Consider the following 60,948-nt stretch of genomic DNA (forward strand, 5'->3'; position numbering starts at 1 on the left):
AGAAAAGTTCTAGACAAATACCACTGTAAGCTGCAGTCAAAACAAACTAGCCAGCTTGGTCTGTCCGGTGCATCTCTATCATAATGCCAATTTCTGTATATCCCCCTGATAAATACAGAGCAATGTTTTGACTCATCTGTTGAGTGTTGATCAGGTTTGGCGGGTTGTAGCTCGCTGATGCCATTTCACGTAGTCGCCTCTGTATTCCGTTAACGTGCAAGAACGTTCACTAAAAAGGCAAAGACTGACTGACCAAAACCCAAAGATCTTTCTCATTTCACAAAAGTGTGTTTCCTCAATCCTTTATCATCCGATGTGTAACCAGGGAAACGTTTCATCTTGATGGATTTCCCAATTCCTAAAATGCATCTCATGGAGCGAGGAAAAAGCGCAGAGGCTTGCCGGAGGAGCTATAAATGAAGTGCAGAAGTGTTTTTTCGGCTCCATTGACCCATAAAAAAGGTGTGACACAGCTGGAATAATCTCAAATTGTGGCATTAGTCTACAAATGTAACTGTTCCTTTTGTATGAAAACATTTTAGTTGTTTAAGATGATCAAAGTGTCCCAGGATTTCATCCGATTGATAGCATTCACTCTGAGGCCACAATCAATGAACAATTGTGAAGTAGACTTGTGTGATCTACCAAATACTAGGGAAAGCAAGAAGCAGGTCCACGGATGACCTTGAAGAAAGAGTCTTGGCCACTCATCTGCGTATCAAAACACTTTCAGTAGTATCATTTGTATTATATGCATGCTGAGCATTAATTACATTATAAGTTCCCACATATTTTTCCAAAATTAAGTCAGTTACTGCTCTCTCCAGGATGTTGCTTTGGCAGGAGAGTAAGATAATTGGTCAACTGTTGGCTGCACTCAGCTATTTTAGCATCCTCTGGAATGGGAATTGTTTTAGCATGTTTCTATTCCATGGGAAACTTTCCGTGTTGATAAGAAAAGTCAGCAAGATACAAACAGGTCTCGCTAATGGTAAATACCATTGACTCTATACGTATGTCGACAAAGACCTATTCACACGCAGATTACCACACAAGGTGCCACCATAGGAGCCAAAATAATGCACAGCCACGCCAGTTTACTCAATTCTTTCTCAAGGACACTTCAACCAGGAAGAGCTGGCCGGCCGGGGATCGAATTGGAAGACAACCCGCTCTACCTCAAAGCAGCTGGCCGACGATACTTTTTCAGCTTCATAATTCATCTATTCTATATTACAGACGAGGTCATTCGTTGCATTTGTATTCCTATTGGACCTGATTTCCTTTTATTGGACATGTGTTCCCACATCTCTGTGTCCTTTGTTTTCGTCCTGTGCTTCCACTCCCAACTTCTACAATATGTATTTTATTTATCATGCTGATGATATATATGGCCTCTCCCTGATTGTGTATTATGTATAGTGTATTGTGTATTAGTGTCATGTGATTGTCGTTTTTTGTCTCTCTGGTGCAATTAGCTTTAGTTGTGTGCTGTCCCTGCAAAAAAAGATAAAAAATCTTTATGCCAAGGACTTCCATCGGTTTAAGTCCACATCTCATAATTTCCTAATTAAATGCAAATGTACTCAGTGAGGCTTTCTTTATTGAAAGGTAAGACCTCTCGAAAATGTAAATATATTGTACTGACAATTTGTGAATGTAGAAAGTTGAACGTCGCACATTGATAATGAAAGTATATTTCTCACAGAGGGGAAAACCAATGTTTACGTCTGAGACTGTGTCATTGTTTGAGTTCCCATCTTAGAGTCCATTGACTGCACATAGAGTAACATACACAACACAGACCTGCGTCATGTAACTCAGAGAGCGGAGACAGTCAACAGATTAAACCTTCTCTTGAAGTGCTCCTCGGTGCATTAACCCCTCCTTAATGTGAACAAATAATGTGACATGACAATGTGACGTAATGTGGCAAACATAATGAGCTCTTGTTTCCACCATGTGACTGCAGCTCCTTCTGTTCATGGCTGCACACAGAGAAACAACAGTTGATGCTTTCGCTGTTTTTTGATAGCCTGGCTGTTTCTCTCTCATGTTCGGTTTGGCTTTTTGCCATATCGACAATTTTAAGGCCATTTGGTCTGCTATGTGTCCAGATCTCTGAAAACAAAACCCACTTGGACTACAGGCCTGTAATAAACCTGTGAGGAACATTGTGAATCTAAGGTTGGTGTTCATCTGATAGAGATGTTGATAACTTTTAGCTGTCTCATACACAGATACGCAAGAGTTGTGAGGTTGGACAAGTCTTGTGTATCAGCCAGCTCATGCATTGTCATGTGTTACATGAGGCTGGTTAACTTTCCTGCCTTTGAAACTGTAAGCAAAAGCTGCAATAACATCCAAACTGTAGATGTATGAAAGCCCACCCAGTATTGCAAAAAGAGTACGGAGTTTAGCGGGACATTGTTAATCATATTTTCCATTGGTTTGGCTGAAATTGTGTTACATAAAATTGTTAGCATTCACTGCTGACCTCTCCAATGGAAAATCCATTTTCTTTCTCAGCAAAGTATGCAATTTATTTCTCTAAGGCGGGAATGATAACGGATGCATCATTATTTATCCTCAGGTTCAACCCCTCAATGTTCAGGCCGCAGTTGTGTCACAGACAAATCCGTTCTAATTCAAGAGAAAACAGTCTTCTCTCCTCTTACCCCTTGTAAGAGCCACGTTCACAAGAAAAGCCTTTGCAAATAAACAACTTAAGGAAAACAATTAATGATGTTTTGGGAAGAGCGATTTAATTTCCTCTGTAGACAGGGCAATAGGAAACTAGACACCTCCATAATCACCCTTCCTAATGCCTGAGGGTTAGCACAGCTTAGCGAGAAAGCCAAAATGAGGGTTTGTAGCGGATCTGACATTTCCTCCCAATTTTGATTAAATCTGGCACCAATAAAGTGATAGGTCTGAGGCTGATAATGTTAAACATCCACTTAAAATCTCCTAAATGTGTCATTGCCTGAGTCCAAGCAGGCGATCCATGGTGATCTTTCTCTCCCTCTGCGTCATTTTACTTGTTTACCGTATCAGCAATTACCATCGACAAGAACCATAGTTATCACAATGCATGGGATAGTTATGTCCTATGCTGTGCATTGGGAAGCTAACTAAAGCACTCAATGCTCCCTGACATTTGTTTTCTCTTTCATTATACGAAAAGAAATTAAGATGTTGGCGCTGATTTCTTATCTTAGTCTATTAGTCCAACATAAATTCTCAAACTGAAAGGTATCACAGGACAACCAGTTCTTCCTCCAAACTCGTTAAATACCATTGATTGGTCAGTGACCTCCGGCGTCTGATTCCGATGCACCGGACCAGCTTTACGGTATAGCTTTATGGTTGTATGGAAAGCACCGGGCTTTCAACTCCAATGTAAACCCATCCACGTCATCATTAGACAACTAATGTAGTTTAAATAGCCAGAAAGTCCATATACACAGAACTTGCAGGAGACCTCCATTCAAGGCCTGACATGAAGTCGCCGCTGACTGATGATGGTTTTGTTTCAAAACTTGCAGAATTTTCTGAACCTAGTTATGTAAAAAATGTAGTTATTCTATGTAACAAACTTTTAAAATAAATCACAAAAACATTACTAACTAACTCCTTGTGTTACTAACTAACTCCTTGTGTTACTAACTAACTCCTTGTGTTGCCTGAAGGTATTTGATGAGTGTTGCATAGGAAGGACAAAATCAGAACAAATAATTTCTCATATCCCTCAGACCCAGCATCACTAAGGAGCTTACCAGTGCCTCTCTAAAAACTACTAGAGCTGGGCAAGTATACGTGTTAATATCGCGTTAACTTTTCAATCAATTAACGGCGTTAATGACTTGACCATACATTAACTGCATTTTTTTTTACTTCATTATTGAACTTGGTGCATAACGCAATTAATCTCAGAAAAATCATGCAATTAATCAGTTAATTCTTTTCAACTTTGCCCAGCCCTAAAAACTACACATATACGTTTCATTACAACAATATTCCACCATGTATCTAAACATTGCTTCTACATGATTGTCCCGATCATGGCCTTGGAAAATATCCAAGGATGCATTAGATGTGATTCAGGGTGGTTGCAAAGTCAGAAACTCAAAGTTCCCATTAGCTATAAACCATGATGAATGAGAAAATTGTTTTAGAATGCCGACTAAAAAAATCACAATCATCGGTGGAGGTGGTGGAGGTTTTGTTGGAACGCAACCGTTATCAACCGTTCATCAACCATGATGAATGAGAAGATTGTTTTAGAATGCCGACTAAAAAAATCACAATCATGAAATGAGAATTAAAAAATGAATGTTGGGCCCTTGTACAATGACTGAATGGGGTAGACGCAACACATGAACTGACAACCGTTTTTTCTTAACTAAAATTATTCTAACACCATACATTTTTCATGTTACAATCACTTGAAAGTTCTCCAAATAAAGGCTGTTTGGACCGCTGAGAAGCAAGACGTGCAATTGCATAATAATGAGTGAAACTCATTATCAGCAAGATTGTGCACGCTGGATGTGTTCTGGGACTGGAGCCTGTTAATAACAACATCTGATCCCTAATTTGTTGGCCAAATCTGCAAGTCTGGGGTATGAGGCCTTGATCTGGGTTCAGAAAAGAAAATGGCAAATTGGGTAAAACCCAATTATTTACCACAGAACTCCTGCTGCTTTCCTCCGATTCACACACATACACATTCTCCTTCAGAACACACTTGCTTCGCAGTGCTTATCTCACAGCTCCCATTGTTGACCTTTAACCAGTGGGAATCGAATAAAATGTCACGAGAGCCGTCTGCATCCCTATAATCTGAGGCAAGGAGTCATAACAAAGATCAGAGATTAAACCATGATTGGCGTTCGCTGGTGTTTCAGAAATAACGTCGGGCTTCCTGTTTGGCAAAAAAAGCACCTGGCAACCCCGCAGCAGTCGCCTCACTTCCTTCCTTGGAAGCGCGCAGCTAAGACACATACCACGCTCACATAAAAACAATGAAGATAACGTATAATTGACACGTAATGGTTATGATGCAAATAAAGTGTAGCTATTTTGAAAGTGGAGTAATGCGCGCCCACTTATCTCCACAGTGCTAATTGCAGTAATTAATAGGTGATACTAGTGAAGTTAAACGAGGGGTTGATGTCTACAAATGTCAGCTTTAACCGCCGTGCATCTTGAATAGCAAAGCTATTTTTCATAAGCATGTTACATAATACACTTTCATCAAGTCCCTTCATTTAAATGCTCAGGTTCAGTGACCAGTAGCTCAAAAAAGGAGCTCAGTAGAGCATCTAAAAATACAGCATAATGAGTACTTACTACATATCCCGTGTTTGGCAGGTTGCTAATTGCAATCAACTGCCCATTCCACGCAATGCATATCTTTATTGTGCCATTTGGTGACCATTAACTTTGAGAAACTATGTTTTATGGCCTTTCCTGAGCTTCCTCATGGCCATTACATCTGTAAATTGAGTGTAAAGCTTCTCTCAGCGTGGTACACAAAGCACCTGGATGCCAACTGGTGCCAGTTCATTTGATCAGCTAAACAGCTACTGCCGTTGGCCTAAGTACACAACCACTCAAAATGATCGTCCCTTCCTGAACTTTGGCTTACAGGAAATTCCCTCATGAAATCAAACCCCTCCCTCTTTGCGTGCTTTTCTTGTCTGTGCTGGCGACATTGGAGCCGTATTGTCACAAATAAACACAGCAAACAGTGCAGAGGGACCTCAACCTCTTGTATTCAAATCTAAAAAAGTAACGTAATGAGATGTTAAGGGAAAACGATTAATTGCTAATGCTAACGTGTTACTTACTGCTCCAAATGCTGATTTTAAAATTGGTAATCCAGTTGTTTTTTAGATATTTTAAGACTACACTTTAAGCGTGTGAACTCACTCGTCAGAAACAACAGTTCATTTATTCGATCAATATTTTTGGAGTCAGTGATTTATTGCCGACCATAACAATAGTTGAGGGGGAGAATACAGCTGTTTTTTAAGAAATCTACTTTAATTTTTATGTTTTCATTAGTTTGTTATCCAAATGGCTAGCTATGTAGAATGTTGTGTTATTAGTCCTGAAATAAAACACTGATAACGAGACAGCATCAATCAATCAATTGTGATAAGTGCTGCACTTATGTAGCTGGCAGCCCTCTATTTATGATGTGGCAGGAACAAGGGTGTTATTAACATGGAACTAAAACCGGTGTTTTCTGAATACATTGCACCAACAAACAGAGCCCTTATAATTGCTACTGAGTGTAACTCAAGGTCCAAAGTTTGCTTTGTGTTTCCCTTGTTTAAGTCGTCTGGATGTTCTTTGGAACAAGGAATGTTTATCTATTTGTTAGGAAAGTGAAACTGTGTGGATTTCAAATTTTCCATTTTCCTGTTCTGGTTTATGTATCAGGACATTAATCTCATGAGGCTCCTCACTCGCAGATTTTGAGGATTGTTTACTTTCAATGTTCTCAACTCGTTTTGCACACTAATCTATTGGCAAAGCAAAAAAATAAGCTCCTCTGAAAGTGATGTATAGCGAAATGCAAATAGAACGATGTGAAATGCCATGTGGACAAAGCTCGACCCAAAACAAGATGGAATCTGGTGCTGGCTTGGTTTTGTTGAAAACCACAAAAAAACAATACAATAATACACTAACATATGTTTAAAATTTATCACAACTATGCTTTTCATTTGTTTTTGGTGTACTTTTGGTTACACAAATAGTATTATAAAGTATATGCAGCGGGCTGCCATGTGTACTATATAGCTTGATAGATAAATCATCTGTAAGGTACAAGTTTGTGTGCTTTTTAATAGGTTTTTGTGCTTTTTAATAGGTTTTAGTGCTTTGTAATAGGTTTTTGTGCTTTTTAATACGTTTTAGTGCTTTGTAATAGGTTTTTGTGCTTTTTAATAAGTTTTTGTGCTTTTTTTTAATATAGTAAATATACAGGGTTCAACCATTTTTTTGTGAGTCTGATTGCTGGTTTGTTAATATCATTATTTTTAAGGGATTCTGTTATAGTTTGTGTCCTGTTTTAGTTTGAAAGTCCTCTCATCTTGTGACTCCTTCTACTTCCTGCCTTTATGTGTTTCCCCCCCCCTGAATGATTGTGAGTTCCACCTGTTGCTCCTCAGCCTGCTGTCACCTGTCCCTCATTAGCTCCGCCCTTTCCTTGTGTCGCCTCTGTGCTCGCCTTTCATCAGTCAGTTTGTGATGTGCGAGCCGTAGCAGCCGGCCGTTTGGGACCCCGTAAGCATTTTGTTTGATTAGAAGTATCTTCATCCAGTGTGTCCGTCTCTGACTCTGCATTTGGGTCCTCACTGCTTGTGCTGCTTTCATCAAGACCAAAATAAAAGCTCTTTGTCTGGTCCCATGCTTCAGGTCCTTGTTGACTTTTTTAATAATCAACCAAGACCGCAATCTTTCCAGCGTGATCACATATCTATTCATAATACTTTGCTGATTTGACAGATGACGGTTTACTGATGTAATGAAACTGCTTGTAACATAAGGGAACACCGTCATGTGACTTAGTGCCGTAGCATCCTGTGGCCTACTGATGACAGTCACGCAGCCTTCTTAACGTTCTGCATCTGCATTTTCGGACTCGGTCAATATGTTTTTAGGCAGAATTAAGATTCTCTCAGAACATGGCTGCAGTCAAAAGTCTTTCTGCAATGACCCGAACTAATCTATGTGGCAGCCGTGATAAAAGCCGGTCGAATTCTTTAAAGGTGTTTCAATGCTTTCTTTCTTATCTCCTGCAGCAGAGGATAGATGGGACCATCCTTTACACAAGAAAAGGAGATAATGCCATCCCAGAAGTCCTTGCGGCAGGAGTATTTAAAGCAACGCACCATTCGGACGCTGATGAAATTCAACAACACGCCTATTGGGCATAGAATTAAAACTACATTTTTATACAGTCATGTACTAATGGGATTTGAACATCAGTATTTCAGTATGTGTGAGCTACTTGGAGCAGTGAGACTTTAAGTGTGACATCAGACGAAAAGGAGGACTCGTGGTATTTTTGAATTTGTCTGTTTTAGCCAAAATAAAGTTCTACCTGCAAGAAAATAAAAAGTACTAGTTTCTTGAGCATGGGCAATGTGATGAATGCATGACTTTTAATTTGGGTACAACTTCTAGTCCATATTAAAGTTCCAATCATCAAAGAAACTGAGAGGAAACGTCATTAAACAACAAGTAATAGCAATGTGAGTAACAGTCAGTTGCTCTGCCAAGGAACGAGCTCAACATTAAACCGAGCAGTCCTGATGGAAAGGGATGGGGGCCCTCTGCTTTTCTTGTTTTACTTCGTGAACTGTCACAGAACATGACTCAACAAAACAATAAGCCTGTGTGCTTGGACATTAGTCAGACTAAACCTGTCTCCACATGAAATAAAGCAGGTTTTAGATGATGAAATGCAATATACATTATACAAGTGCTTTAGTGTCGATGAAGGATAAAATGTTTCACTGAAAGATGGCGAGCTTAGCTGTAAATTCTCGTGTGAGAAGGAGGTATTAAATAAATAGGAAAGCATCCAGCGCAGAAAAACTAATAAATCAGTTCTTGTTGTTCCATCTAACACTTGTTTTTACTGATCCACAGTGGTTCTTCTTTCTCTGTGACCGGTTTGAATGAATAAAACCAACAGTTTTCTGTGTTTGGAGACCAACTCCACATGAATTAAATATTTAACTAAAAAAGAATAGTAATGTTCTGAGTTAAAGTACAGAGTTGATAAACTCTGTACTTTGTCAATGGAAAGTTTGACGGCTGATGATTTGTTATCATTCATTGGGTTTTAATAATAATAATAATAATAACTGTTTCTATGAGAGGCCTCCAGGATAAATAGATTCATAACAAGTACATGTTAGGCTGCAATCATCCAATTTTTACAAACAGACAATAGAAGCTGTCAAGGCTAAAAACACTCACGCTGAGTCCCTTTGAGAGCAGCTCTTGTAAATGCTATTTTACTTCAGTCTGCAAACATACAGTTATTTCATAATAGGGGAAGACAAACTTTCAAATAAATCCACTCACATAAGTTGGAGCTGTTTTAACCAACTTCAAAATACGGAAACTGCTCCAACTAAAAATAAGGACTAAAGTTACAAAGTTCATTTTCAACATTGTATACCGGATCCAATATTACTTCTGTAGATGTGTGTATAAAAAAAATAGGCATAAATGATGTCGAAATCTAAATCCACAAAGAAGTAAATTACAAAACCTCGCTGCCAATCTTTCATTATATAACTTTAGATAATAATTTCAACGAAACTTCAGTCATCTGTGCATCCTGCTCACTGATCCTGGGTCTGTCGCTTAATTGAAAGCTCAAAGCAAACAGACCTTTCTGAAAACCCGCCCTTCCTCAGCTGTCGACACATTCCAGTCTGATTGGCCCAAAGCCCAAAGGGTGTCTCTACAAAACTGCCGAGGAGCCGAAACACAGTCAGAAAGCAAAAAGGACTCTGAGACTCACATCGGGCTTACACACATACAACTCTGAAATACCGCAACTGAAGGCTCCGGAGAATGTGTAAAGGATTAGCTGCGTTGCCCCAGAGCTGCCTGGTGAGGTGAGAACTGCATCATCACTTGACCTTTAACCCGTCATTTGAGAGTTAATTCACTCTGTTAATGAATTAAACGCTTCCAACTTTAAGTTCATTTTTTTGGTGAATGTTCTACTTTCTGAACTGAATTGCTGTTTTGAACTGAAGAAAAGCTTCCGAACAGTTTATTTTATGCTCGCTTCTATGTTTTTAAGTGTATGGTGCAATAGCTTGTGCAGATTATTCAAGAGCATCAAAGAAATGCTTTGTTTTGCCTGCGCTCTCAAACCTGAAGGGAGGTTTTTAAACCTAATGAGTTAAAGAAAGACTTCTAAACCAGGTTTATATTGGTGAAAGTACGACACAGGTTCACCATTGGTTTCAAAATATGTTGCAGTTCAAGTTTTGTTTGTCATTTAATCACATTGAATTTAACATGTTTGCATTAGAGAAAATGTGCAGAGTAACTTTATAACTTAATAACTTGTTGTACTGAACATGAAACGACTAAATCAACAAAAAAAGTGCAAAAACTCAACTCAATCCTTTTAGTTTTCAAGCTGTAGCTGCTACTTTTTCCTTCAGAAACAACACGAAACCTTTTTGTTGCAAATGAATGTCTGAATTTCATTAATCAACCTGACATACACATATAAATACAATATATTCTTATGAAAGCCTCAATAAACATGGTGGCTGAATTGTTATTACTTCTGTGTCTAAGAAGTTGAAACAAAGTCTTTGTCGTCTGCTTTCTGTCATCCAGGGCGAAGGAGATCAAGTCGAAATTGGGCATTTTGCTGCAGAAGCCAGAAAATGCCATCGACCTCATCATCCCCTACCCGGAGAAGGCTGAGAAGAAGCCGGAGAAGCAGCAGAAGTGAGTCTCTCTCTCTCTCCGTCTCTCTCTGTGATTAATGTGTGTGGAGGTGAGGAATGTTTACTGCAGTGTAAACCAGATCATTGAGGGTAAAGTGGCCAACAGAGCCCAGAGTGGGTTCAACATACGGAGATCAAAGCACCTTCTCGACACTAACTGGGCTCAGATACCACAAAGTCTAATTTTATCAGACGTCCCCTTGAAAAGATTGTGTTAGAGATGATTTATATGATGTAGGAGACATGGAACTACTTAACTTGTTGCTTCTTTTTCCACCACACACCTATATAGCAATCTTCTAAGGGGAAATGTGCTATTTCTTCTCTTCAAATCTAACGTGAATTTTGTAGCAAAAGTTGGTTTAGTTGGTTGGAAAGAACTCCAGGCTAAGGGTAATCCCCATAAGGGACGAGGCTTTGTTTTAGTTCTCTTTAGAGTCATTGTGGTGGAGACCGGACACCTCTTTATTACTCTCTTGTCACTGCAACGCATGTGGAGCATTTACATCTCAGCGGCTTTGGAAGCAGCCGAATGTTTAAATGCTCCCCGTGTCTGGCTCGGTACACACACCAGACACAATGTATTCCCGGTGGACGTTTCCCAGACTTAAATCTCTCAGCAGAAATCAAAGGAGGCAGCCTGGTTTTGGGAAACTGGAGGAAAAAAACCATCACATTTGTATTTATGGCTTAGTTGTTTTCACTCTGTAGTGTTTATTCTGAGTGCATTATGTTTACTAACACTACAATATGAAGCTTGTGTGTACGGGCCTATAGAGAGGAGCCCTCGTATGCATCATTGTGGTTACAGAGCGTTCATCACACTTACCTCCACATTGAAGAAACATCTCTTTTTTCAACCTTTTATTTAAAATGTCTCTTAATGCTGATGTCCACGGTGAGCAAATGACAAAGACTTATCCACCGTCATACTAGAATTGCATTTCAGATTGTACTTGTAGACTGTTTGCAATACTTTGAACCGGTATTTCCCTGAAGATCACAGACTGAACTTGAGGTATTTTGTGTGCAGGCCGACTCCTGAGGAGGCTGCTCAGTGGCGTGAGGGTCTGGACCGAGTCCTGAACAACAGCTGTAGGTTTACCCTCTCTTACCTTCTCTTACCCTCTCTTTCTCTCGCCCCTTTGTGTCCCGGTGTGGGATCTGAACCCCCGTAATGTGACTGCATGAACAGATTTTTGTGATCAATTAATGCGAGCGCAGTGCAAATTCAATTAGCATTGCCCAATTTCAAAAACCACAAAGGAAATAGCTTTCAGCACGTTCCTCAAAGCAATGTCACATGTAGCTTGTTAGCACATATCTTGAGAATATCTTTTCTTCTCCGCCATGATGGTGCAATTAGTCCAAACCAGCTTTTTCCACAAAGCTGATGAATGCTCATTTATTACCACACAAAAACGAATCCTCCTTGTTTAAATCCCCATATAGACGCCTTGAGCTCGTCCTAATACTCAGTTAACGTCCGTCCAGCCAAACAATGAGAGCGCCGGGGTGTCAGAGCAGTCCAAGCTGCTGCAGTCTTCATTATGTAACAGGTTTGTAACTTAAGGAGAAAACATGCCTTCGAGGTCTGGCATCCGTCTCGCGGGCTGTTGAGGATTTGGTTTCCATAACAACAATACAGCATGTGTGCTTGTTAATAATCAGTATTCACATTGCGTGTTAGACAGCACCTGACCACTCGTTTGTTCAACTGAAATTGTTGAAGTATTGTCGCGTGCATAATCAGGTTTTCAAACCCTTAACATTGGCAACAAAATCTCCAGAAGGGTACAAATAAATGATATGCAAGTAATTAACAGGTTTTTTTTTAAATCAATGCTAGATTCCAGACCAACATCTCTTTGCCCAACCTTATTAGGCCTGCATACTCTTGTGCAAATTTACGAGGGTGCCGGGGCTCCTGACACTGCTTAGCAACCATAAACAGCTCATCACTGAGGCCCTATATGCATATCTTCTTACCAGAAATCCTTGATTTCCGAGCTGAACTTGTCCAGCCGTCATTTTACATGTATGTTTTAACATATTGTCTGTGGGCCAGATGGGCCAAACCTCCCCCCCAACCCCTTCCCCAATTGTTTGTAACAGTCATAATCTGTCACAAAAAAAGTATTTTTGCTCATGTAAAACTGCAACATAATCCTAATTTGTGGGATATTACAGTTTAAACTGTAGCTGTTTGGACACATTTCCACCATACATTGTATTTTTTTATTTCGCACAATTCAAACAATAAAATAAAAATCACATCCATCCATTATCTGGACCGCTTCTCCTCATTAGGGTCGCGGGGCGCTGGAGCCGATCCCAGCTGTCAAGGGGCGAAGGCAGCCCAATTAAAATCACAACAGAGATAAATAAATATCACAGTGCACGAAGAGACAAAAAGCCAACTGGGCTGATTTGAAGCCTCCGCCTGTATAATATTCAAAATTGTACAAAATTACAAACATAAAAAGAACAATGCCAAACAAAAGAAAGAAAGAAAGAAAAAATGATGTAATTATATCGAGTCTGTGTAGGCATGTGTGTGTGTGAGCGTGTGTGTGCATGTGAAAGTAAGCATGGCTTGCTTTTGTTCAGGGATATTGGATTATACCCCTGTGGCATTTCCTAAGCGATGGTAATGCTGCAAGTCCCCATGAGTGAAACAGCTAAACATTTTTGATACAACAGCTGAAACAAGGAAGACGTAAACACTACTCAATAATAATTTTTTTAAAATAAAAACAAACATACAAGGCTCTATACTATTAACGCCACAAAGTGCACAGAACGCCTGAGAGCCAGCTGATGATTAACTCTAATGGTTAATCGTATTTAGCGGAACGTGTTAACTCTCCTGCTAATAAGTCACTTAAGATGCCCCGGCACGTCCACCTACAGATGTTACTGCGCAGCTGTTGGGCGGTAAAAGACCTTTTCTAAGTGCCTCCTTCAGCACGGTCCCGGGCAAAGAGATGTATGTTCACGTGCCGACGTGGATGCGCACTGTGCGTCCTTGCGTGTGTGTCCGTCCTTGCCGGTTACGCGTGTTGTGGTGAAATCTCCGGGAAAGAGGTCTTAATGATTTCACCAGAGTTAATTTATTGCACGGGCCTCGCAAACTGCCTCACCAAGATTATTCATCCACATGAGCTTTTGCATTAACATTATTCTTTATGGGCTTCTCTCTTTGTTAATTCCCACGGGATTATCTGTGAGTCATTTCCTCTCCAATGCAGAACCACCCTCCCTCCGTTGGCTTAAGGGGAACAATTGCATCACGCGATGTCTATTATGCAACAGGAAATAAATAATGTATGACTACTCTCTGATAAAGAACATACTCGGAGTGAAATTAATCTAATTATCAAAATCACTTAACTTAAACTGAAATGAATTCAACAGATATGTGGAACTGAATTATTGTAAAGCCATGAAGAAATGATGAACAAACACTGAAGCTGCTATTGTTGCAGCTCTGATTCACATACAGCCCTACATTTACAGTGTGTGTGTGTGTGTGTGTGCTTCTCTTTTTGTGTGTCCTCGAACTAAAGGTCTATCCCAAAAAAAAAAACTGCAGCTTGATTGTGCTTATTTTAAACCAAACTAGCCATTTAGATTGCAGATAAAAGCCTGAGGCCACAGCAAAAAGCTTATCATCTGCAGCACATGTTGGTTCAGACAATGGGACCCACGCAGGCATTATATTGAACTACAATGGTCTTTTCAGAAATGAGTGGTTGCTTCGTGTCTTATTATGGATCCTTATCTTGTTTTTTTTACCTTCTGAAAGGTCTGTTTTTGTATTTAGTATGTATTTTTATGTCCAGTATGTTTGTCTGTGTTCGTGGTAATGTATGTCAAGATGGATGCCTCGTTTTTTTACTGTTTTCTTCTACTGTAAACCAAGTCTACCTACGGGTACTAATAAAGTAACCAAACCAAAACTTCTTTTATGAATGCTTAAAAAATATCCCATTTTTCCAGACCTTCATCCATCTAAAAAGTTTTTGGAAAACTAATACTATAATGGGAAATTGACAATCACCTCTTCCTCTGTAAAAATACACAAACCTCTGTCACCACTTGATAATGTTGATTGGCACAATAATTTCATTTCCATTACTTCACCTCTCACTTCTGCAAATAAGGTAATAAAAGCTTCTAAACATGGCGTCTGGAACATATAGCTGGCTTCATCGGGGAGGGACATATTTTGTTCTTGAAGTCTTAATAAGTGACAGTAGATGGAACGCGTTCTGACAAGCATAAGCGTCTAATCAAGCAACGATAGCATGATGAAGCCTCAGCTTGTGATTTGCATGTAATTCCTCTTGTGCTGTATGGAAACACATTCTTGTGGATTGATCTAAAAAAAAAATAATTACAATATTTTGTGCTTTTTTAATAAATGACACATTTTCCATATGTCTTTTTGTAGATAACCTTGTGCTGGTGCTTACATAAATGTGTCATTGTCCATTGAAACAGTCTCAGAGGCTTGTTCAGAATGTGTTCATGAGAAGGACCTTAAATAATCACTTGTTCAATATTCCTTTATATAGCCTCATAAGTCTCTCTATTTTTCTTTGACACCTCTCCTCTCCTTCCTCCATTAGACGGTCTGGCCGCTTTCCGTAGCTTCCTGCAGTCCGAGTTCAGTGATGAGAACGTTGAGTTCTGGATTACCTGCGAGGACTTTAAGAAGACCAAGAGTCCTGAGAAAATGGCCACCAAGGCCAAGAAGATCTACGAAGACTTCATCCAGTCTGAGGGACCCAAAGAGGTCAGGGACTCCTGAGACTTTGATCATTTTTATGCACTCAACACCACGTTTTCAATAAGGTTTAAACTTTTCACTTTAAAACTACATCAAACTGGAAAGCCCAATCTAATGCCAACTCTTTTCTGTGAAAAATTAGCCAGCAGCATCAGCTCCAAAAGTATCTAAATCTAGAGAGAACGTCGCCACAACTGCATCACTAACAGCCCTGTTCCTTCAGGCCTCCTTCCAAAACCTCTCCACCCAAATCATCCGTATGAATAAATGTATCTACGGATACCAGATGAGTTTGTTTTTTTTTTTTAACCTTTTTTCCTTCTTCTCAATCTTTAATTTATTGACTGCTGTTGGGTTATAAAGAGAAGTTCAATAAACATACCAACCATATTTTAAGAAGATTACCAATCATTGCTTTATTACCTTGTCTCATTATGTTGCCCAAGAGAACTTTTATCATGATAAGTAACATAGGCTTTATTTAGACAACGATTTACTCCTGAGCAGCTATTTAAAAGCAAACAGTGTAATCAAAGTGAAGAGAAAATGAAACGTTTGAAATGAAAAGCTGCTGTATGTCAACGAGCATACATTAGAAGGACGAGGAGTCTTTATCTAATCAGATGAACGATTGAGTAGAGGAGGAACACAGGCGCGCTTGAGTGTAAACAGATGAGGTTACAGACAAAGAATGTCCTGACACTCTTCACCCCAGTGAACAGCACGAGGATGAAAACACACGCACACACACCTTTGGCACAGTTTCTTCGACTGCATTAAACTAGTTGTGTTAGACATCAATAATTTCCAGGCAAACAGGACTTGATTTTGTTTTTCTTCCACCACAGGTGAACATTGACCACTTCACCAAGGACGTGACCCTGAGAAACCTGGTGGACCTCTCTTCTGCCACCTTTGACCTGGCCCAGAAGAGGATCTTCGCCCTGATGGAGAAGGACTCCTTTGGTCGTTTCCTTCGTTCCGAGCAGTACCAGGAGCTCCTGGCCAACTAAGCCAGAGCAGAGTCTGAAGAGATGGGGTGAAGGGTGTGTGGGTTGGGGGCAGGGAGGTTTCAAACATCAGTTGGTTCAAATGAAAATAATTCGTGAATAATTGTTAAAGTTCAGCTTGAGATATAAAGACTTTCATTTGACTAAATATCCAAAACAGGGCGAGAAAATTACAAATCCAAAATTAGACTTTGAAGGCAGAGACTGCCTTTTTGAAATAGCCCTCCCTTTCCAACCAACACACACACACATCCCCAAACACACACACGATCTTGAACTACTATACCAGTGAGGCCCTTCCACTGACAACATTTATTCCCTCTCCTCTTAAATAAGTGAGGGTCTCCCGGAATGACCTCACTTGTCAAAAACCTGATTGGTTCTCACTCAAAGGAAGAAGTACAGACACAACACATGTACACACAAGGTCAAGAGCCACATCAAAACAAACACCAATGTGTTTCTATACGAAACGTACAACTCAATATATTACGTTATGTCAGTTCTACATCTTATTAAAATACATTTCTTCGTCTTAAACATGATCTGACTTCCACGGAATGTTGTTCCACGGACAGTTGTGTGTAAAGCACGACCTCATCATCTGTCATGCACCCCGTGAAGCCTCAATGATATTATTTCAGTGCCTGGAAAGGATATGACCTTAATCCATGAGAGAAACGCATTGGGGAATTCTGAATAGAATTACGTTTACACACTTGGTTGTTTTTAATTAATTACTTAATTAAATGCTTTCCAGCAATAACCAAATGTGTTGTAATCTAAATTTGAAAAAAAGAACCTATAACAAAGTGGCCTCACTTCTAGTATCAATGCACAAGTAATAGTTACCACATGATTCTTCTTTTGTCTCTTCAACTCTCCAACACTCATATAGTCACTCATTTTGGTTTTTCACCAAAGTCCAAAGTTGAGATGAATCCTGGGAGAATCCTTGAGAATAGTTCTGGCTAGTTCAGTGGTCGAGCTCTTTGGCTACCAATATACTGCATGTTGTTAAGATGGGAAAATCAAGTAGGGGGGAGTCTGAAAAAAGAGAAGTGAACCGAGCAGTGGTTTTAACAGAGAAAGGTCTTTTTCCCATGTAATGTTACCGAAGTGGTATGTGAGCATTAAGAGACTAAAAAAGGTCCAAATCTGGTTTAAAGTACGCATACACCAGTAAAAACCCTGGGGGTAAGATCACGCAGGTTTGCAGCAGTAAGCAATGCAAATGCTGGTTATTGAAAATAATTTGAAAGTGGTCTTTGAGTTACAAGCCATTGGGCCCAAATTTCAGTTTAAAGTCATAATCGAAATGTAAGGAAAGAGCATTGCAATCAGACAGTACATACGAAACAGCAGTTGATAAATCTGACATATGCACTTTTCACTTTTCTTTGATTGTTCGGTTAAACACTTAAAACCACAAGTTATTATTCACTACATGCTGTAAGAACATTGGTTCACCTGATTTACACTAAACTGAGTATAGCATAGATGGATGCGATGGTGGATTTGTTGTTGGTGTGCAATGTTTGAGTGTCCTAAATGTACACTTTAGTTGAATGTAGTGATCGTTTAGTGTGATCATATTTACTCTTTAATGCTTTTTTTATTAAACAAAAGCATATGTATTAACCAACACAATAATATTGTTGTCCAGATATTCAGCATTTTATATAAGTCCTTATTGTTGTTTCATTGCGCAACTAACTCAAGCTGAAAAATTAAAACCCATCTTGATCGGAGTTGCATGTCTTAACTTCCGACTAACAAAAGGGCATTGGGACAACAAACAGATCTACAATAATTTGAGAGATATTTTTACATTTTAAACTCCATTGGCAAGGGTCCATTATGGCACGGATTAGCCAGTCCGGTGTTATAACCCCAAGTCAATAATCACCGAATGAAAAAATCAATGAGGACTTAAGCAGTGCTGAGTATGCATAATTTGATGTTGTCTTGCATGTAACCTCTGGAGTCTATCATATAAAAATACATATATATGCATACAATTCCTGAAGATGTATTTATTTTGATTTTAATTATGAATTAACTATTTACAAACCAACTGTGTCTTAAGTTATTCTTAAATACAACAATGAAACCCCTGATTTTCGGAATGGAGAACAGGCAAGGACTACTCACAGAATCTCTTTTCTTTGAAATAAAAGTTTGGTTTACGTTCAGAGTATCTCAGAAAACACATTGAACTCAAAAGGTCAAGTGCATTTACTTCATCTTAAAACATTTGGAAAGTAAATTAAAATGTTTAAAATTATGTGTTGTCCATGTTTACTTGCAGGAAGCACCTGTTGATCAGTGGAATATTGCGACACCATTGGTCGGCATGTGGATCACACTGCACGCGCACTTGGGAACATGTGCTGGCTACACGAACAAATGAGGATCAATCCTTTAGAAACACTGTTCAAATGCAACACTAGAGGTTCAAAACTCAACAGGTCACTATTCTAATTGTTCAATGTTCTGTTTCTCTGATAATTAGCACAGAGCTGCCAACTTTTCGAAAAACCTTGGTGTGAGATTTTGTTGACGTGTGGCTCTGTTAGCAGGTGTTAGCGAGTGTTAGCATGCAAAACGTAATGGTGAACATGGTCAACGTGATTACGGTTAGCATTATTATATGAGCATGTTAGCATGCTAGGCTCACATATAGCGTAGCATGTCTTTCGTCTTGATTAAGACACACATGTTTTTATACCAAATTGTTGCAGTGCTTTAAACGGTCCAGTGTGTAGGATTGTGGAAAACAATTATAACTTCAGAGCTGCCAATTTTTCAAAAAACCTTATACACGCTAGCCGGACAGCTGTGTGGCGGGAAGGCGTGACTTAAGACCGAAATGACGGAGTTAAGATGAAGTGACAGTCACGCTCAATGCGTGACACTTGAAAGCCCTGATACTTTAGTCTCTCTGCTGCTCCTGAGTTTCCTCCACTCCTTTGTGCCATCTATCGTCGGGGAGTTTGAAAAGGAACGAATGCGCCTCGGCCCAAAAATCTGAATTTTTTTTGCCAGGAGAAATTGGCTGTGTGGCGTGAGTGCGTGTGAAAACATGCAAAAGCGTGTGTCACATGGCGAAACCTAGAGTTGGTAGCTCTGTAACTCTAATCATTCATGTATAATTACCTCAAAAGCTAAGAATCATGTTTTGGCAAACTAAAACATGATTCTGCTTAGAATCACTTTAAACGAGTTAACCATGTTTCTACATTAGCCTAAAGCGGACCAATCAAACACTGCCATGACACGTGTTGTCTGCAGCTGTCCTTTGTCACCAGGAGGTTGTATTAGATGAAAGCTTCACAATATTCCCAAAGGGCCCCACCAGAGCTGCTATAGTGGAGTGATATGAACATGAGCCTCACTCTAGTTCACCAATTTTAAAGGCACATCCATATGTCAAATGTTGTAAAAAAAAATGTAATAACATTTGTAAAAGTAGTTGGGGAAATGTGTTTGCAAAAAAAACAAAAAGAAAGCAAAAGGCCACTGAGCAGCCTCCATATGAACATATGTCAACATGTCACACAAAGACCTCTCTCACACACACAAAGTGTTTAATGCTGCTTTCCATCTTTTTATTCCACGTCTTTTTTTTTAATGCCTGATTTTACTTTTTGAAAGTTCTCATGATGAGAATTTAGATTTTATGGGCAACTTATTACAAAATTTCCAAGAAAGTCTTTTGAGTAGTTATGGAAATATCTTTGTAACCATCAAACAATCAGGACTGTTTACCAATGTGGAAAATCCTTTGCAGTCTCAAAGGAAAATAGCTATTTCAGAAAGTATTGAAAAAATCTAGTCCTTGATTTTCTAATTCCTCCTCAGAGTATGGTCATTGTTTTGAAGATCAAAGCAGCATGGGAAGTGTACGCCTCTTAAAAAACAATGTCAGATGAGTGAAAAACAGAGCGGAAGCAGATGCGGCTGAGGAATCGGTTGCCAACACAAACACTGTCAGAGGCTTGCATTGGAAGCATCCGTTAATACCACACTTCCCGAAAATTTAATGGAAAAAGTCAGATGTCTTTGGTCCCAAAAGGAGGTTGTGACATTTCTGAAAAACATTTTGTTGTGTTGAACTAACTGCTTTTAAATTTCTGGTCACATTACAAGCCAGAGATGAAATTGTGTCATGCCAAAAGGTATAACTATTTCCTCAAGAAATGTAGTATTTTTCTTTTAAACAAGTACTGTATGTATTACTGCTTTTGAAACCTAGAACTAACATAAGAAATTGAGATTAAAGCAGATAAAATACACAATAAATACAATTTATTACTCTGTTTACAACCTTAGAATCTCTTTTAGGAAGTTTCACCTGATACATGAGCTGATTTTCCTCCAAACGTGCCAAAAGATGATGAAGTACACTGTGACAGCATTGCCTGGTACATTTTTTTTATTTGGCTTTTCCTGTAGTAATTAATAGCCCTCTTAGCACAAACAGACATATTCAAATCTTTCTCAAAAACAAAGATCAGACTTGTGATGAGAAACCATGTCTGATGGTTTCGTTCATCTGTTCTTGGGAATCAGCTTCAACCTATTGGATAGACCTTCACATAGAAGGGGAGTCAGACATTTTGCCAGTTATACATGGTCTAAAATAGTCTGTTGACAGTTCAAACTATAATAAACCATAAAACTATACAGCGCTGTTTATGTTTACTCAGGCGTCATTAACAGGCAGCTTCCCATGTGCTCACCGATCCTGCTACACCCACACATCTGATTGCGCACTTAGTTCCTCATGAAAAGCAGCAACTCTCCACAAGTTGCTGACGGCATTGAGGCAAAGAGTTCTCATGGCTTCGGGCTTGAGAACACTGTTTTTGAGGGACTGCCAACTAACATGGGAAAAGAACAATCTGGTCTTACACACAATTCAAAAAATGTTGATCAGTTTCTCACAGCGTCAGATACCGATGTACCTAACTGCAAGGTTAACCCACCCCGCGTCATTATTAATTTAATGATCACAGCCACTACCTGGTCTCGCAAGCAACGTAGTTTTATTCAATTTATTTTCTATAGCCCAAAATCACAAATTTGCCTTAGATCGCTTTACAATCTGCACACGTACGACATCCTCTGTCCTGGGACCTCATGTAGGTTTAGAAAAAAACTTCCCCCAAAAACTGTGTAACGGGAAGAAAAAAGGGAAGTAGTAGTGTGTTTTATTCAGTCATCATCACATATAGTACAATACAATGAGTAAAGCCTGTCTACAATCTAATATACAATAAACAACGACTAAAAAGGCGTAGGCAGAAGCATAATGCTCAAATATTCCTATCCTACATTCATATCAATTAAGATAGATAGAGAAGTAAGAAAAGAAAAAAATATATATACATATTATATTTCATTCACAAAATAGTTTTATAATCATTTTGAAAACCAATGACGAGTTGACCATTCTTATTCTTACGGTTATGGTTGTTCTACAATTGAACTCCTTTAATAGAGATGCATCTTCTTCAAATCCCCTTTTTAGTTTTTTGTACAATAAACAGCTCTCATATTTTCAATCCTATTCAAACTCATGTGTTGAAAACAACCTGTGTACACAGTCTGGCAGTGACTTTGCTTTAGTTCTGTACATTGTTTGCATTATTTTTATAATATACAAGTCCACACAGGGTGAGTGGGAGGCGAGGTTGATGGTTTAAACCAACACAGGACGGGGAAACTAAAAGCAAACATTGACATTACAGTCAGTCATTGGTCACGGGGGTCGTTAGTAAGTCAAGTTAACATCAGCCACGTCTCTTCCTAAACCTGAGTGCTTTTGTTTAACCTCCACTTCTTGTGAAGATGGGTGTGGGGACTGAGAGGGTTGTCCCTTCAGCATTTAGTCAGTGACCCCACCAGACGACCTGCCGGCTGCTACAACAACATCTGGATGTGTGGATGTGTCTTGGTGGTATCCAGGTCGGCAAGCTTCATAAGTGTCATGGGATTTTTTTTATTTTTTAATCCCCGTGCTCAGATAAACTGATACAATCCTAATTAAATTGTACCTCAGTCAGTGAGGACTGATAAATGAAAATACATTAAAAAAAAAATACAGCTGTGCTTAAAGAGGAGACAGCAGTTGTCACAGCTATATTACCACATGTGCGGTCAGCGGGCCGTCTCTCTGGGGAGCGAGAGGTCGCAGGTGAGGAGACTGAACGTCGTGCTACAAAAAGCCAAGTGGTACGGCAGCAGAAGAGATGTGCCAGGGGACGAAAGACCATCTGGTCTCCACTTCCAACAAATACGACACGCTGACTCCATGGCACATGCACAGTACATCTCAATAAAAGATCACTGAAGGGACGCGCAGGACAGGAAATGCATCGGAGCAGCTCTGTACTCGAGTGTCCTCAGACTGGGAAGTGGTTTGCACTCACAAGAGCTCCCTTCACTCGCCGTATGACACCACAAGTTATGTAATCTAATTAAATCTTTGCTACTTTTATTTCCTAAACCAGCTAAATAAGGTAGTCTGAGCTCATACTTTACGCCATGGCCAATGCCATGAGAGAAACAAAGGATGCGTTTCAATTCATAATAAAAAAAACTAAATGATGGGGAAATCTGTGAGGTAAATGGTGATATATTTACACTTGAAATATATATATTTACAAACGTTTAAATAAAGCCGAACGAGGTCCGCAAACTACAAGCAGCCTACAGATTGGCTCTAGCAGGAAGTAACTGTTCTTTAACTTCTTTTAACTCCAACGTGCCTCGTGACCGTGAGCCACATGCACAATAGTCGAAGCAGCTAAATGGAAGTCAGCCATCATTAACTTTATTATTTACCAATTTGCTTTTCCTACTGTAACACATCAAATGTTGTCTTTGATCTAAAGCCCTCCTCTGTTTGCATGCTCATGTAAATAATCGGACCCATTAACGCAAAGCAGATGGTGGGGATTCGACATGAACTCGATACCCTCTGACAGCGAGTCCACTATGGAGTTGACCTGCATCTCATTCTTAGCGAGAACTAAAGAAAACTTGGAGGAGGAATAATTCCATTTTGTGCATTTACAAGGAGACGGCAGAATATATCAGTACCTCAGTGAGAAAAATGTCGCTCTGTATCCATGGCGATAGATGTTTCGAGCGGCGATTACACAGCACAGTCCAACCTGTTTACTCTTTCACTACCATGTGTATCCCCACAGCCAATGATTGTGAATTAAAGTGGAATGTGAAGATTCTTTTATTTATTTTGTCCGTATTCATCTCTCACCTGTTCACCAGCTGGCCTTCACACCTGCTCCTTATCAGCTAATCAACCTGCTGACTGCCGCTCAGCTGCACTTCATCATCTAATCAAGTGTCCTGTCTTTAGGCGACTCACTGTACAGACTCATGTGAGAGCTGGCTGTGTGACCCTGCTTGTCTTTCTCTAAGCCATGATAACGCTTGCCTTTAAAAATGTTGTGTAAAATGCTTTTGTCTCTACAGAGTCTGTGCTCGTAGTTTCTACCAAGATGAACCTCACGTCATTATTTAAACACATAGCGGTTTGCAGAAGAAGCCCAGAGTATGTCATTTATAGAGCGTTGTGGATTGCCTCCGCCTACTTGCTATTCGCTAAACTTAACAAAGCTACGTGCAAATTCAATAAATGGATAAAAGGGACCCAATGGCAATAAGGTTAATTACCAAATGACATTAATCAGATGCTTTAGGTTGTATGATGCATGGCAGTAAAGTTGGAGGGAAAGGTCACTTTTAGTCAAAACAAGGATTGTGTTTGTTTTTTTGGCATGTATTTCAGTTTTCTCAACAATGCAGGTCAATCGTCTAGTATCTATCTTCATTCCTCCTGATATGGTCAGTTTGCAAGTTTTTTTTCCTGTATATTTCTCACAATTGTCAGTGGCCGTCCAAGCTCCCACCAATGTAATCTACATGTGCGTATGTCATTGTCATTATTTAAATGTGAAATTAAACACATTACTTACCTTGTGGTGTAGATTATTTTGTTAAGCCTGTTTCACTGATTCATTCCATTGCCTCCTTCTTTCCTAATTCTTAATATTTTTGATGGATGACAAAGGGGAAGTAGACATTTGACATTTGCATAAATCTTGATGCATAAACGTTTTTTACAATCAAGTGTCAAAACATGGCTCAAGGCTGTCACAAGCCTGCTGAATAAGCTTAAGTTAACGCCAGCTCAAAATACAATAACACAATAAATACAAACTCATTCACAGTGAGATGAATCCCTTTAGGCCTGCAGTGTTTATGATGAAAGTATCTCAAGACAATCAACCAGAGATCTAGACCGGCAGCCCCCGTGATGTATGTACTGAGCTAACGCATTTGGTCGCTTGGTGGAGATAAGTGGCTTTGTGTGTGCACATGTTGGGGTGTACGTGCTTCCTTGCATGCATGCATGATCACATTAGAGCACCAGATCCTCCTGTCAGGTTTTAATTAGCAGGCCTCACAGCTGCTCGCCGTTGGTAAGGCAGGAGAAAACATCCAGCGATAAGCAAGTTAGCGCTGAATGACGAGCCAGAACGGACTCTGGTTAGTGTAACAGCTGCAGGCGAAGAAAAGCACACAAAGACAAGTCCTTTCTAACGGAAGATATCTTTCTGTTTTCCAACTCAACCTGTGTACATAAGGGCTGGTAAGTTGACATGGCACAAACTCTGGTCTTTAAAGGGCTGACTTCAACACCAACTTCCAACTTTTTTAAAGATGCTGTAACGTTCAGAAAATCGTGAAGTTGTCTAAATCCTGTATGACGCGTGAGCGTGCAATAGACGGGAGTGCGCTATCTTGGCATTGGCCCAAACACTGATATGACATTACATATTTTGGAAAATACGATGATGTATAATGTTACCATATTTTGTTTGGACTATTGGCTCAATGATTTCACCTAGCTTTGCATTTGCTAATTACTTTATTAGCTAACGTTATGAAGCAACCAATGCGTTGGGGGAACAGATGGACGGGAATGTCACCGCTCACCTTACACACTGCTTATAGGCCAAGATAGATTTCATCAGGAAGCAAACAACGGCCTGTTGTTCAAAAAACTTCAAATGTATTTTGACATTACATGAACAAGCAACCTTTTTCTATCTTGCCAATAATAATACGTATAATTTTATTGCTAAATCACACAGTCCACCTAAATACTCGTGGCCTCTTGCTCATTCTATCTAGATGACATAATTCAAGCATACTTAGGCCCCGTTTACACGGGGGGGAAATCACATATGTACTCATGTGGTTTGGCCTTTCATTTACACGAAAACAGAGGTTTACTCACGGAAAACGATCATTTCTAAAAACTCCGGCCAAAGCGGAGATCTATGAAAACTCAGTTTGCGTGTGCACTCGGTCAAACAGAGTTTTAGGTCCTCAATCGTCACTGTATGCGACTAAAAATGCATCACGTATATGAGCGTCCTCTGCAAAGGTTTGGTATTGTTATGACGGCGCTCGGTGGCATATTTATGTGGGTTCATGTAAACTAAGTTATTTTTAAAAACGGAGGGGCAGAAATATTTGTTTCTGTAAATACTCGGCTATGTGTAAATGTGGCTTTAGGCTGATATACAGTATACACACCAGTATCCTACACAAGACAGTCATGAGGATGTATGTAGTCATACCTTTTTATGTTTGTGTGACTTGCTCTGGAGCGATTTAGCTAAAAATGTCACTTCAATCTTTTTCTCAAAAGATAAATTAATCACTAACTCAAATGTTTTCAAAGACTAACCCATTTTGTGCCTACATGGAAAAGCTCCTGGAGAACTAATCCACAGCAACAGTGTAAGAGTGTTTGTAAATTATTAACCAAAGCACTTTCTCCCTCCAGATTCTGCCTTTTAAAAAACATCCATGCCTTTATTTTCTATTTGTATGCCTTTTACTAAGCTGCAAAGCAGGCAGACGGAATTAGCAGAAAGTAAATATTTATGCATGTTTTCCTTCTCCTTGTCTGTTAAAATTATATTTGCAGAATATTTGGTTTAAGGAAGCTTATTTACCGTATGGTGTGTCATGGTCCCACATTTGTTGCCCTTAAATAGGCATAAAGTTAGGCTGTGAGTGTGAATACAGCTGCAATAAACAGTGGAGGTTAATCGAAACAAATACGCCCTCGGGATGAACCAGTATTGAACACAGTTGAGGCCTGAACTATGTGGACAAATCACAATTATTGCTGATGAAAATGCAAATATAAGATTTTAAAAGTCTACAACTAAGTCAGAACTGTTTTGCAAACATTATTTATTTAAATGTTTAATTTGTGATTTTACCACATCTTGACAGGCTGGGATGCTGGGATGTCTGGCACTTATTCATGAAAAGATGAGCAAAACACTAAAAACTGATCTGACCAGTCAGCTGCTGCTGCATGTTTCCTTTTCTTGGTCAGATGTCCAATCGGGCAAAACCGGTAATTCTTCTCAACAAAAGAGATATAACAATAGAAAGCTTTGGATTTGAATTGTGTCGTAATAGAATATAAAAATATTTTTTTCTTTCGCCTATCATCTGCAGACATAACATAATCACTACCGGAGATTGGAAAGGCCGCCTTGGGTCTACCGATTATAGATGATTGTGTGTCTGAGTTGTGTCAACATCATGACTTTTTTTCACACATCCTATCAAGAAAGAAAACTGACTCACGATCTCGACATAACAAGTTAGCTACTTAACCTGTAATCACAAGAAGTAAAGCTTCAGGTTGAGTGCATAAAATCTTAAAATAGAATGAAGAACAACTTCTTAGCTATTCAGTCAAATATTACATTTCCAAAACTCTTGAATTACTTTTCATCAGCATGGATTGCTTGTTCACTTAGAACACCTCACAGTGAACGATGGCTGCCTCCAAACTTCAGATTTGAATTATATTCAATCACATTGGAGAACATCAGCCTTGTCCCTGAACTGGCTGCTTTCTTACTCTTGAACTAAAATGAACCAAGACAACGACACAACATCCATGACATAAATAGTACAATGACATAATTTAATACATATCAACATGCAGTATCTAGTTTTCTATAATCACATCTATCAACATTTTAGTATGCAAGGCCAACAAAATATTTTAGATTGAAGTGAACATACTATTTTAGCACACAGCACAAATTACAGTCAAAGACATTTGGGGGAAAAACGTATGACTCAGGGGAACTCTTCAAAATCGATCGGATGATCCACAATTTGTCTTTTTGTTCCACTGTTTGATAGATGGTATTGCAACAGAAAATCAGTACAACAATAATAAAGTGCGCTTAAAATTCACACTACAGTTGGTCAAAGCCAACATTTGCACATTGCAGGGATATACAGCTTCGTCCTTTAGATCAATACCTTACTTACTTGAGGCCAGAAGAACATAGACATCAATATTCTCTGTCTGCTGTACAAAATACGAAGAATACATAAAGCGTAAGTGAGTAAAACATGAGAGCCACTGTTGAGCCAAACCTCACCACTCAGCAGATGAATACATAATGGTTCATATAATGTAGTAAAACATGAGAAATAACAAGCATATCAAAGTTAAGAGGACTACCCTATCAGTATTTTAAAACACAATATTTTGCTGTCTGGGTTATTACAGGATGGTTTGAAGGAGGTAGCTTTAGATTATTTTCTGTAGCCCGGTCATAACTGAAACTATTAGCAAACACTTTCACATTATCTGTATTAACCTTGTAAACTCTGTTGAACACCTAGGCTCCCCTAATCAGGGGATAATTTTACTTATTATCTACATAAATATAATCAAAAGTCAAGAGTATGAGCAAAAAATGACTCCTTGATCACTCCTCGAGTTTGTTAATTGTATTTTCGGTGCCTTCTCATCATGGCACAGAGTAATACTGCACCTCTTTAGAAAGCTTAAGACCAAAAGCATCCAAATCTGCAATAATATTCACAACAAATACAAGCAATGAAAAATGATCTAATTTGATCTGAATCTTGGTCACACAATGAGGTACATGATTGTCTCCTTCCGCATGTGTCATCTGACACCAATGAGATCGCAGGACCTTCGCAGCTTGAGACTCCAATATTGATCCCACAGTGCTCTCTACTACTGTTGGATTCACACAGTCTTTATGGTTACAACCGTAGTACTTTAACTGAAATCCGCTGTTTGGGGTACTAAATTTGTGATTTAGTGAAACGTTTGAGTTTTTTTTAAACATACTTCATCTCTGTGAAATCAGGACAAAGAGGTTTATTTAATATCGAACGTTATCTAACTTTTGAGGTGTGTAAAAACAATTGACAGCTGATGGTGAAAGCAGAAATGACAAACGGTGGCGACCCTGTCACAGTTTAAATCACATGTTCTACATTAACCAAAAATATTTTAACAATTTTGGTTAGGTCTTTTACAAAATATTTTGGTTTGGCATAAAATTACTATGAATTTGTAATAAATCCAAACCAAACATTTAAGCAACAAAACTGCCTGGTTATGTTCAGACAACACAACTACTTGTTTATGTTCAGGCATCACAATAACTTGGTTATGTTCAGCCAACACAACTACTTAGTTTTGTTCAGACAACACAACTACTTGTTTATGTTCAGCCAACACAACTACTTGGTTTTGTTCAGACAACACAACTACTTGTTTATGTTCCAGCAACAAAGGTATTTACAAAGGACTACCGGCTCTTGGGTGAATGTTTTTGACCCTTCCAAAACCCAGAACCCCCACACAGACTTCCACAGATTCATTTGAATCTCAATTGTGACACATCAAAAGGTAATCCGCGAAAAAATATGTTTCCTCAAAAAGTAATTCACAATGCAATTCTGTTGTTTGGGAACATCGTTATTTTTTTTTAGACTTACTACTTCCAGTAACAACTTTAAACAAAAAGAAAGAAAGTCTTGGCTACGTATCACATTAACTCTTGACGTCACCCTTTTATACATAAATCTTTTTCTATAAACACGAAACACAAAAACAACGATATTTTTAAGTGTTCACTACTAACACTGGTAAAGGCCTTTGGCACGTTCTGGTTCTCCATGTCTGCTTGCTGTTGAAGAGCAGCCAGTTGACATCCCAGTTTTTGATTCTCCTGCAGCTCCTGAGTTTAAGTCTTGCCTGCTGGTCTGTGTTCGACATCCTGCATCAGTTTGGAGGCGAGGAAGCGCCTGTAGGAGTCTCTCTCCATCAAGGTGTAAATCATCTTCTGAGCATCATTGAAGCAAGTGGGGCAGGCGTTCTCGAGGTTCCGCATTGTTTCCTCTCTGGTCACCGCGTCTAAGTTTACCTTTCATCACACAGAATGAGAGGAAAGACCGGGGTAAGAAACAAAAACACAAACTATGAGCACAGACTTTTATTTGACACGTCTTGGAAAAAGACGGTAGAAGTTAAAGTAAAAGCCGCTTGAGGGACACAAATACGACATTTTCATGTAGTTTGGTGGAAGACATTTTTAGCAAGTGTGGGGTGGGAAACGAAACAGAAATACCCTTTCATATCTATTTTGTAGATTTATTTTCCATTTCATTTTCAATAAGCATAAACCCAAATGACTGTACTACGTTTATTTGCCTGAACTAGTGTTGCTAGTAGAAATATTCATAGCTATGCGGTCACTTCATTAGAGATGAACATGCTGTTGCATTAATGAGGTTTGCAATAATGTCTTTTGAAGTTGTGTTTCGGGTTTTGATTGTCAACATGTTCTCATTGTTTTAACATCTTTTTGCTTTTCAGGCATTTCAGTCTAGAGGCCTGTCTGACTTAACAAGCTTGGTTTATTCTTAGGGATGCATGTTCCTCATACAGTGCTGATCACGCTCACTGATTGACATATAAACTGGTGCGCTTTCATATGCTTCAGATGAAAACCATTACCTCACTGGGAGCATCTGCCTTAACGTGTTGCTGGTAGAGCTGCTGGGCTCTACTGGCCAGCTTGGAGGGTTCAGACTTCTTGTAGTCTTCGCAGGCGACCCAGAACTCCATGTTCTCCTCGCTGAACTCTGACCTTAGGAAGTTGGTAAAGACCGAACGACCCGCTGAGAAAGACAAAAACATGTTTTTCAAACGCACGAGTGATTACATCGGCAAGGTGATTCATGATGAGTTGAAGTATCGTTTACAGGGCCAATATGGCCTTGCCACATGTCACAGCCAATCAAAATGACCTACATCTGACATATTTGGTTGCCAGACTTGTGAAGAATGATGCAGCAGTATCATTCACACAAGTCCCATTTCTGCTACCAACTCTTGCCAATAGCTAGCTAAAATGGTGCTAACCACCCTGGCCCAATGTTGAATATTGAAAGCCATATTATATCAAAAGAGTAAAACATTCTTAACAAACTCATTTTGAGATACTGGTATATTTACACAAGATACACACACAAATGAAATAGGTAAGCCGAATTTTAGGCAGTGTGTTCCTGGGCCAGGCGATGCATGAGAGGAGGAAGAACATAAGAAAACAAACACTTAAAAGGAGCAAAACCATGTGAAGGCAGCACTATTACACTGTTATCACATTTTATACCCCAAAAAATCCTTGCTGCATTAATTGCATCCTGTCTTTTTGTGTGACACAAGACGGGACAATTGTTGTAGTACACAGAGAGCTCAGCCTTTTTGTAGAAGTCGAATTGGTTAACTTCTTTAGCACTACGCACTGTGGCTTCATAAATGATACAAGACTTAGTGGTTAAATGGAGGACATCACTGAGGCTATAATGAGAGCTGACAAATTAAACTTGACATAACATTGTTGGAGGTCAGTGGAGGAGGTCATGGAACGGAGCCAGTCAGAACTCAACTGCTTCCCCAAAGGCATTGCTCTCCTCATGTGTCCACGTACACACACAGTGTAAAGAGTGTTTATACACACACACACACACACACACACACACACACATGCCGCACTGGTCAGCATGCCCTAAGGGGCCACTGAGTAGTGCCTTGAGACACGTAGCAGAAAACCAGGGCCCAATCCCAATGTCCCCCCTAAGGCCTTAAACCCTCAATGACGTCACCTGGTAAATGGTTGAGTGTGAGAGGCTGTGAGGGCTGAAATGGTGCAAATACAAATGGGACAGCATGTTGCTTCAACATATCGTAATACCATGCTAACGTAAAAAAAAATTGGATTTTGGCTATTTATACTTTTTACACCATTAACACCTACCTGGCTCTTTCCTCAAAAGATGAGACTCGTTTACATGTTTTTGTCTCCATGTTCCTACTGGTAGCCCTGTGACGTTGCTATGAATTGTGCGTAATTCCCTTGGGCAAACTCTGCAGAATTGCGGAGTGACGGAAAGTGTTCATAAAAGGCTCATAAAGTCTGTGAGAGAGCCCTCAAACCCTGAACGACTTGACACAGGGGCAAAACCAAACCCTCACAGACTTAGAGGCGTGCTCCCACACAATTATGTCACATGAGAATGATCATATGTTTAGTTTTGTTTTAGCTAACTTGTGGAGATTTAGCTGGAGCCTCCTCCTGGCGGTTATTGTCAGTATTATTAGTATCTGACAGTCCTTTCGGGCTTGCTTTGGATTCTAACTAGGGTTGGGCAAAGTTTAAAAAAAATTAATCGCGGTTAATCGCGTGATTTTTCTGCGATTTCTCGCATTGTGCGCCAAACTCAACAATGAAGTAAAAAGCTAGTGTATTGCATGCTTTTATTTTAAAGTAATGTTACAACGGCACTCTGGAGCAACAGCAAGTTAACATACATACAGATATAGTTTATATATATATATATATATATATATATATATATATATATATATATATATATATATATATATATTGAACAGGTACTGTTAAGTAGTAAGGGTCCCTGTGAGGGACAAACCACTCCTTTTGTGAGTTTTTCTTCCTCAGTGAGAAAAGTCCAGTCTGTGTTGTCTTGAACAAGTGCGCTGAACATCTTGTGACAGAAGAAAGTTCTCCTCTTTGAGAGAAGAGTAAAGTATTTGCCGCCTGTGAGCGCGGCTCGAGACGCCAGGTCTGAACTACGCCGTCTGGGAGAGATTTAAAGCGATAAGCTCCTCCCAATGCAAAAAAAAACATGCAAAAAAAACCCATGCAGTTAACGCATGATCAAACAATTAACGTCATTAATCGATTGAAAAGTTAACGCTCAGGCCTAATTTAAACACAACCTCATGAGGACTTGTTCCGAGTTAAACATGTTGAGGTGTGAAACATACTTACTTTGACTGCTCATCACGTAGTTGAAAGACTTCTTCCACTGCTTCACCTCAGCTGGAGTAGGAATGCTAAAACACAAATCATGAGGGTTCTTTAAATAAGGCTGTGGGGAGTTTTAAAGCAAAACTGCGACAATACAGAAAATTACACAAATTATGTTCAGGATGTTTCTGATCTGGATTTCATATTTTGTAAGGTCTTTAGTAAGGTCCAATAAGGTAATTGTTGCAATAGGTATAGAAAACTCTGATGGTTTCCTGCCATCCCACCCGAACAAATACAAAAAAAATAATTATTTAAAATATTGTCTTGGAAGCATTTCCATCAAAACAAAAGGTAATGCTTTTTTTCTAAATCAGCTTATGCAGAGCCCAACTGCACTAATTCACTAATCAACAACTAATCTAACATGTCCACAGCAAAACCTACTGTTCGGTAATACCCACTTTATAAAAGTCTTATCACCTGCAACAACCACAATAATGTGAATAATCAACAGTTAATCCTGAGTAGAAACAATAGATCAAAATTCACATACGTCATTCGAATGATGCGCGTCACAGAGCATGTCTTTGTGTAGTGAAGGGAAGGATTCTGATGCTGATCAATTTACAGGGAAACTACATATTGATTGTCAATAAGCGTCTTTGAACATGTTCTGTAATGATGAAACGGAAAGGTCGGTAACACTTGAAGGCTTGCTGAGGGAACGCAGCCTGAGGCCAGATCACCAGACCAGAACAAAACAAGCCACGGTGTGTTCTTCAGCAAATGAAATTCAATTTCAAACAGTGTACTCCTCCATGGTGATGCAAACCGCCTGCGATACACTTACGCTGTAAGAAAAGAGAGGTTTTGTTCAAAACTAACTGAATGACGAGGGATCTCAGTCTGTGTCCAAAGCCAGATATGTTTCTTGACCAATCAAGGTGGATAAAGGTCAGTGGAAATTTACCTCAAACTCCAAATACTCTCCTCACACAATGGTTAGAAATACATATTGACTATATGAAACACCTGTATCAAAAGCACTATTTATCAATTGACAACTGCGGAGACAGCTTCCAGATTGAATTGCAATTGATGTACTTTCCTTAGGTGAATGGAGTTTAGTTGATTCATAATCGTTTAAAATATCATCCTGCACTCCTGGAAGAGCCGATTGATGTGACATCCAAAGAATACAAATTCAACTTTAAAACGTCCAGAAATTGAACAAGCGATAAGCTCCTCTGACCTCTTTGCTGCAGCAGTATCAGTCTTCTCTTTTATTTGCTTCTGGTCTGCTGCTTGGGGATCATGCTTCTGGATTAAAAACCTCAAAAAAACCTGTTTAGGCTTGATGTCTTTGGCACTGTGGGGAAGCGGATGAGAAGATAGTGAGGGAAATGCATTTGGCTTTCAAGTAATAACTAGTTTAATGAAAACAATTCAACTTCCACCCACCAGTTGTCTAAACTAAATTGGTCTTACCTTTTCAAGCATGTTGTAGAAGGTGCTGCAAGTCCTCGACACATGGTGGAACGTTAGCGATCCAAAGTCAATGCACCAGGAAGGCAACAGTGTGATTGCAAGCAGCAGTGCAGTGTTTAGTATTACTGGTGTATCCACCCCCTGCTGTTCTATTCAGAGAGAGAGAGAGAGAGAGAGGGAGAGAGAGAGAGCGAGAAGGGTATTACAGCTGGGTACACGTCAACAGCACACACATCACGTGGAGTTGGCCAGCACACTTCATCAAGAGGCTTAATGTTGTTACTTTTAAATGCTCAAGCAACTGAATTAGTTCGCCGCGTGATAATTACACACCGCTCATATGTTGTGGTAACAATGATGAAGGGGGAGTATTTGGTATTTCTGCCTATGATGTGCATGGGAAGTCAATTAAATTTCACATAACCCAATATCACAAATTGTACAATGTGCAGCCATGACAACCTTTGTCTTCGAAGCAGAGCGTCGCATCAGGTCCAAAACACCCTCTCCTGTTCAAACGATATTGCCATTTCGGACAATGTTTAGGAATTGACTCGGTCGAAGGGAAATGGAGACGGCAATAAGCACGAATACAACAATTGTGCGAATAGGATCCTGGCTCAGCCGTTTAAAAAGAAGACCTGTTTTATCTGCTGCTGAGCACCAGGCAGAGGCAATCTGATGGCTCGCACCACAGAGCCACAAAGTCCAGTTGTCTGGCATCTCCAACTTAATCTAAGTAGGAGGTGAAGCAATGTGATCACGTGAGCCGTTTTTGACCTCGGCAGCTTAAGAATTGGATTGCCGTCCTGTGAATGCAGAACCCAGCTTAATGACACGTTCGCTGTTAAAGAGGTCTTTGAGGATGGCTGACTGGTTCACAGGGTAATTGTTGGATGTAGATGTTGACAGCAGACATCTTTTTAAAAGTTGTTTGGATGATAGAGGGCATTAATACAAAGAGCTTTTTTTTCCCATTTCAAACCTGACATTTGAACCTGACATGGTTTTTAGCTCTGCCCTGTGGAGTTTTAAAAATGTATGTCTACATTTAGCGTTGTGTGAAACCTTGAGGCCCTACAAAGGTGCATTTCTTTCCGAAGAAACACATTTGCGAAGACGATTTTAAAAGTATTTTAAATCGAGCATTGTTTACATCCATCTTTACGAGCTTGCGTTGTTCTTCCTCCCGAGCCTCGCTGGGTCATTGCACATTTTCAAACGATCGAGGAAAATCAACTCAAATAAATATTTATATAAATCCGCGTTGTAACATCCACTCATGAAAGTCCTCATATGGGTTGTATTAGAAGGCAGAGACAAGCGTCTTGATTTATTGTTTAGATTTGAGGACTTTTGTACAACGAAAGCGCTGTAAAACAGTCTCACCACAAATCACCAGGTGACAACAGATTTACTTTACTTCATGCACAGCAAAACCCTCAGGAGAATAAAAGAAAAACCATCTTGCACGGATGCCACTGTATCACAGACACAAAATCTGTCGAGATTAAAAAAACTACATTATTCCCGATACTGTAGGTGTGTCCATGATGACACATCATGGTGGGCTGCGGATTTTCTACCTGCGCCTTAAGTGCCTCAGCTGTTTACCAGGAGCTTTGCTGTGAGAAAATGAGATAATTGGGAGAAATACTTATAATACATGGAGTGTATTTGTAAAAAACAATACAATTATAAAGTAGCTCTAACTTTGTGATTCTGTTTAGGCCAGCAGTGAAGGTTTAGCAGGCCCTGACGGTCCACTGACACACACAACGCCTCCCTCTCCAATACCTTTCCTCTTCTGAGAGAAGGAGCTCTGCAGATTGCTTTAATGTGCTCATTTATCTTGACTTGAAAGGGCACACTGATTTAACATCTGCAGCTTCACTCCCAGGTAATACATAAATTAGATTGAGCTATGGTCAAATCCATTTAAATGTAAAGTCTCTCTCTCTCTCTCTCTCTCTCTCTCTCTCTCTCTCTCTCTCTCTCTCTCTCTCCATGTGCCTATAGTACACATGACATCATTTCCAAATCTGGAGGCCAGAACAGTTTTTCCTTTCATCGGATGATTGAAAAAAAGCTTGAATTCTTTTCTGTGAGGGATTTAAGAGCAGCTGAAGCCCAAACGTACCTTTCTGATTTGTAGCCAACATATGTAATCGTTTAAAACATCCACCGCTGCCGAAGGTCCCCTTTCAAAGAAAGAATCAGTTCAGCAGGGCCAATTGAAAAAAAAGAGAGAGAAAGGACTTCAATCAGAGGGGCGGTCATGATGCTTGTTTGGCAAATCGTCTTCTGAATGATGTGCTGGCTCCCTATCATTATTTTCTGAATAGCATTTTTGCAGACCACAATACAAATGATTCACAGAGCAAAAAGTGAAACAGAATTTCCGTTGGGCTTTCACAGCATGACATGGGTGTTTGGTTCCAGCCAAAGAGGGGTTGATTTTGTCTCCCAATCTCTTGTTGATAAGCGGTGCTCGGCCAGACAGCAGGATCTGGTTAGAGCGCCTGTGGCCAGGCTCTGTGGGCTCCTGAGGAGTCAGCCCCATCTCTCAACAGGTCTGTTCAACCCCCCTGCAGAAGCTTCTCAGCGGCCGCTGCAGCAGCAAGACACAGATACGCATTGGTTAGGTAACATCTACCGTGGGAAGAAGCAAGAATTTAGTCTAAATGACAGACAAAATTGAAAGTCAGACAAAATGCAATCAAGATGTGAAGTGAAAAGAGGCAGAAATTATAACATATGAAGTGTGTTTAACTCATATCAACAGTATATTTATTATTGGATTGTATACTTTTTTGTATCATGTACACAATGAATTTAGACATGATTTTTGTACACTTCTTTGGGCGTCTGTGGCTAAGGAGGTACGACCAATCAGTCTTTCACTAGTTGGAAGATTGAACCTCAAATTGCTCCTCAAGTGACGTGCCATCGGAGTGTGAATGAATAGTTCAGATCCTGATGGGCAGATTAGCAGCTTATACGGGAGCCTCTGGCATCAGTGTGTGAATGTTGACATGTAATGTTCAATGTTTTGAGTGGTGGGAGGACAAGAGAGGCACTATATAAATGCAGGTCCACGTACCATTATTCTTTGAACAAATTTGATTACTCAAAAAGTCTGATTGGAAAACCATGAGTCTGTATTGTATGTATGGAACTGCTCGTAATCATCTCTTCACTGAATTATGTGAAAATCCAGACTGTATATAAATCTATAAATTCCACTGAATAACAAAAATGGTGCGCGTCACTGGTAGGAAGCATTACGTATATATGGAGACAAAAAAACACACTTAACATCTGGCTTTTCTCTTCACTGGGAAAGGTTACAATTGGTATTCATTCCTTTTATCTATTGGCCGTCTCTAGCCTATTTGTCCTGTACATTTTGTTGCTCTGTGAAATGGAATCTTACATCATGACTTTCCTTTGGTGCACAGAGGGTAAAGAACACAATGTGACCTAAATACTTAGAAATAGACAATACAGGTCAGTTGCTCTCAAAAAGACTCTTATCTTTCCAATAAAAATGGATTCAAAGGGGCATTTTGTGACCTTCTACCCCTACAGGTACGTTATGGTCAGATTAAAGGTAACGACACTACTTTCAGATTTCGGAAAACCTTGTCTATATGTAATGCAAGTCGATCATACTTGCATTACATATATGTGATTTGAACCAGTGTTGGGGAAAAGAAAATTAGAGTGCAGAAGTGCAGTTTTCATTGTCCTGAGATTAAATTGATGAGATTAGCAGCATCACGGGTTAGTTGTAATGCAATCATGATAGCTTAACAAACAGTGGAGTTAATGTGTATTCGGGCCGTATCACATTTACCAATTCATGAATAGCTCCAAAGTTCAAAAGGATCCAAGGCAGCCTCAGAGCGAGCGGTGGATATGGTCCCTCATAAACCATATTAGGTGATGAGTAAATAGGCTCCGCACATTGGCTTAGTTTCAATCAATTATCCCCCTCCCCCACTACTGATCTCACAGCTCCTCAGAGGAGGGACAGCAGAGCCATCGTAAGCCGTCTCCTTCATTCCCGTCAATGAGATAGGGGATGGCTGGGAAAGGAGAATTGCGTCGATCATATGGTCAAGAGCTGCATCTGTCATCATGAGTGACACTCAACGTGACGTTTGAATCTGTCAGGCAAGATGAGGAGCTACGGAGGGCAGCTAGCTGTCCCAGTGTGAAACCGCTACTCACTGTTTGATTTGGCTGGTTTTCCACTTCACATATGGGTCTGATTTAATGCAGTGAGCAGCACTTCAAATATCTCGATTATTCCTTCAGGAGATGACACTCAGGGGTATGGAGAGGACATGAACTTCATCTGAATAGAAGTTATTATCTGGATGGTCAGATCAATTCACCTTTGTCCTCTCCTTTATGACTCACCAGGTTGGTGACGCAGAGCAGGATACACTTCATCACCCCCCTCCGCCTCAGGAGGACACCTTTACCATGACAACATGGTCAGTGCTTCTTCACATGCCTCATCTTTTGTCCTCTTTTGGATTTGCAACAGAGAAAAGTATAAGGACGGAAAGAGATGATGATCATTTACCTTTCACATATTTAGATGAAATGTACTGACATGGTGTTAAAAAAGGGACTAAAACTCTCACTCCCACTCCATCAAATACATTCACTTAGAAGATACATGTGTATGTGTACAATCTAATCTGCAAGGTATCTACAGGAGGGGAGCACAATCTAAGGAACACGGTGGGAGCCTCCCTGAGAAAGTATCACCGAAAACTTAAGTATTCAAATATTATGAGCTTTAAAAAGGTCAAATGTACACAGGAGCACCGTGAAGACAAAGTCATTGGATTTTCATTATATTCCCATGTGTGTGCTACTTTTACCTCAACGTATACAATTGTGTGTCTGGAGTGCTCAAACAATTCAGCTCAGCTCCAGAATTCCTTCGACTTTCTTTCTGATGTAAGGAGAGGATAAGCAGCGCTGTTGATTTCTTGTTTTAGCCACTTTAGTTGTTCACAAGCTACGCTAATATTAGCTATGCTAGCCTTGTCCGCCACCATCTTATTAGCCTCTTCTGTATTTGCATTGCCACCATCCGTTGAACTAGTAATAATGGACATATGAATTACTAAAATAAGAGCTTATAATGCCATTGAGTCATCCAAAGATTTATGGAATTTCATTTGTCAAAGTTTTGTGACCCGCTTAGACAATAGTCATTGTAGCTTTCTGCAGCACTGTATCATCAGTGGACGTTTGACTGTTGAAGTTTGAGCGTCTTTAGGTCAAGTATCCATCAGGTTGTCCTTTGTTTCATTCCTTCTTGGTTACGCGCCGTTACAGTTGTAAAATGCTGCAATGTCTTCAATCAGATATTCATTCATCTCATGCAGCCACTCTGACCTCAACCTCTCCACATAAGGACCTGTACAGCACGGTAACTGATACCTTTGAGGAGTCTGGCATTACAGTTTAAACACTGTCTGGCTCCAAAAATACGAGGTTGCTCCCTCAGGGATGACCGTAAAGTCTGCTTTCGCTATGCGCCCTCAGCTGTGACAATTAGCTCATCGAACGCAAACAAAGAAGGAGACCGTTCCGGCTTCGGCTAAATGACCCGTGACGGACATGAGGAAAGACGGAAAGCTACTGCTTGTTTATAGGCCTCGTCACTGAGGGCCTTAATTAGCTGTGATGAGGCTACGTGCGGAACAGCACGCAGGTTGGGATACCTATCGAGATACCTATCGGGACGCATATCGGAACGGATTGCTCCGTGGCCGCGTTCACATCTTTGATCTAGCGCGGGGGGACGATGTGTCGATGGAAGAGCCAGCTGTTTGTGTGCATGCTTCAATCGTTCTCATGTTTGTATGCTTGGCCCTTTTTTTGCTGTACATCTTTTGCTCCGGGGGGAGTTTTTAAAGCGCTGCGGAGTGTTTCGTCTCCTTGTCCAGAAGTCCCGAACACCTGGCTGAAAAGGAGCCGCTCTGACCGCGTGACTAACGATGTGATCACGCACGAAAGGCCACGCTTATTTTTTTTTTCTTTCTTGACTCGAGGCAGAAGTTAAAATGCATGTCAGCCATAGTAAGGTCAATCTGTGCTTGTTTTATGCCAGTTTGCAGCTCTGTCATCCTTCACAATGACATTAACTGCACTTAGTGTTGTCAGATTTTCAAAATAAACCAGATGCTTCATAACAGATTACAGACAAACCCTTTTGTGAATGCAGAAATAAAGAAAAACACATCAGTATGTATTGATTTGGAATTTCTTCCTAGTTTTGTGATCCTTCCCATGTCCCCCAAATCTGGTTTACAAATCCTCTCCTTTTTTAATGACAGTCAGGCCTGCACTTGACATCTACAATCTGTTTTACCAGAGAACTGTGGGCTTTAAACCTCTCGCACATGTATTGTTCCCGAACAGTGCTTCGTAATTGAAATGTCAAGATTACCACTCGATGGAGCCAATTAATGACAAGAAAACAAATCTTCCTTTCTGCCCCCATCAACCCTTGCCTGAAGTGAAAAGACAATATTTTCATTTCCCAGCTTTGATGACAGACAATCAAAAAATCAGAAACCTCGCTACAATATTTTTCTGGAGCCGGAGAATGGTCTGTGTCATAACAAATGTCAGGGTGCCGTGTGGCAGGACGGAAAAAAAGAAGCTGTGTTGATTGTAATAATGTCAGAGTACATTTGGTTCATTTTGGCATACAAGCATGTTTTTGCAAGTAAAATGGCTTCCCTCCCCGATGGTATTTCTGCTTCTCTGTGTTGTGTGCTGTCCCATGCTGGCCAAAATTAATACTGCAAGAATATTGTCTTGCTGCGTTTTATAGGTGACTTATTAAAGGTGGACATCATTGTGATCGGCATTTGGTATCGTGTGTGCTTGGTGCTTGTGTGTAGTCTGTGACTGAGTGTGTACCTCTGGGGCTAATCCTGCATTTTGCTGCAGGAGACTGTGTACAGTAAGCCCCGTGGCCGGTTAATAACCTGCAGCCCACCGGTACATCGCTGACCCCCAAGTCGAAAAAACAAGACCGCAGTGGCAGAAAAAAATGTGACAGTGGGACGTGGCATGGAAAACTATCTCAATCCTTCCAGAAATCCAGATGAAGCTCCCAATAGTGTCAGACTCTGTCTATATGCTATGCTCATCCAGTATATTAGGATTGTCACCTTCCACAAAATAGCCTTTTCAACATCTTCGTTTTGTAGTTGCATATTAATTCAATGTCAGCATGACTTTATAGCACTCTTATGAAAAAAATGTGTCTTCCAGTGTCAAAATATATTCACAATAATGCGCTCACTGTAGACCGGCTCAGTGGTGCAATTTCAGGATGGAGAAACTGTCTTTTATGTTTTAAGACAACAAGAAGATGTTGCCATTCCCCTAGCACGCCCTGGTCAGTCAGAAACAACATGTACTGTTTTTTCCACCACAAAATTGATTAAATTAAGACTGGACGTGCAACAGTAACATCCTTCCAAGGCAAATCAATACAGAATCATACGACAGAAACCTGCCGCTGCATTGCCCTAACCCTAACCCTGCATTGCTTCAGAGGTGAAAGACCCAATAAATCAATGGTTTAAAAGCACGAATGCAACAACTCAAAGACAACACTACATTGAAAGGAAAGTCATGCATTTAAAATGTACTTCATCAGCAGCAAACATTTAAATTGCAACTTTTTAAAGTATTGGCCACTAGGGGGTCACAGTCTGTCAGCCTGTTTTGGACATTTTGATCACACTATTAAATCGTTATGGCCAATGTGTCCATCCAGAAGCAGTTGCTTTTCACACACACTGGAGATGCAGAGCAACATTGCAGCATTCATGTGGACCCACAAGTTGCCCTCGCTTTGCACAGCAGCTTTGTTTCTTGCCATATCACAAGATTACGCTAAGAGTTGTGGAATCACAAGATCACACACAAAAAATCCATCTTGTCACGCTGCAAGTGATTGGTTAAAGGGAGCTACCGGACTACATCTGCAGATTTTCAAACACGGGGCCGAGGTTCGAGACCGGCGCTCGTGTCCCAAAGTGCTGTTGAGTGATTTTACTTTCGTGACGTTTCTGACGTGTTTTTCCTACTTACGTCACATTGTTTACTTTTCACTTAGTTTAGGTACTTAGGGACTTATTTTAAGCCCAACTAAAAGGTTTGCTATAATCAGTCTAAGTGGTTTTGACTAAACTGGAGGCCATTTTAATTCAAAGATAGCACCTGAAATGGGACCCAGCAGCAAACGTAATCTCCTGTACAGCTAAGTTTATTAAAAATACACCCTCCTCAACCCGATATTGTCCATATCGTTTTTTTTTTTTTTTTATGGGTTGTCTTTTCTTTTCTTTTGATCATTCAGCATTCAATAACAGTGTCTATTAACAGTCTACAACCAGAGGTTAAACTGACTACTAGTAAATGAAACATTACCTCAATATTGTATTCGGTCAGTCATATAAATGTCATAGTATACTTTGCAATGTCATCATATAGAAAATGATAGACAGGGTTGTTCTTCAGCTCCACCTTTTCCATCATTGTCTTTAAATAGGTGACCTCGCCATGTGCCGTATTAATGGTACATTGAGCTGACGTCAATTATATAATTAGTATTTCAAGCAAAAATCATTTTTTGCTTTTGAATCGTCACATCGCAGGTATGTGTTACACAGCATGCTTTTAAATGTGTGTTACAGTAGAATACCTTAAACTTAGTCACATCTTCATTTTACATTCACTAGTATCGTTCCTCACTTAGAATCAACAGATTTTTTTGTTTTTAAAGTTCATAACCTTTATTGTGTAAAACCAAACGATTAATGGGCCGTTGTTGAAAAGTTTGTGCATCCATTTTTTTCATCTTTGATTGAAAACAACAACCCACCCATTGCAACGTGCTCCAGTATATAACCATAAAAGGTGAGACTGTTTCTCAGCGACTGCTCTGTGACGAGGGCCACCTTTGTTCCTCTTCTGTCCCCGAACTCGTTGTTTTGCTCCTGCACTGGTTACAGCAGTCTAAATCCTTGCTATAAGTGACCTGTCTGTGTTCTGCTGGTGCATGTTCTGAAGGTGTGAGGTCATGCTGTCATCATGAGCACCTCTATGTGTGTTTGTGTCGGGTTGGTGAGATATTACATTATGCTGTAGCACCACCTTGTGTCTTGTGTAAGGGACTGTCGAAGTGTTCAAGCATTAAAAGTACACATTAAGCAGCAACTGACAAATAACTATAATTGTCAAGGACAGATTGAGATCATTCCTGCCCACTACAATAAGACTTTATAATAAATTACTCCTGGCCAAATCAATCAACTCAACTATCAGCAGTTTGTTTGTTGGTCTACATCTTTGCACTACAGTTGTGTTGGTTTGTTTTGTTAGTTAATTGACTGTAATATATTACATTTCTATATATTGTGCATTTGTCTTATTATATTATATTTTTTATAAATATTGTGTATTTTTTATTTTGATTATATATCTCTTTTATTTCAAACTCATGACTCCATTTAGCAACAAACACAAATACAACAACAGTATATAAAATACCATCCAATAGGAGGACATAATTCTTGTTAAAAAAGTCACTCGTGGTTTAAAACATACAAAGACTTGTTCCAATGTTTCCAGAAACAAGAAGAATACCTCGTATCACTCTGTGTTGGCTCAGTTACGGCTTTTATAATTACATTTTCTGAGTCATTTAATCAACAACACAGCATGGAAAGTGGAAATATTACAACTCACAAACATTTTACTTGCACTTGCTTAAGCAAGATTCTGAATGCATCATTAAATGCCACCAGAATCTTTTTCATTGTAGCTTCACTATAACTGCACCACAGGTGGGCTGTATCGAGGAGGACAGTAGCCTCTAAAGAGAGCGGTTTTAACATCTTCTGTACACATATGAAATTTACATGCCACCATGTTAGCTTGTGCATATAGTTTGCAACACTGCCGCTGCACATTGTCATCATCACTTGGGTCATATTCCTAAAGGTTGTAACCCAAATAGCTGACCTTGTGCACCACATTTAACTCCTGGTCTTGCATACAAAATTGTTTACCTGTATGTATAAGTGCTGCTGGAGCGAAAAAATAATCCCTTTTTCGGGATTAATAAAGTATCTATCTATATATCTATCTATCTATCTGTAGGAAAACAAAACAAAAACTTCTCTCTGAAATGTTGTGCATGTATAAGTAGGCCTAAAATATAAGTACTCAATTAAAGTACAAGTTTTTCTAAACTGAAAATAAAATACAGTCCGTAAATGAATGTGCTTAGACTTCACTCTGGAGCAATGGACCAAGCTCAAAGCGCAACAGATGGTCCAACATTCACTAGCATGGCTGAAGCTGAGCTCTCAGCCTCCAATAATCCTAACCTGTGCTGGGTAGAAGTGCCCCTTCTCCATTTTCACTCTTGCCCCATACAAAGTCTGTGCCCATACTCTGCCTGTGTGCTCTGTGTTTGCATTTGGGTGACTAACATTTACAATTAGAAAGGAAAAAATCTTTAAAACATGAACGGTGAAGGCTCTTGGCTCCAAATCACTTGTTTTTCAGCGTTTTGGTAAGTTGCAGTCATGGTCTGTGTCAATGACCTAGAAGTCATTACCTCCGACGCCCTCTGACTCAAAACAACTCAGATCTCCACAATGTGTATTGGACATAATAATAACATCACTAAACTGGTGGTATTGTTTCTCGGAGCCATATGGCAGCATTCACATGGAGGGATTATGCAATTCAGCAGAAAAGTTTTTGATGTCAAAAAAGATTGCAGTTGACTCAAAAAGTCCCTTCAGACTTTGACAAATTACAAATTTTGGCACGCAGCATTATCTTGCATCATCACAAATATTTCCACTGGCACCTCAAACTTTAACTTGTTTTTCAAACTTGTTTTTCTCAGAAACAAAGTAGCATGTTGTTCCTGGGACAAACACAAACTAATCAGTGTCCATTGACATGTTGTGTTCTGGTTTGGAATCCATCCAAGTTTTAAATGTTGTAGTTGCTAAACCTTTACTTTTCACGTTATATCTTAAGTCCCGCTAAATGATCTGCGCTTTGACATTAATTTCAATCACTGTGTCGGCGGTCGTGTTTCAACGATTCTGTGTGTTGCGTAAATGTGGCTGATGTAAGTTGCAACACAGCCGGTGCACAAGAAATATCGATTTTTAGCCTAGTGAGTCCATGGATTGTTTATTTTGTTGTGACAAAGTTCAAGTGTTTCAATGGCGAGAGATCAAAGTTCAGGAATGTCCTGAAGCGTATCATGTATGAGTTCATGCTCTTCTCTCTACCTGCATTTTGAACAATTTTAAAACAAAGAATTTATAGTAATAAAATTAGAAAAATGCTTTCAACTAAATTGTTATTGACAGGCATTTGACAGGCGTTGGTTAAGAAAAAGAAGGAAGATACACTCATTCAACACTAGAATGGACATGTTATTCGGACTGCGTTCATGATCGCATTTCTTCATATATGCATTATCAATGAAATTGGACAGACAGTTTATAGATAATTTAAAATGGGGTCGTGTCAGTGGTGGAAAGAGTACAAAGATGCGTTACTTAAGGGAATGCAACAAAACGTCAAAGTGAAAACACTCCTTGTGTTGGCGATACTCTAAGTCTACTCTACATTCTCTATCATATGGTGTCTTGTAGAATAAAGCAGGATATATAGCTATAAAGCTAGGGCTCCCAAGGTAACTACAGGCTGCAGCTTCACTTTAACGGACACCTCCTCAAAGGTGCCATAAATGTCAAGGGCTGGGTCAGGGTGATATAATCAAGGCATATATAAGTGTGAATGCATTTAATCATGACTATAGTGACCTGCTACTGGCATGGTCAGCTGGTAGAGTGACTACAGTAGCTGCTGAAAAAGAAGCTTGTTTGAATGGACTTCTTCATACTCAGTAGTCAATATCTAAAAGTTAGATTTCAATTAATCACAGTGTACTTGCATCTTGTAAATACTGTTTTTGTGAGCCGAGAGTGAATCAAGTGACTTGCGGCTCACTGACTGTCCTCATTGATCCCAGAGAAGAGAGTATGACTAACTGCAGGGCCGATAATCTCCCAACTGATAAGCTCCACTATGCAAGTCCTCACAGCATCACAACAGTAGCTGATTGGCAGATGGATCAACCAATGTAGCATCCCTCAATAGGACCTTGTGTTTTGGGGAGGGGGTTAGGGGTCAATGGTTATGTTTACCTGAAATGACTGGAGGGACTGTTGTGTGTGTGTGTGTGTGTGTGTGTGTGTGTGTGTGTGTGTGTGTGTGTGTGTGTGTGTGTGTGTGTGAGAGAGAGAGAGAGAGAGAGAGAGAGAGCGGGGGAGTTGGGGATGTGCCTCCAGCAAACAGTAGCAGGATATAAAAGGTCAACCCGTCCCTCTATGGAAATCTTTCCTACCAGCCAGTGTGTGTTTTAAAAGACAGACAGGGTTGTCTTGGGCCTTAACCATGAAGCACTGCATGCTGTTGGCGTTGTTGTTGGCGTTGGGGTGCGTCCAGGGTGCACCGGTGGCACAAGGTGTTGTGGCGCCGGGGTCGTGTGAAGACGCGTCAGCGATGGGAGCTGCAGGACTTGCTCTCAGCAAGATCAACCTGGACCGAACGGAGGGCTACGTCTTCGCCCTGCACCGTCTGTCCAACGTGCACACGGCACAGCATGTGAGTCCAAATTGAGGAATTAATGGCTAATGTTAAAAGAAAAGTTTGATTTTCCAATTAGGGGTCAAATCCATATCCGTCAAAGCACTTTACATGTATTTGTTGAGATCTGAAGATGCAGCGACGCCATTAAAAACAACTGTTGATTCGCTTATTTTATTGAAACATTATTGAAACATTGTAACTAATTATGTGGCATGAGGTTTTGATCCGAGAGTGGGGGCAGATTGAGGCCAATCACCTTCTCTGCAGAGCAAATGACACGTAGCAGTTGGCCCTAGTCCTTGGCAGTAGCTGCAGAGTACCAGATAAGGATATAGACATGATGAAATCCCCTCTGATGAGGTTTGCTCCAACAGGGGACATCAGAGAGGATTTTATCATGTTATCTAAGTAAAAGATGATTATAAAAAAGGTATACATGAAGGCCAAAATTAACCAAATAATGGCAGACATTTTGTGTTTGATCTTATAATAAACAAAAGAAGCTATGGCATAACATCTTGTACAAGAGGATTATTTCTGGGGCCCAGAAGATTAAAGGAAAGTGACTACAGGTGAAGTTGAAGAGGATAATTATGAAATAATTTCAGTCTGCCGAAGCTTTCTTTTGAATATTTGCCAGTTGATAATAAAGGCGATAACAATTCAGACACCAGATATTTCAGCCAAATATTTTTTTAGGGCTTTATTTATCGTCAGCCATTTGAGCGGTCCCACAATGACATATTGTTCTACCCCAACATAAAGGATGCTCTCATAATGTATTGTGTCTGTCCTTCGCAGGGTGAGAATGGCATGGTTTTCTACCTGACTCTGGATGTTGTGGAGACCAACTGCAGTGTTCACAGCAAGAAGGACTGGAAGGCCTGTGAGATTCGTGACACCACCAACACACCGGTTAGAAAACACACGCACACACTCCTGAACAGAGTGGATGCCAAAGTCCACAATCATCATGCACACAGAGTATTTATTTTGTCAAGTCTTAAATCAACATGTCTCACTGCTCTAATATTCACCTCCTAAATGAGTGGTTCAAAATTAGCAGGAGAAGAAGACGTGAGACTGCTTTAGATACAATAATAAGAAACTAATATAAGTCGAGTCTTTGTACAGCGCACTAAAATAAAGCATGTGCTTATGAATGTATTGGTCTTCACAGGTGTATGGACAGTGCAAAGCTGCCATCTACATCAGTAAGGTGCACAGAGTGATGCGTCTCTACAAGTACAACTGCATTGTCAGACCAGGTAAGAAAATCAAAGTCATCTCGGCCCACTTGTGTATGATGAAAATGAAAAATGTTTGTAATTTGGGTCATAGTGCCCAACTTGTTTTAGTTTAACTTGACTTGGCCAGATTGCTCTTCTTTACAACTTGTTTAAAATCTATTTTGTGACTTTTCTCTCTGGTCAGTCCCTGCAGCCAGGGTGAGTGCAACATGTCCTGACTGTCCGTCTATGCTCAGCGTGGATGACCCTAAGGTCAAGGAGACTGTGTCCCTCTCGCTGGAGAAATTCAACCGTGAGGGAGGATTGTCCAAACGCTTCGCTCTTCTCAAAGTCAGCCGCGCCAGAGCTGGGGTATGTTTCAATACCATTAAAACAAAACGTTTATACCTGTGACCTGGATATATGTCAGTTATTGATTTTAAAACATTTTAAAATGTTCTACAACAAACGTAGCATCATTTATTATACGTCTTTTCCTGTCTTAAAAGTCCATTTTTTCTGTTTTTGTGTGTGTGTGTCCAGTATGCCATGTCGATGTATTACAACGTAGAGTACAGCATCCAGGAGACCACCTGTCTCAGTACTGCACCAGCAACTGATCCGTGCCCATTTTTGGAATGCGAGTTCTCTGTGAGTCATGACATTTCACATTTGAACATTCATCATGCTCAAATTGTTGTTTATTATACTTAGTATGTGCCAACTGTATTTTTCTTGTATTGAGGTCCCATTTTCACTCTGGCGTTCCATTTTTAAGTGTAATAAAACAGGGAACTATTTGAGTTTTTAGTGCTGTAACCTCCAGAAGACTGTTGCGCTTTCTCCTCATAGTCAGCAGGTTTATTATGGTGAAGCCACAGGCTCTCCTCTCTTACTTGCTTTTTCTTCTCTCCTCAGCACAAAGGCTTCTGTAAGGGATCCCTCTTCTCCACTCCTTCTGGTAGCACAGACACCAGTGTAGATTGTGAGATCTATGAGCCTGAGGTAAGGCTTGCTCAGCCATGGTAAAAAAAAACAAAAAACACAGCGTCACATTGATTTACTTCTTCTATTTTCTACTTTCTGGAGTAAAAGAAAAAATGTTGATTAATCTTTTCTTTCTTCCATTAACAGTAATTTGTGTCTTATTTTCATAGTTTTGGCAATCGTGAAATTGTATAGCCCCCAAAGTAATTGCTGAGATCTGGGCGCAAGGATTTGATCATTTGTCTCACCCTGCCTGACTTCTTCAAAGTGTTGATCTCAGCAGTATTTTTATTGTGATTTAGAAAAGACACACAATGGCCAGACATCGAAAAATAGGATCCCAGTCGTGATGAAGTAGAATTATTGATAGCTTTGCATTATTCTGAAACAGTTCATGTTTTGTCTGTATGCTTTATAACCGTGGTGGGTGTAGTACAGGTGACGCATATCTTAAATTCTACCAAATACATTCGCCCACAGTTTTAGGTCAGACACATTGCAAATTGTATCTTTATGTGTTCTTCAGGCTGCTGAGAGGGAGAAGATACTCCACGAGCTGGCAATCGCGGCCGACCACAAACACCGTGACACACACGCACACAGCCACACCCATGATGCCGCACACGCCGCCGACTCATCACACACGCACGACCACGTCCACGACCACACCAAGAGCCACGCTCAACACAACACCCAGCAGCACGCTGCCAACAGCGACCACCACCACACACACGACCATGCTGCGGGCAGTGGCCACGGGCACGGCCACGACCACTCCCACGACCACGGGCACGGCCACGATCACGTGCACACACATCACGCCAAGGCGCACAACCACACTGGCGACTTTCCCAACCAGCACCACAACTACCACCACGCTCCCGGCGTACACACCCACGAGCATGACCACGAGCTGGCCCTAGATCACGACCACAATCACCCTCACCTGCACGAGCACGAGCACCACCACCATCACCACGATCACGTCCACGAGCCCACACCCCACGACCACCCAGAGGGCGTGGTGACGGTTCTGCCCGCCATGGGCCAGGCCGTGACCCTGCCTGCCGCTGGCGCCGAGGTAGGAGTCACCCTGCCACTCAAGGAAGACCCCCAGATCCCGGGACAGATGGAGCCCACCATCATGCCATTCCCCATGGCGGTCTCAGCCAATTGTCCACCTCCAGCGGCTGGAGGAACCCTTGTGGAGAAACTCTTCCTTGAGGACCCCATGTTCAAGCCAGTCACAAAAGGTGTGAACTAAGTATGAAGCTCACTTGGGAACTGAATGGATCCATCAACACAGACTGAAGTGAAGACAGGAAAATCTTTACAGGGACACTTTTGCTTCAGACACAAATGGTTCTTTATAAACACAAACGTTCCTGTCTCTGATCTCTTCAACCTTCTAATAAAGGTTGAGTGCATAAAAACACTATTCACATGAATAATTTTTTTTGGGGTGTGGTGGGGTGGTGGGTACATGTCTACCTGCAGTACATCATGTAAATAATGCTTTTGAAATAATCTTTTCTTTTTTTTAATTATATTTAAACCAATTTGGATCATCAATTGTTTGCCTTGATACTCGTCTAAATTTAAGTCTTCATCTTCTAACTTTCTTATGTGTACGAGATAGAGCTGTGAAAAATAACGTGTTAACGCGCTATGATTAAATTACATGAATAATTAGTTAATTTTTTTAATGCATTTTACGCATGACCAGAATGAGTTTCCAATATACATATTTAACTATATCCGCTCTAATGCAGCTAGATATATATCATATACATCTGACATGTACGTATATATATACGTCTATGTATGTATATATATATACGTCTATGTATATATATATATATATATATATATATATATACGTCTATGTATATATATATATATATACGTCTATGTATATATATATATATATACGTCTATGTATGTATGTATGTATATATATATATATATATATATATATATATATATATATATATATATATATATATATACACGTAGATGTTAGATGTACACTCTGTGGGAAGACGTTGTCGTTTCCCCAGCACAACCAGCCTAAAGTAACATCTCAATGCGCAGCATGTTGGTCGGCGAGGGGCGTTCAAGTGGAATGCGTCAAACCAGCCTCACTGAACAACAAAGACCCCTCACTAAGTCTGCCTGTGACAAGCTGAGTAGCATAGTAGCGGAATGAATTGCAAAAAGCTATCGACTAATTAATATTGTTGAGGATGAGGGGTTCACCAAATTTTTTCGAGTGGCAATGGGGGACCTGAGCATCAAAGCACCGCAAAGACGCACAATCATGATACAAATCCACACGCTGTATAAAGCTGGAAAGAACAAAACGGGAAAAAATGACTTGGCTGCTATGGATCATGTGGCGCTGACAGGGGACCACTGGACTTCTGTGAATAATGAGAATTACCTGGTGACCAGACGTCCTCTTTTTCCCGGACATGTCCTCTTTTCGAGACCTAAAGATGCGTCCGGCAGAGATTCCAAAAACCTCCGGGATTTTGTCTTGTTAGATATTTATGTTTCTCTGAGTCTTTCACAAACTAGTTATTACGCCCTTACAAGTTTTGAAACGGTATCTTACGTTCACCTTCTTGCGCGAGGTCTGTCTGTAGAGAGAACTGTCGTTGATCGACCGATCTCAGGGTTGCCAGATGCACGATAATTATCCTCCGAAGACAACCATTTTGAGCCTTTGGTACGATACTACGCCATCACCAATCTGGCAGCACTGAGCACCTTGTCACCTCCACTCGCGACGAATATCCTGTTACGCTCTGAAGAAACTAGTCCGGCATAAAACATCGCCGCATCAATAATCGACTGAAATTTCAGCGACAAAGTTTTTTTTGGTAATTTAGCACGACTCGTTCTTTTTTTATGAGCTAAAGATCGCGTTGATGCTCGACTGTGGAGCGGGATGAAACGATAATGGGGTTCACCTCACGGCCTGTAGTTGCATTGTTTACAACAGCACCCCAATGTATAAATGACAATGTATATATCCGTTTTTTATCATAAATCTTTATGTTTTCACAAAAAAAAAAAAACGAGAATATCGGTATTACGTGACTAATCATGATTAATCGACAGAAACCTGTGATTAATCTGATTCAAAATTTTAATCATTTCACAGCCCTAGTACAAGACAAAAGAAGAATACAAAGCTGACGCACAATCACACACAAAAAGGAGGGAAAGACTATGACGTTCAAGTGAATTAGGCTCATGATCAAAGATAGAGTCGTGGTGTAGACGCACCAAATAAAATGTCGTAGGATGACATGGATTTGACATTTGTATTATGCAACTATATGACATGTTTTCAAATTACTATTAGGACTTTGTGTTTTGTGGAGGGTGTTGTGGTTGGGCTCAATGGTTATGTTTACCTGAAATGACAGAAGTGTCTGTGTGTGTGTGTGTGTGTGTGAGAGAGAGAGAGAGAGAGAGAGAGAGAGAGAGAGAGAGAGAGAGAGAGAGAGAGAGAGAGAGAGAGAGAGAGAGAGGGAGTTGGAGATGTGCCTCCAGCAAACAGTAGCAGGATATAAAAGGTCAACCCATCCCTCAATGGGTATCTTTCCTACCAGCCAGTGTGTGTTTTAAAAGACAGACAGGGTTGTCTCTGGCCTTAACCATGAAGCACTACATGCTGTTGTCGCTGTTGTTGGCGTTGTGGTGCGTCCCCGGTGCACCGGTGGCACAGGGTGGCATGAACGAGGGGTCGTGTGAAGACGCGTCGGCGATGGCAGCTGCAGGACTTGCTCTCAGCGAGATCAACCTGGACCGAACGGAGGGCTACGTCTTCGCCCTGCACCGTCTGTCTAACGTGCACACGGCACAGCATGTGAGTCCAATTGAAGAATTAATGAAGAGTTTATCAGGCTACTTGTTTTTTCCAATTAGGGGTCAAATCCATGTCCGTCAAAGCACTTTACATTTATTTGTTGAAATCTGAAAACGCAGTGACGGCATCAAAAACAACTGTCCATTCGCTTATTTTATTGTCCATAAATGTGAAACCGTTGTGAACGGGCGGTTGATAAAACAAACTGTGTGGCATGAGGTTTTGGTCGGGGAGCGAGGGCAGATTGAGGCCAATCACCTTCTGCACAGCTAATGTCACGTAGCAGTCGGCCCTTGACCTTGGCAGTGGCTGCAGAGTACCAGATAAGGATAAAGACATGATAAAATCCTCTCTGATGTCCTCTGCCAACATAATTATCCAAATAATGATGGACATTTTGTGATTGCTCTTATTACAATGGACAAAAGAAGCTACAGTATAATATGTTGTACGAGATGATTAAAGGAAAGTGAATAGAAGTGATGTTGAAGAGTCTGCCTTAGCTTTCTTTTAATTCATTGCAAGTTGATAAAGGGTGCTCTCATAATGTGTTGTGTCTGTGCTTCGCAGGGTGAGAATGGCATGGTTTTCTACCTGACTCTGGATGTTGAGGAGACCAACTGCAGTGTTCACAGCAAGAAGGACTGGAAGGCCTGTCAGACTCGACCCCCCAGCACACCGGTTAGAAAACAGACGCACACACTCATGAACAGGGTGGAAGCCAAAGTTCACATTCATGCACACAGAGTATTTATTTTTGTCAAGTTTTAAATCAACATGTCTCACTGCTTAAATATTCACCTCCTTAACGAGTGGATCTTAAATTAGAAGATGTAAGACTTCCTTAGATACAATAACACAATAAAAGGAAACTAATATAAGTCGAGTCTTTGTACAGCGCACTAAAATAACGCATGTGCTTATGAATGTATTGGTCTTCACAGGTGTATGGACAGTGCAAAACTGCTATCTACATCAGTAAGGTGCACAGAGTGGTGCGTCTCTACAAGTACAACTGCATTGTCAGACCAGGTAAGAAAAAAAAATGCTGACCAAGTTATCTCGGCCCACTTGTGTATTTTGAAAATGAAAAATGTTTGCAAATTGGGTGATAGTGCCACATCTTTTTTTGTTGTTTAGCTTGACTTGGCCAGATTTCTCTTGTTCACAACTTGTCTAAAATCTATTTTGTGATTTTTCTCTCCGGTCAGTCCCTGCAGCCAGGGTGATTAGAATGTGTCCTGACTGTATGTTTTTGACCAGCACGGATAACCCTAAGGTCCAAGAGATTGTGGCCCTCTCGCTGGAGAAATTCAACCGTGAGGGCGGATTTTCCAAACCCTTCACTCTTCTCAATGTCAATCGCGCCAGCAACTCTGCGGTATGTTTCCACACCGTAAAAACAAAACGTTTATACCTATCACCTGAATTCATGTCAGTTATTGATTAAAACATTTTATAATGTACAACAAACGTAGCATAATTTATTATATGCCTTTTCCTGGCGTACATTTTTTTTCTCTGTTTTTGTGTGTCTCCAGTGGTTCAGTAGGTGGGATTTCAGAGTAGAGTACACCATCCAGGAGACCACCTGTCTCGGTACTGGTCCATGTCCATTGTTGGGATGCGGGTTCTCTGTGAGTCATGACTAACTGCCATTTCACATTTGAACATTCATCATACTCAAATGGGTTGTTTATTTTACACTCCGTTGAAGAGACACTTCTTATGTGCCAACCGTATTTTGCTTGTATTAAGGTCCCATTTTCATTCTGGCTTTGTAAGTTATAAGTGTAATAAATCAGGGGACTGTTTGAGTTTTTAATGCTTTAACCTCCCAAAGCACGCTGCTCTTTCATAATCAGCGGATTTATTATAAGGATAATTCTGTTTGTTTAACTATTCAACTCTCTTACTTGCTTTTTCTTGTTCTTCTTAGCGCAAAGGCTTCTGTCAGGCACATCTCTCCTCTCGTGACACGGATACCAGTGTAGATTGTGAGATCTATGAGCCCGAGGTAAGGCTAGTTCAGCCATGGTACAAAAAACACAGCGCCACATTGATTTACTTCTTCTATTTTCTACTTTCTGGAGTAAAAAGAAAAAGAATATGTTGATTCATCTTTTCTTTCTTCCATTAACAGTAGCTCGTATCTTATTTTCATAGTTTTGGCAATCATGCAATCGTATAGCCCCCAAAGTAATTGTTAAGATCTAGGGGCAAGGATTTGATCATTTGTCTCACTCTGCCTAACTTCTTCAAAGTGTTGATCTCAGCAGTATTTTTATTGTGATTTAGAAAAGACACACAATGGCCAGACATCGAAAAATAGGATCCCAGTCGTGATCAAGTAGAATTCTTGATAGCTTTGCATTATTCTGAAACAGTTCATGTTTCGTCCGTATGCTTTATAACCGTGGTGGATGTAGTAAATGTGACATCTTAAATCTTAAATATCTTAAATTCTATCAATTAAATTCACCCACAGATTTATGTACAACACATGGTAAATCATATCTTTATGTGTTCTCCAGTGTTCTGAGAGAGAGACGAAGGGCAGGGTGAGGTCTCTGCCCGCCATGGGCCAGATGGTGATCCTGCCCTGTAGGATGTCACAGCCAAGGATCGATGTTAGAGTCACCCTGTCCCTCAAACAAGACCCCCAGATCCCTGGACAGGTGGAGCCCTCCATCCTGCCCTTCCCCAAGGTGGTCTCAGCCAATTGCTTCCCTGCACCGGCTGGAGAAACTCTGGTGGAGAATCTCTTCTTTGAGGACCCCATGTTCAAGAAGTGGTGGGCCATCTGGACCTGCTAAGCCTTCTCTGCTGGCCTAAACAGAATCACAAAGTTATAGCTATTTTATCATTTAATTTCTTTCCACAAATACACTACAGAATTATTTTTCCCTATTATCTTATTTTCTCATTGCACAGCTTCCTCTGTTGCTCTGCCTGAAGGCAAGAGATTCCAGCCTGTTAGTGACCGCTGTTTAAGGGTATGAGCGCTTATCCAATCACATTTCACCTGTTTCTCTGGTAGATTAGCGGTTTAAACTACATGGAGAGGCCTTCTAGCCACCTACTGCCGCTTCAGACTATGACTGAAAGTGCAGTTAGAAAATCCTCGGCCCGCCACTGTGTTCAAGTCAGCCACATGAAGCTCACTTGGGAACTGAATGGATCCATAAACACAGACTGAAGTGAAGACAGGAAAATCTTTACAGGAACACTTTTGCTTCAGATACAAATGGTTCTTTATAAACACAAACGTTCCTGTCTCTGATCCCTTCAACCTTCTAATAAAGGTTGAATGCATAAAAAACACAATTCACATGAATCATTTTTTGGGGGCCTGCAGGTTCATGTCTACCTGCAGTGCATCATGTAAATAATGCTTTTGAAATCATCTTTTCTTTTTTAAATTATATTTAAACCTATTCAGAGCATTAATTGTTTGCTTTGATGCCCGTCTGAGTTTAGCATCTTTATCTTCTACCTTTCTTATATGTACAAGGCAAAAGAAGGATACAAAGCTGAAACACAATCACACACAAAAAGGTGGGAAAGACTATGACGGTCAAGTGAATTAGGCTCACAATCAAAGATAGAGTCGTGGTGTAGACGCACCAAATAAAATGTCATAGGATGACATGGATTTGACATTTGTATTATGCAACTGTATGACATGTTTTCAAATTACTATTAGGACTTTGTGTTTTGTGGAGGGTGTTGTGGTTGGGCTCAATGGTTATGTTTACCTGAAATGACAGGTGTGTGTGTGTGTGTGTGTGTGTGTGTGTGTGTGTGTGTGTGTGTGTGTGTGTGTGTGAAAGAGACAGAGAGAAAGAAAGAGGGGGAGTTGGAGATGTGCCTCCAGCAAACAGTAGCAGGATATAAAAGGTCAACCCATCCCTCAATGGGTATCTTTCCTACCAGCCAGTGTGTGTTTTAAAAGACAGACAGGGTTGTCTCTGGCCTTAACCATGAAGCACTACATGCTGTTGTCGCTGTTGTTGGCATTATGGTGCGTCCCCGGTGCACCGGTGGCACATGGTGGCATGAAAGAGGGGTCGTGTGAAGACGCGTTGGCGATGGCAGCTGCAGGACTTGCTCTCAGCGAGATCAACCTGGACCGAACGGAGGGCTTCGTCTTCGCCCTGCACCACCTGTCCAATGTGCACACGGCACAGCATGTGAGTCCAAATGAAGAAACATGGCTCACGTTAAAATAAAAGTTTGATCATCAGGTTAATTGTTTTTTCCAATTAGGGGTAAAATCTATGTCTGTCAAATCACTTTACATGTATTTGTTGAAATCTGAAGACACAGCAACGACATCAAAAACAACTGTCCATTCCCTTATTTATTGTGCATAAGTGTGAAACCGTTGTGAACGGGCGGTAGGCAAAACTAATTATGTGGCATGAAGTTTTGGTCCAAGAGGGAGGGCAGATTGAGGCCAATCACCTTCTGCAGAGCTAATGTCACGTAGCAGTCGGCCCTTGACCTTGGCAGTGGCTGCAGAGTACCAGATAAGGATAAAGACATGATAAAATCCTCTCTGATGTCCTCTGCCAACATAATTATCCAAATAATGACGGACATTTTGTGATTGCTCTTATCATAATGGACGAAAGAAGCTACAGCATAACATCTCGTACGAGATGATAAAAGGAAAGTAACTACGAGTGATGTTGGAGAGTCTGCCGTAGCTTTCTTTCAATTGATTGCAAGTTGATTATAAGGGCAATAACTATTTAGACACCCGATATTTCAGCCAAATACTAATCATGTCCACCATGGTGTAGAAGTTGTTTTTTAGGCCTTAATTTTTCATTAATCATCACATAATGAGCCATTTGAGCCGTCCCACAATGACATATTGTCCTACCCCAACATAAAGGATGCTCTCATAATGTATTGTGTCTGTCCTTCGCAGGGTGAGAATGGGATGGTTTTCTACCTGACTCTGGATGTTGTGGAGACCATCTGCAGTGTTCACAGCAAGAAGGACTGGAAGGCCTGTGAGATTCGTGACACCACCAGCACACCGGTTAGAAAACACGCACGCACTTCTGAGCGGAGTAGAAGCCAAAGTCCACAATCATCATGCACGCAGAGTATTTATTTTGTCAAGTCTTAAATCAACATGTGTCACTGCTCACCTCCTAAACAAGTGGTTCTTAAGAAGACATAAGGCATGTGCTTATGAATGTATTGGTCTTCACAGGTGTATGGACAGTGCAAAGCTGCCATCTACATCAGTAAGGTGCACAGAGTGGTGCGTCTCTACAAGTACAACTGTATTGTCAGACCAGGTAAGGAAATAAAAATGCTGAGTAAGAGATCTCGGCCCACTTGTGTATCATAAAAATGAAAAATGTTTTTACTTTGTGTGGAAGTGCCACATCTTCTTTTAGTTTAACTAGACTTGGCCAGATTTCTCTTGTTGACAACTTGTCTAAAATCTATTTTGTGATTTGTCTCTCTGGTCAGTCCCTGCATTCAGGGTGCATGCAACATGTCCTGACTGTCCGTCTTTGATCGGCAAGGATGACCCTAAGATCCAGGAGACTGTGTCCCTCTCGCTGGAGAAGTTCAACCGTGAGGGCGGATTGTCCAACCGCTTCACTCTGCTACAAGTCAGCCGCGCCAGCGCTGGGGTATGTTTTCAGACTGTAAAAGAAAAGGTTTATACCTGTGACCTGGATTCATGTCAATTATTGATTAAAACATTTTAATTTCCTGACTTTTTTTTCTGTTTTTGTTTGTGTCCAGTGGTTCAATTGGTGGTATTACAATGTAGAGTACACCATCCAGGAGACCACCTGTCTCAGTACTGCAGGAGCAGCTGATCCGTGCCCATTGTTGGGATGCGGGTTCTCTGTGAGTCAATACTAACTGTTATTTCACATTTGAACATTCATCATGCTCAAATAGTTTTTTTGTTCTACTTAGTATGTGCCATCTGTATTTTGCTCGTATTAAGGTCCCATTTTCATTCTGGCTTTGTAAGTTATAAGTGTAATAAATCAGGGGACTGTTTGAGTTTTTAGTGCTTTAACCTCCAAAAGCACACTGCTCTTTCTCCTCATAGTCAGCGGGTTTATTATTAAGAGAATTCCATTTGTTTAACTATTCAACTCTTGTGAAGCCACAGGCTCTCCTCTCTTACTTGCTTTTTCTTCTCTCCTCAGCACAAAGGCTTCTGTAAGGGATCCCTCTTCTCCACTCCTTCTGGTAGCACAGACACCAGTGTAGATTGTGAGATCTATGAGCCTGAGGTAAGGCTTGCTCAGCCATGGTAAAAAAAAAAAAAACACACTTTCAGGAGTAAAAAGAAAAAGATCACGTTGATTCCATCTTTTCTTTCTTCCATTAACAGTAGTTCATATCTTTTTTTGGTGAAAAGATTTTAAAACAAAAGAAAAAAAAGACATTTTTACTAAATTTGAAACATTACTGTAAACACCTAGCACGATCTAAAAAACATTTCCCGACAATGCGTTTTCGAGCCGCTCCAAGTGTTTTTAACTCCACGGTGAAAGGCCTAAACAACAACCTACAGAGTTGAAACACTCCTCTTTGGAAAGATAATGACCTGAAGAACCGGAATCTGGAAGATTCACAATAAAACAAAGCCTTGGCTTGTTAAAAACTGTGTCATTCGGTTCAAAAATGGAAAAGTTAGAAGCTTTATGCCTAAACATGCGCTGATTGGTTGATGCCTGTATTCAAAATCTGCAGAAATCCCGCCTTGAGACGTGCGAAAAGAAAAAAAAAACAACAGGAAATCAGTTTGCGTTCTACAAGAGTGAAGCGTTTGAAAACGAAACAGCGCGGCTTAACTTAGACTTTTCAGGTAGTAGTACATATTCACTAAGCTTCTACCATACTTCTACCATACCTTGTTAGATTCGTGCAGAATAACAGAAATGTGTTTATTATTGAAATCCGACTTTTTTTTTAAGTGTAGTTATTAACAGAAAGGTGAAAAGTAACTTTTGCTCGAAAAAGTGACGGTAAGGTTTTTTGTGGTTATGGGTTTTATGTAATTACTTAAACTTCTGTTCGGATAAATCTCTTCTCCCAAGTCTTTACTGTATTATAGTAATTCAAATTAAGTTAATCACGTTGTGGTTCAGGAGATCTTGCCGGAAATGTCACTTGACCTTTTTTATCATTCGGGGGGCACTGGGCTCAAAAGGTTAATCTTAGCAGTATTTTTATTGTGATTTAGAAAAGACACACAATGGCCAGACATCAAAGAATAGGATCCCAGTCGTGATCAAGTAGAATTCTTGATAGCTTTGCATTATTCTGAAACAGTTCATGTTTTGTCTGTATGGTTTATAACCATGGTGGGTGTAGTAAAGATGACACGTAACTTAAATTCTACCAATTAAAATTCCCTTTTTTTTTTACACATCGTGGTTCATATCTTTATGTCTTCTCCAGTGTGCTGAGAGAGAGAAGAAGGGCAGGGTGAGGTCTCTGCCCGCCACGGGCCAGATGGTGATCCTGCGTTGTAGGATGTCACGGCTAAGAACCGATCTTAGAGTCACGCTGTCCCTCAAGGAAGACCCCCAGATCCCTGGACAGGTGGAGCCCTCCATCCTGCCCTTCCCCAAGGTGGTCTCAGCCAATTGCTCCCCTGCAGCGGCTGGAGAAACTCTGGTGGGGAAGGTCTTCTCTGAGGACCCCATGTTCAAGAAGTGGTGGGCCATCTGGACCTGCTAACCCTTCTCTGCTGGCCTAAACAGAATCACAAAGTTGTAGCTATTTTACAATCACATTTTCTTTCACAAATACACCACATGTATTCTAATTATTTTTGGGGATGTATAATAATAAAATAATACAATCACTATACTGGTAATATTGTTTTTGGAATCCTCAGACACCACATGACAACATTCACACGGAGGAACTATACAATTCAGCAGTCATCTGTGCCTCGCTGCACCAAAAAAATAAATAAATAACACAAATACTCTGTTTTGTGTTGATTCAATGCACTGCCCCCCAAAGCTCCCTGTGTTTCCTGT

General features: G+C 40.3%; 5 protein-coding genes across 6 annotated transcripts; 4 read left to right on the top strand and 1 right to left on the bottom strand.

Moving 5' to 3' along the window:
* Positions 1-9,546: 9,546 nt before the first annotated feature.
* rgs5a (regulator of G protein signaling 5a) lies at positions 9,547-18,603 on the top strand. The gene is made up of 5 exons (XM_068589712.1): positions 9,547-9,656; positions 10,399-10,512; positions 11,545-11,606; positions 15,146-15,312; positions 16,155-18,603. The coding sequence occupies exons 1-5, from the start codon at positions 9,613-9,615 to the stop codon at positions 16,317-16,319; spliced, it is 552 nt and encodes a 183-aa protein (XP_068445813.1). The 5' UTR covers positions 9,547-9,612; the 3' UTR covers positions 16,320-18,603.
* Positions 18,604-27,398: 8,795 nt separating this feature from the next.
* On the bottom strand, positions 27,399-34,151 carry rgs4 (regulator of G protein signaling 4). Its single transcript, XM_068590052.1, has 5 exons — positions 34,061-34,151; positions 33,825-33,941; positions 32,591-32,655; positions 30,247-30,410; positions 27,399-29,653 (listed from the first exon to the last, which is right to left on the bottom strand). Exons 1-5 carry the CDS (start codon positions 34,102-34,104, stop codon positions 29,474-29,476), a joined length of 570 nt encoding a protein of 189 aa, XP_068446153.1. The 5' UTR covers positions 34,105-34,151; the 3' UTR covers positions 27,399-29,473.
* Positions 33,418-50,458, top strand: LOC137793725 (histidine-rich glycoprotein-like). 2 transcript variants are annotated; one of them, XM_068590051.1, is made up of 8 exons: positions 33,418-33,526; positions 38,492-38,565; positions 47,606-47,719; positions 47,985-48,072; positions 48,239-48,405; positions 48,577-48,684; positions 48,952-49,038; positions 49,547-50,458. In XM_068590051.1, the coding sequence occupies exons 2-8, from the start codon at positions 38,563-38,565 to the stop codon at positions 50,282-50,284; spliced, it is 1,305 nt and encodes a 434-aa protein (XP_068446152.1). In that variant the 5' UTR covers positions 33,418-33,526; positions 38,492-38,562; the 3' UTR covers positions 50,285-50,458. The 2 variants fall into 2 exon arrangements, with proteins under 2 accessions (XP_068446152.1, XP_068446151.1); XM_068590050.1 differs by lacking the exons at positions 33,418-33,526; positions 38,492-38,565 and adding an exon at positions 46,610-46,819.
* A 2,232-nt stretch (positions 50,459-52,690) lies between these two features.
* Positions 52,691-55,716, top strand: LOC137793770 (fetuin-B-like). The gene is made up of 7 exons (XM_068590124.1): positions 52,691-52,900; positions 53,471-53,581; positions 53,845-53,932; positions 54,112-54,281; positions 54,442-54,537; positions 54,840-54,917; positions 55,435-55,716. Exons 1-7 carry the CDS (start codon positions 52,691-52,693, stop codon positions 55,714-55,716), a joined length of 1,035 nt encoding a protein of 344 aa, XP_068446225.1.
* A 1,167-nt stretch (positions 55,717-56,883) lies between these two features.
* Positions 56,884-60,640, top strand: LOC137793771 (fetuin-B-like). Its single transcript, XM_068590125.1, has 7 exons — positions 56,884-57,093; positions 57,840-57,953; positions 58,131-58,218; positions 58,397-58,563; positions 58,679-58,786; positions 59,098-59,184; positions 60,359-60,640. Exons 1-7 carry the CDS (start codon positions 56,884-56,886, stop codon positions 60,638-60,640), a joined length of 1,056 nt encoding a protein of 351 aa, XP_068446226.1.
* Positions 60,641-60,948: the final 308 nt, after the last annotated feature.

Source organism: Clinocottus analis, unplaced genomic scaffold (genome assembly GCF_023055335.1).
Source record: "Clinocottus analis isolate CAN_PGR_092001 unplaced genomic scaffold, fCliAna1.0.p SCAF_23, whole genome shotgun sequence".
NCBI lineage: Eukaryota > Metazoa > Chordata > Actinopteri > Perciformes > Cottidae > Clinocottus > Clinocottus analis.

Excerpts from the sequence above, each read along its gene's own strand:
- rgs5a (XM_068589712.1), top strand. The coding sequence starts at position 9,613 with ATGTGTAAAGGATTAGCTGCGTTGCCCCAGAGCTGCCTGGTGAG. Across the intron at positions 10,513-11,544 it reads AAGCCGGAGAAGCAGCAGAA|GCCGACTCCTGAGGAGGCTG; the intron begins GTGAGTCTCTCT and ends TTTTGTGTGCAG. Across the intron at positions 11,607-15,145 it reads CCGAGTCCTGAACAACAGCT|ACGGTCTGGCCGCTTTCCGT; the intron begins GTAGGTTTACCC and ends TTCCTCCATTAG.
- LOC137793725 (XM_068590050.1), top strand. The coding sequence starts at position 46,610 with ATGAAGCACTGCATGCTGTTGGCGTTGTTGTTGGCGTTGGGGTGCGTC. Across the intron at positions 47,720-47,984 it reads GTGACACCACCAACACACCG|GTGTATGGACAGTGCAAAGC; the intron begins GTTAGAAAACAC and ends TGGTCTTCACAG. Across the intron at positions 48,406-48,576 it reads TCAGCCGCGCCAGAGCTGGG|TATGCCATGTCGATGTATTA; the intron begins GTATGTTTCAAT and ends GTGTGTGTCCAG.
- LOC137793770 (XM_068590124.1), top strand. The coding sequence starts at position 52,691 with ATGAAGCACTACATGCTGTTGTCGCTGTTGTTGGCGTTGTGGTGCGTC. Across the intron at positions 53,933-54,111 it reads CAACTGCATTGTCAGACCAG|TCCCTGCAGCCAGGGTGATT; the intron begins GTAAGAAAAAAA and ends CTCTCCGGTCAG. Across the intron at positions 54,918-55,434 it reads GTGAGATCTATGAGCCCGAG|TGTTCTGAGAGAGAGACGAA; the intron begins GTAAGGCTAGTT and ends TGTGTTCTCCAG.
- rgs4 (XM_068590052.1), bottom strand. The coding sequence starts at position 34,104 with ATGTGTCGAGGACTTGCAGCACCTTCTACAACATGCTTGAAAAG. Across the intron at positions 33,942-34,060 it reads TCTACAACATGCTTGAAAAG|TGCCAAAGACATCAAGCCTA; the intron begins GTAAGACCAATT and ends GCTTCCCCACAG. Across the intron at positions 30,411-32,590 it reads CTACGTGATGAGCAGTCAAA|CGGGTCGTTCGGTCTTTACC; the intron begins GTAAGTATGTTT and ends TGTCTTTCTCAG.
- LOC137793771 (XM_068590125.1), top strand. The coding sequence starts at position 56,884 with ATGAAGCACTACATGCTGTTGTCGCTGTTGTTGGCATTATGGTGCGTC. Across the intron at positions 58,219-58,396 it reads CAACTGTATTGTCAGACCAG|TCCCTGCATTCAGGGTGCAT; the intron begins GTAAGGAAATAA and ends CTCTCTGGTCAG. Across the intron at positions 58,787-59,097 it reads TGTTGGGATGCGGGTTCTCT|CACAAAGGCTTCTGTAAGGG; the intron begins GTGAGTCAATAC and ends TTCTCTCCTCAG.